Below are 55,402 nucleotides of genomic sequence, written 5' to 3' on the forward strand. Positions count from 1 at the left end.
AGAAGGTAATTAAAAGTACAACAATTTGGCTACGGAACAGGCTCCGGAACATATGTTTTTAAAAATAGAATTTCGTTTCAAATACATGAAAATAGAAAAAAAAATCTTACTTGACTAACTTTTGTTCAACGTGGTTTTTATTTTATTTTTATTCTCATAAACCACGATGGAGGTACAAGAGCAAAGTTGACACGTCAGTACGTGTTTCCAGAGAGAGTGACAGTGGTGATATGGCCTGTCTGATACAGCACATGATCTTGTTATCTGGTCATGTGTAGCCAGTCCTTGACCGACCTGCAGATGTAACACTGTTACACCAACACTCTCCTTCTCCTGCACTAACAGCTTCTCACTAGACATGGCCCTTGAGGAAATTCAGCAGAAATTCAGTGGAAAATGGAAACTGTGCCGGAGCGAAAAATTCGAAGATTTAATGAAAGAAATGGGTGAGTCGGGTCATTGCAAAACACGTTCATACATATGTTTGTATCAAGTGATAAATAACCGTGAACCTAGATAAAATATATCCCCACTGTACCACTTTGTGACCCACGAGTAATAGTCTGTCTGTGTCTGTTTGGTGTTAAATGCTGCAACCAGCTTTTCGGTTATATGGCTGGGGTCTGTTAATAACCTACTCTGGATCAGGCAATCTAATCAATATAATTTTGAGCATCGATCTACGCAGTTGGGATAAGATGACAAGTCAGCGAGCCCGATCAGCAAATCGGGTTAGTCGTCTCTTACGATAAGGATGGGCTGCTGAAGATGTATATTCTAACCAGGACCTTCACGGGTTCTTTCTTTTGTCTGTCTTATAGGGGTGTGTGTTCCGGGGTAGCCTAGTGGTTAAGCGTTCGCTCGTCACGTCGAAAACTGGCATTACGGCCATTTAAAATACATATAAAATATACTAACGAATTCTAGTCCGTATCTTCATGTTGGAATAGAGGATGGGATAGGGGATGGGATAGAGGATGGGATAGGGGATGGGATAGAGGATGGGGTAGGGGATGGGATAGAGGATGGGATAGGGGATGGGATAGGGGATGGGATAGAGGATGGGATAGGGGATGGGATAGAGGATGGGGTAGGGGATGGGATAGAGGATGGGATAGGGGATGGGATAGGGGATGGGATAGGGGATGGGATAGAGGATGGGATAGGGGATGGGATAGAGGATGGGGTAGGGGATGGGATAGGGGATGGGATAGAGGATGGGATAGGGGATGGGATAGAGGATGGGGTAGGGGATGGGATAGAGGATGGGGTAGGGGATGGGATAGAGGATGGGATAGGGGATGGGATAGAGGATGGGGTAGGGGATGGGATAGGGGATGGGATAGAGGATGGGGTAGGGGATGGGATAGAGGATGGGGTAGGGGATGGGATAGAGGATGGGGTAGGGGATGGGATAGAGGATGGGATAGGGGATGGGATAGGGGATGGGATAGGTCTCAAGTGTACCTGGTTGTGTCACCTTCAGGAAAAGGGTGCGGAGTATATCACGAGTATACAAGATTGTGTCCAGTGAGGTATACTGTGCGGGGAAGGTCACCAAATGTTTCTGTATTTCACTAGTCGTTTAGCAAAAGCTCAAATTTGATAAAAAACTAAGTCATCCCGAGTTATCTGCGGAATTTACAAACGCCTTACAGTCCCGTATACTCTTTCAAAACACCGTGTAACGAATAGAGTTCCCGCGAGGAATAGGGGGCTGGATATGTTATCAGTTTACAAGATTGTGTCCCGTGAGGAATAGAGGGTGGGATAATATAGTTGTTTACTGGTCGCGAGGGGGCCATGGGCTCATGTACCTTCGAGGTGTGTTTATGTTCCCCGAGCCCGCAGATCCTAAACAAACCTCGAGGGTACATAAGCCCATGGACCCCGAGGGACCAGTGAACAACGTATTTAGCTGACCGAACACCTGCATTTTAATTTTGAACTGTTTGAAGCACTTGTTGGTCCAGGCAGGGGCCAACAAGTACCGTATTTGAACGTCTTGACACGGCCGGGGATCGAACGCTTGGCCTTCCGCTCTCGGGGCGGACGCTGTAACCACTAGACCATGGAGGTAGTCACACAATGATAGGGTTATCGTTCTGCGACTAACTTGAGTGTACCTTTTTTGCAGGGGTAAATATAGTTGCTAGGAAACTAGCAGCTGCAGGAAAACCGGAACAGGAAGTTGAAGTGAAAGACGGCAAAATCCGCATTTTGTACAAGACTGGATTCTGGGACAGAGAAGACAACTTTACACTGGACGAAGAGTTTGAGAATGAGAGGAACGGTGTCAAACACAAGGTAAAGGTGCTGGTGCGGATCAATTGAAAAGAAGATCTCTCCGAATAAATCCTTGGGATCATCTTTCACTCACATGTATTTGTATCGGTGTGTGAGTAAGTTTGATTTTACACCGCACTCAGCAATATTCCAGCTATATTGCGGCTTTTTGTCAATAGTCGAATCTGGATCAGACAATTCAGTGCCGAGCATCGCTCTAACAATTGGAACACGACGACAGTATCAAAGAAGTCAGCGAGACTGACCACCCGATCCCGTTAGTCACCTTTTACAATGGCACCAACACTCTGTATTTACAGGTGATAGCTTCCTACAGCGACGGGAAGCTCGAGACTATAGCGACGCCGATCGACTCAGAACTGCCGTCCCAGAGGACAGTCCGCGATGTCGTTGATGGAGAGATGGTGATGGTAAGTATCAGTGGCAGATTCAAACTGTCACTACCCAGTGGAGCTAGTGACCCAAAAATATCACAAGCCCTTCTGACACCTTACTGGCGCGAATAATTCATGATAATTTATAGACAATGAAACAGCACATATGAGAACATTTCTAATGTTCATTTCGCAAATTAATTGTTTTTCACTATTAACTCTGAGCCTCTGACATTGATGGGACTCCAAGAATACCCATACATTTTGAAACATGCAGAGGAGGTCATCAATATCGCCCGCAGTGGCAAAATATTCTTCATGAATATGTCTGTCTAGTTATGATGAGTTATGTTTATAGAGCAACTACCACCAAATTCAGCTGAAGGCAAACTTCTTGCGATGGAAACGCCAAAATATTTAATTCAGAATTCCAAAACTACCAAAAGGCACCAGATCCATCTTTGTGTCACTTTTGATGAAGAAATATAAAACGGTTTGAAAGAGACAAAGACAAATGTGCACTGGTGGACGCACGGACGGAGTCCACTTTAATACCCCCAGCAAAACACGTTGCGGGGCATAATTATCTTCATACTGAATTATCATAAGGACTTCAGTCATCGTCCTTGGATAAATCCTCAACATCATAATTGTCTGCATCTGAGATGCTGCCATCACTTTCATCGCAGCTATCACACTCAGAATCTTCAGCTGTTGAGCCCCACCACCCTCTGCCACATATGCATGTAAAGCTATCTGTTCATCATCTCTGACTTCCTCAGATTCCTGGGGTTGCAGAAACCCTCTTAAACCCTCTTTATCCGTCTGAGTTTTGCTTTCAACCAGTGGTGCGTCACAGGGGTCATAATCTCGCACTTCAGAACTGTCCATCGACGTTACCGCTTACGATGTTGATAGTTATTTGTAAGAAGGTGCAGCTGACTATTTGTTTATGTTTTTGAGAACGATGTTGTTGCTTAACTTAGCAAGTCAGGATCCTGAAACACATGGGATGCAGGCCAGCTTCAGTAACTTTTGACAGGCCCGATCAAAGGTCAGCTAACATTTTGCTTGCGGACGGGCAGTTATTTCGAACTCTGGTAGGTATACCACTCCAGGTAGCCTAGTGTACAATGCAAGTCGTCATGCGTATGTCCGGGTTCGATTCCCTACCTGTACATTAAGTCCATTTCTGGCATCACCTCTGTAGTAATACAGCTACATGCGGCGTAAAAGCATCAAGTAAAGCGTTACGGCTTAATATTGCTCAAAGTCACGTAAGGCTAAGAGGGTGTAGACTAGTCAGTAAACGGGTGGCTTGTCCATTCGTATTATAGCAGCAAGTTCGATTCCCACATGAGTGTTGCGAGTGAAACCGGTTTTCTTGTGATCCTATGCGTGATGTAGCTCGAATGCTGTTTATTCTAACCTTTGTACAGTATATCTATTAGGGCTGATTATGAAGAAGGACTCATCGAGAACCCACTCTTTTCAAGTTTTTGTAGAACTCCCAACCTACCTGTCTAACCTAGAGAATGTCAAAAGCCGGTTCGACTAAATATACCACCAATGACAATTCCGATTGAGATCGGTCATCAGCAACCGATGCGGCAAAGGGAATCCGGTGGTCCTGCTTGCCGATTATTTCACGTCATCGTTCGAAGTTGCGTGCATCAGTGCTCATGATGTCGGTCACTGGATTCGAAATATACTTTGAATATTGTTGTGTGTAGCGGCAAAACAGGAAGCTAGGTAGGAGGCCACTTGGGGAGTTTGTAATTTTCAAAGTGCGTAAATTTAGGTTTACGCCGCACTCAGCAGTGCTTCAGCTTAATGGCTGCGATCTAGACCAGACAATCCAGTGATCAACGGCATGAGTATCTATCTACAAAATTGGTTAACGATGACACGAGTCAACCAAGTCAGCGAGCCTGACCACCCATTAGTCGCCTCCTACAACAAGCATGGGTAAAGTCACTGACCTGCACAAGCTGCCAAGACACCTCTATGCTGATGACGTTTGGACCAACAAGCAGCTTTTGTTCATGTTACCACGTGCTGTACACAAAAAAAGCTGGATGAACATCAATAAAGCTGAACGACGACAAGACAAAGTGTATGCTAATAGGCCCACCTGCACGATGCATCCAGTCTGCTCTCACCACAGTTCAGATTGGAAACTCAAGCATTGACTGACTGACTTGGTTTAGTTTTACGCCGCACTCAGCAATATTCCAGCTATATGGCGGCGGTCTGGAAAAAAATCGAGTCTGGACCAGACAATCCAATGATCAACAACATGAGCATCGATCTGCGCAATTGGGAACTGATGACATGTGTCAACCAAGTCAGCGAGCCTGACCACCCAATCCTTTTAGTCACCTCTTAGGACACGCACAGTCGCCTTTTGCTGAAGGCCTATTCTACCATGGGACCTTCACGGGTCCTCATTGAGCATTGACGTCACAAGGTCTGTGAAGACCTTGGGTGTTGTTTTGGATTCAGAACTGTCCTTACAGCAACATGTTAGCCACATCTCCTGAGTCTGCTCTTTCCAGTTGACGAATATCAGCAATATCCGAAAGTACCTCACCAGGAATCTCTCATCATCTTGATTCTCTCCTTGGTAACATCTAGGATTGATTACTGGAACAGTCTCCTCGCAGGTGCACCCAAGTCCATCAGCATCAAGCTTCAGCACATTCAGAATACGGCTGCTCGGATAGTCTCCAGCTGTAGGAAGTACGACCACATCACCCCGATCTTACATGACCTACACTGGCTGCCCATCTGACAGAGAATCAGCTATAAGATCTTGTGTCATGTGCATCGATGCCTGTATGAAAACGCTCTACAATATCTGTGTGATTTGATCACAGAGTACAAACCAGCTCGATCTTTTGCGTTCAGAAAACAAGCTCTTGTTGACAGTTCCATCTGTGATCTGTGGACAACGTTCCTTTGATTTTGATGCAGCAAAGAAATGGAACAAACTCCCGTTCTATCTCAGACAGTCGTCAACTCTTGCCTCTTTCCAATCTCAGCTATAAACCTATCTATTTAATACTGCTTTTCCAGAATGACTCTATACCCACCCATATGCCCGCTTAGAGCATGCAACTGAGCATGGATTAATGCGCTATATAAATTCACTCTAAATTCACTATTATTACCGGAGATCAATTCTTCACAGGTCTTACCTTTACGAAACTATTTTCGATGTTTTTTGTTTTCAGACTATTTATGCTCGCGAAGTGGTGTGTACACGGTACTTCAAGCGGCTCTAGCGACAAGGAAGAAGAAACTGAGTGCCTCTGCGTGAATATGAAGACAACGACCTGATGGTCTGAAATGATACATCGAAACACCACAATACTGGTCACGGAAGTCTATAGGTTATATTATAAAATAAATAAAATACTTTGAGTCGACTTTGTGAAGTACTATGACCGTTAAGCGCTGGTAATATTTTTTTCTCTTCATGAGATTTTATATACCTCAACCTCATCTTTGACGTCGGTGAAGCTACGCGTTCGGTTTTAAATCAAATTTATAGCTTTTACAATTTCGTTATATACCTCTGATTTTCCAGTGCCGAAGGTTTATCTCCCAATTAGCATCTTTACAGCAGGAAATATTTTTGGACATATAAACAGTTTATCAACTTCACAACAGGATATATATTGGAGATATGAACAGAGATAATTGACCTCTCAGGTTTACACAACGTAGGTATCACACAGAAGCACTTTTTGTTATAAAATACAATAGCTGGTTAGTATGCTACATATAACACAAGAAGAATAACATCTGTATCTTACACTTATCAATCATTAAACCAATATAACCTACAGTATTACCCTCAGAACCGGCGTATGAATACGCCAGAGTGACCTACCAATCATTAAACCAATATAACATACAGTAGTAATCTTAGAACCGGCGCATGAATACGACAGAGTGACCTATCAATGATTAAACCAATATAACATACAGTAGTGATCTTAGAACCGGCGCGTGGATACGACGACAGAGTGACTTATCAATGATCAGTCCCTCCTGGATTCAGCAATTCCGCGGTTGCAGAAAAAATCGCGGAATTTACCTTGCCATGCAGAAAAACGTCTGGTCCGCGGAAAACACATTTTCGAGCAGAATTTGCCACTTTTCTGTCGCGGAATTTGCGTATTTTATATTGCGAGTTAATGTCAAAAGTAGGAGTGGTTACGCATGAAAAGGACTGACATATTTGTTGTGACAACATTTTCAAAATAATCATGATTAAAGATACTTTATTACTGAAGCAAGTTTTAGGCATCTTTCGAATAATATTAGATGAATTTGACACTGCAATTACAGTCTCAAGATGGATCATTTTGAAAATTGAAATTATTTCAGATTTCTTTTAGGTATGAAATTGTTGTTTGCATGAAAGTTGTTCGTCTGCATCAAAGTTACGATCGAGAGAAATAACTTTCAGCGTGTGTTTAATTCTCAAACATAGAAAAAGGTGTAAATGCTTTGTCATCAAATTTACTCAAGATGTGATGTGTACTGTCGACTTAACTTTATATCTGTGTTTGAAAATTAAACCATGAAGTTCTGCATAATGTTTTGTTGCGTTTTTTCTGAATGTTTTAACCGCAGAATGTTTGTCAGAATATTGAAAAATAGAGTGCAGAATTTGCATAAATTTGCCGCGGAATTCTTAAAAATTTGGCGCGGAATCCAGGAGGGGATGATTCAACCAATATACCCTACAGTAGTAACCTTAGAACATGGCGCATGGATACGACGACAGAGTGAACCGCAATTTGATAATATAAATTAGTTTACGCACATAAACTGAAAACCTCACACATCATTATATTGGGTAAGGAGACGCTTATATATGCATGTAGCTCTGAATCAGTCACTGGCGCTTTAATCGGACAGTGACCCCTTGTACACAGCGTAGGTTTATCGTATCAGCGAGACTATCAGTTACAATGAGTCATTACGTTGGAAGATGAATAACATCTCCGCTCCCGTGTCTGGGGTGTTATGATATCACTGATATCAACAATTAGCTTATCTCATAGACTAGCACTGTAAAACAGCATGGCGTCTCTGTGAGCTTGCACTACAACAACGACACACAAACACACGCATGAGCACGCACACAGTATGTAAGAGCAATTATCTTTAACGCAGGTTACATCTTGAGCTGTATGTAGCTTCAAATGGATGGGACCCGTGAAGTTCCCGGGGTAGAATAGGCCTTCAGCAACCCATGCTTGCCATAAAAGGCGTCTGTGCTTGTCGTAAGAGGCGACTAACGGGATCGGGTGGTCAGGCTCGCTGACTTGGTTGACACATGTCATCGGTTCCCAATTGCGCAGATCGATGCTCATGTTGTTGATCACTAGATTGTCAGACCGCCGCGATATAGCTGGAATATTGCTGTGTGCGGTGTAAAACTAAACTCACTCAAGTGGCTGGAACGATAATGAATGCAGACAGTAGCATTATCAGTGATGTCCTTGAAGTACATGGGCGGTGGGGTAGCCCAGTGGTTAAAGCGTCCACTCGTCACGTCGAAGACCCGGGTTCGATTACCCACATGGGCACAATGTGTGAAACCTATTCTGGTGTCCCTCGCCGTGATATTGCTGGAATATTGCTAAAAGCAGCGTGAATACACACTCACTCACTAACTTGAAACACACAGTGTAAGGTTTATGAGAATTAATTGGACAGTGATCACATATATGCCAGCCAGCCCATCACAGTGAGTGAGTTTAGTTTTACGCCGCACTCAAAGGTATTCAAGCTATATGGTGGCGGTCAGTAAATAGGACCAGACAATCAAGTATGGACCAGACAGTCAAGTGATCAACACTATGAGCATTGGGCATACGATGACACTGTCAACAAATAATTGAGTATGGACCAGACAATCTAGTGATCAACTACATGAGCATCGATCTGCGCAATTGGGAACCGATGACATGTGTCAACCAAGTCAGCGTACCTGACCACCCGATCCCGTTAGCCGTCACTGACGCATGGGATACTGAAGATTAGTTCTAACCCGAATCTTCACGGATCTATGTCGATCACGACATATTCAATACATCAATGGAGATTTACGAACATCATAGATGGGATCATACCGTGGAATCCAGAGTGACGGACAGGGGTCTTTGACATGTGATCTATGACATCAGCGGACAGTGGACAGTGGAGCTGGACATTCCAGCTCGATATGAGCGGTTGAGAAACTGGAACCAAGGGGCGGTTCCACCATGTTGGAAAAGGGAGTTCCACTTTGGCATTGTGTAACGTTTGTTACAACATAAACAACATGTCAGTATGATAGGCGATCGCTGTATTTCAGCTGTATGGCTATAACATTTTATAACATTATATAACATTAGTGAAAGTGAGTGAGTAACTGAGTGGGAGAGTACAGCTTTACGCTGCTTTCATCAATATCCCAGCATATTCGAGACCAACTTATTCGGGGACAAATAGAAACTAATGCTCCTCTGGAAGAATTTCATATTGGCGTAGGAAGGTCAGAACTACTTTAAACAGGAACGGTAACTCTATTCTAGCTTGGTTCCATTGATACTTAATATCACCGAAGAACGAAGTACTGCTGTTTTTGTTTTAGCTTATTCATTTCAAAGGGTAAAACCTCCTTGATACAACTAACACAAACAGAAAAGCATTGTTGTGAATGACATATTCACTAACTAACGTGATCGTGAATGACATATTCTGACTTCTGAGGTAATTGTTAGCTGATGTTCACCTTACATTTCCAATTATATTTTTGAAAAGGGTATAATAATCACAAATGAATTTCGATGAATATGCAAATATAATTTAAAAAAACCCCCAAACTATATTAAATCCCAAAGCATAAACTAAAAATGACTCTTTTTTTTTTCTCAAGCTGAACATTCGTGTAACCTTGCGGTCAAACTCCAAGTGGAATTTAAAATGAATTGGCTAAAAAATTTATGATCGACTAAAAAAAGTCAGACTAAAGTATTCCGAGACATGTGAAATATATGCCCAATGTTCCAGATTAATGTTGATAAGTTATTTACATAATATTGAAGTTTTGAAATTCATAACGATTTATGATTATATTTCCTAAAATTGCAGGAAGCGCACGTACAATAATCATACACGCCCGAGAGAGCGTCAGAAGTACGGTCAGTTGGACCAGTGAGAGCCGCTATGTGAACGGTAGATCTCTCACCGCCAATCGCATGATCCTTATCAACAACTTAACATTAGACAGCGCAGTTCTGTAAAGCTACGTTCTTTCAATGTGTGATTCATAATTTTCATGATTTTAACAATAACATAATGCCATAAATGATCTAAGTAGTCAGGACTATTTTTTATCAAATCACTCACTGGTTTGTCGATGGATGACTATATATGGATGTAAACTTCTTGGTTGTAACACCGGTATCGAACAAGTGATCACTTGCATGTACTGTCACAAATGTTACCTTGATGATTCCATTGCTGTCGCTGGTCTATATACACATACATTGTGAACATCAATACCATATATATGTATGTGTGTATGTATGTGTCTGTCTGTCTGTCTGTCTGTCTGTCTGTCTCTCTCTCTCTGTGTGTGTGTGTGTGTGTGTGTGTGTGCCCCAAATATATTATGTGATATTAGTGATGATGATGGTGATAATACACATAATACTGATGAAGATGTAGGACACGCATGTAGTATTATCGCCATTAATAGAGCATTAAAAACATGGACGGAACTTTAAACCTTCACGGTACTCATTATTTCGTCCAAAGGACTTTTTCCCATGGTATTCTATAGAAAAATGTCCCACAGAAAATAGGAACCCCACGATCTCCTTGTTGGCGAAAGGTCTCACGGGCATTCTATACGTCAGGGCGTTTCCCGTTGAACCAGATGAAATCTGTTTATCCTTGTCTATATATTTAATTATCTATCTATAGACCCGTGCAAAAGGTATTCGGACACTTGACGTAATTTCCACGGACATGTTAGTTCAGTGGACAAACACGTTATTTCCCAGTGTAGCATAAATAATTTTCATTAAGTGAGTTCTTTGTATCTATGAAAAAATTGACTGGCAAATTAGAAATCATCTCTGCTCTGCGCACAATCACATAATTTCAATTTAATTTTGCGACCAGTATTTAACTAATGACATCACATTTATCAACTTATGTATGGTTCTACAATGCACAATCCCATGGGCCGTCATGCCGTCATGTTAAAGGAGTTCACGGCACTGTACACATGCTGATTGAATTGTTGCCTTTCGATAAATAAACAACGGAAATTTAAACAGAAATTATGTGATTATAGGTAAGATGATTCCCAACAAATGTGCAAAATGTGACATGGGTCTTACGAAAATTAAAAATTCAAGAAAATGCTACACTAAATTAACATGGAAGTCTATGGAAATTACGTCAAGAGTCCGAATACTTTTAGCATGGTTCTGTACATCAAACTACACACACACACGCAAAGGCGCGCGCGCACACACACACACACACACACACACACACACACATACACACTTATCTAATTTCAAAGTCCGAAAATAAGTACTTTGCTTATTAGCTGATTAATACAAGCGATGAAAATACTGCAATATAACCTAAGATAATAAATCATAATGACAGAATCCCGAACAATTGTTCAAGCATATTGCCATGGTAAACATAACAATGTACTGAATTCTGTGCATGCATCCATGCAAACTAACTTGAAACATAAACACATATAAATATGATTTAACGGCAAACAATTAGATTCGATCACAATTTCTCTAATGCTGCGTTAATAGTACTGGCAAACAGTGTCATATTATGCTGTACAGGTAGATGAGGTCGTGTCAGCATCCAGACGCCGTTGATAGTACGTGTAGGGAGCTGTTCACTTTAAGACTTTGGTGTGTGGGGTTCATTCATTATCGAAAAAATCGTCGAGGGTTCCCCCTTCTTCTTCGGCAGACTCGAGATTGTCATCAGTCGAGCATCTATCATCAGTAGGTTCCGCCTCGTCTAGTTTCAGATTCATGTCCAACACTGAAAAAGAGTGAGTGAGTGAGTTTAGTTTTACGCCGCACTCAGCAATATTACAGCTATATGGTGGCGGTCTGTAAATAATCGAGTCTGGACCAGACAATCCAATGATCAACAACATGAGCATCGATCTGCGCAATTGGGAACCGATGACATGCGTCAACCAAGTCAGCGAGCCTGACCACCCGATCCCGTTAGTCGCCTCTTACGACAAGCTGAGTCGCCTTTTATGGCAAGCATGGGTTGCTGAAGGCCTATTCTACCCCGGGACCTTCACGGGTCTCACTGAAAAAGAAGGAACGTATAGGTCGACTGTATTGGGCACAAGACATAAGACCACTGGGCAGTTCGCCAGCTTGCCAATTTGCAGAACTGGGCCTAGAGGTGAAGAGGGCGAAATGGAAACATTTCAAGAATTCGGAGGGTTCGTACAGTTTCCAGGACAAGTGGGTACCATCACGATCACAACATATGGTTGCCAAGATGAGATCATTTCACTCACCGATGAAATATATTTACGAGTCACGGATTAAAATTTCATAACTGCTGCAAGCGCTTATTATTATCCACATGGTCGACTTCCGCCCCCACCTACCCACGACTTACCGCTTGACAAGTATTAGATGAACTTTTCAATATGTAGACGACAACCGGTTTTCCTTGTTTCAAATGGGATGTTTTGGAAGGCGTTCCCATATACGCAAACTGGGGTCATTTGTCAGGTCGTGGCTCATCTAATACTTGTCAAGCAGTAATGATTTAAATATGAGCACATATCACTTTAGTCGTAGTGGATTGGTCGAAATATAAGCAGCAGGTCAAAGGTTAAACCGTCGGATGAACATAACATTAATGTCAGAAAATAATGAGTCTCGGTGATATGCTGAAACGTATTTCATAAAATGAGCATGGTTTCATGGTGATGAAATTTGGGAATGCTGACCCGCCCCTGCCATAGAAGAAAAGTTGACTTACATTCATTCCTGAAAAGGGCTCTGCCATCCATGCACTTTTCGTACGGTGTTCTTAGGTCTTGAATATGCCAGGTGACGATTTTGGCAGGGTTTCTCAGACAGCCTATGACGAACTTCCCATCTTCACTTAGTGTCAGTTCATCCAGCTGTTTTCATAAAAAGAGTATTATTCTTTAGACAGATTCAATTTGTGAACATTCAGACCAAGCGTTAACTGTAACCTCTTGGCTATCCCACATCCCCGCTTCCCTTAAGAAAACACACCCTAACAAATACGACGGTACAATACATAATTTACGCAAACAGTTGTGAACAAATGAGACTTTATTTGGTAACTGTATTTGTTGTCAAGAAAATGGGGAAAATAAAAGATCCACGAGTTATAATGACCCCTTTTTTTACTGGGCTATATTGTGCATGATATGGCAACCACATCGAAGTGTTTGTCACGTGTATTTGCAAGTACGTTTATCGCTTGCTCTATATCATACACATCATGAAGGGTTCGTGTAGATATAGCGCTTGCATAGAAATACGAATAATATCCAACCCTGCATCACCAAGTTAAACGTTGATAAAGTGAGACCACATTCTCACTGTGCCGGACTATATGAGTGGCTTGCTGGCAAACAAGGATAAGTTGGATCGGCGCAGAAAATGCGATTACGAGAAGTGGGTGGTGCACGGCAATGAGCTAACCCATTTGATTTGTGAATGGTTGTGCAGATGTAGGCGAGTGAGTGCCCGTATAGTGCATGACGATGAAATTGATACTGTCCGAAGGAGTTTGCCGAGAAAGTGCCCGCGATCATCGCACTACACTGGATCGCGGGCAACCTGGGACCCCTTCGTTCAGAATGGAGAGCACCAGTGGGTGACGCTCATACAGGCTAATACGGCTGTGCTCAGCTTATCCTTGTTTGCCAGTAATCCAGTTGGAGGTAGTGTGAACAGTGTTTCAGTTTTTGAACTGCCTTGACATCAAGATTTCGGCCACCCGTGAAGATCCATGCTTCTCGTAAGCGGCGACACGGGTGGTAGTTACCGTATCCCATTTGTGGTTGATAACAGTATTGTCTGGTCCACTCTCGATCATTTACAGACCGCCGCCATATGCCTGGAATATTTCTGAGAGCAGCGTTAAACTACAAACCAACCAAAAGCATGGGTTCTGCCAAATTTTGGACCCGAACTGAATCAGCTGATACATGACACTTGTCGGACAGAACACTTGTCTGTACCACCTGGCACTGACAAAGTACGTTAAATCATCCATCTTATCTACACACTACACTAGTATCAAGACATATCAGGACATATTTAAACGTGACTCTACCTGCTGATCTGACGTAAAAGTAGCCATGGGCGCCTTCTTTGTTTTATTCCACATAGCGATGACCTGGTCCTGGGAGTCCTCACCGTACGTCAAGTAGGTGTCGCTTCGACTAGATGACAAACGAACTTCTCCACGATGAAAGGAGTTTTCCGCCAACGTATGCCCTAGCGAATGCAACAATGATGTTAGACTGGTACTCTGCCTATGCTACGCTCAGCAAGCTGGTTACACAAAGTAGTGCAGCGATAGCGCAGCGCGGAATAGGGCAGGGGAACCAGTCTACAATGATGTATTGGCCTTTTTACATCAACTCTAACTCTAACTACTTAACATTGCAAGGTCGTCAATATTCAATCACACACATTTTAGACATTTGGTTACCATGGTAGGGACAGTTGTAGTGAGCCCCACACTGGAATATAATCGGGCAACAACGAATCCTTACAATGCGAACAAGCTTTCAAAACCTGTCGCCCTTCACGCAAAATTGTCTGAGTACCTGTCTGAATGTCGAACACATATGTAGTTCCGGCATCTGTCGATGCAAGGAGTTTGTTTCCCGGAAGTACTGTAGTGTGTGAGAGCTGTATGTCCTCTTCAGCATCCCAGTAAATCTCCAGGTCACTGGATGCCTGACCTGAAGAAGGAACTCTGTCGGTTAGCGTTTGAAGGTTGCCTGAATGAAATATATACAACGTCTACGAAATAATGTAATCAACAATATTTAACTCGATATTGCGACATGAGCGCTACATTGAAGGTAGTCAAAATAAGGAGAGTTCCCACAGTTGGTGCACCGTATGAAAGCCACAAAAGAGACGAAAAGTTGATGGCATGGATTTTCAAGGAAAATACCTCATTCCAGCAACATCACGGCGGGAGATACCAGCATTTAATTTGAATATTGCCTAAACAACACCAGAAAACAAAACAATTTTTCAGCGAGGCATATGACCTCTAAAACAGGACAGAAATCTTTCAAAATCTCCCACTAGACCACAGGACCAGTGAGTTGACAGTAATTAGTATTCCTGTCTGTACTTCACTGGTCCAAAATAACATTCGTTGATTTACTTCAACTATCAATACAAAATTCACTGGCCACCAGAACCACTGCAAACTGATCATTTACTGGTCCTGATGGATGTTTACTAATCGGGACCACAGGACCAGCGTAAATTCCTACATTGGTAGAGTGCATTATAAAGCCCAGAAAGATGTTCATTTTATAAATCTACAATGTAATCAAATATTACACGATTTGTCTACTATTATTATTTTAATTATTTTATTTTCATAAAATATTTATATAGCGCACATATCCACGCAACTAGAACATGTTCAAAGTGCCTAGAAGATATTTTCCCTCGGTTATTGGATGTCAGTCTCATCAACGTTTCATCGTATAATTAATCTCAACTTTCTGGTAGTATATAACTCTTGGTGCAGCTAGGCGCACTGTGGTATTGCGTCTTCCTCGTCCTTACAGGGCCCCGTTCCTCAACGCGATCGTTGCACTAGGTTGATCGTAACTCCTATACTTTAACATAGATCTACGACTTTCGTAGCACCGCGATCACATTGAAAGGGGCCCTGTTCAACAAACTCTAAACATGTGCATTGTATACCTGTAGAGCGGATGCTTCCTGGGGATACAAAATCGACTTCAATCAATGATACCTTCTTCAATATTCCATATTTTTGGTAATTCCTCAGTTTCCAGAACCAGAAACTTCCCGTCATTCGTGACGCCTGACACTTTCAAAAAGTCGCAGAAATCTGGACGCTCGGGGCAGATATCGTCTGGCTTGAGACACAACAGACGGACTCGTTTCTCCAGATTGTAGACGGTGCATGACCCATCTTCTGTAGCCACGGCTAACACCGTCTCAGTCTCATTAACCTGGAACCGAGTGTTGGGAACAGGTATGAGGTGTGCACCGAACTGGGCACCAAACAGCATCACGGGGGCGGACAACACAAATTGCCTTCCTTCTTCAGATGTTGTTAAAGCCAAATATGGTGATGTTCTTCATGAGATCCTCGCGTTATTGTTACATGTCATTAAGAAAGAGAAACATCAGAGAATGCCATCGACATCCTTCTTGATGTGTGTTACATAACAAATAACTATTTTAACTTAAGAGAGTAAAAGCAATTCATCCCATTAGAATTGGAGAGATATATAGCACATGGTCTTAGTTGTTCTCCATTACGACAGATGCATATATATACTTTTGCAATTTACACATGACCCTTAATATCTATATAAACTATTATATATAGTGAAGGTGAAGGTATAACGTCACATGTATGGATGCTTGTACAAGACAAAGCTTAAGCTGGTTTCATAGTGCTAGTTCACTGAGGTTACATACCGCAGTCAGGCATGAATACCCCACTCAGACACATCATGCTCCGACGCCGAGCCTACCAGTGCTTGTTGTACCCATTCATAATTATAGAGGAAAAAAATAAGACTCTCGTGAACATATACGGTACGGTGCATTGTACCTGAAAGTTTTCTATGGGTTCTTTTTCACAAGGGAGTTTCTCCTTGGTATTGTGCTTAAGATCGTAGACGTTGATGCTGTCACCGCCACTGCTGACGGCCACAATTCCTGCACGAGAGACAGCGACCATCAATGTAACATATTACTATCTTCCTTTATAAACAAATGTGCAGGGTACTGTTACTAAATATAATCTTCAATGAAACATTATGCACTTTATAATCACATTCATTGCTTAGAAACATGGTTGGGGCGTGTAATAAAACGTGCTAACGCTGAAACTGGTTTGCCTAAATCAGCATCCGTGATGTGTTAGTTGTCATAACTTTCGTCTGTCCTTCCGACCCGAATTTTCATTCCCACGGGCAATAGTGAAAAAACCAGCAAACATAATACAAAAAAAAAGAAAAAAGAAACGAAAGACAACCCCCGACCCCCACCAAAAAAAAACAACCAAAAAACAAAACAACAAAAAACCCCAAACAAACAAAAACAACAACAAAACAAACAAACAAACAAAACAAACAAACAAACAAAAAACCCAACTAACAACAAAAACAAAACAAAAAACAAAAAACAAAAAACCCAAACAAACCCAAACCAGACAAAACAAAAACAAAAAGCAACCCCAAAACACTGAACCAGATAATCCAGCGATCAACATCATGAGCATCATTCTGCGCAATTTATACACGACATGAGTCAGTGAGCCGGGCCATCCGTTTCCATCAGCAGCCTTTTACGCATCTGTCGCGAAGACCAATTCCAACCCAAACACAATAGGATGGACATATACTGAAGATTCTACTGTTATGAGGTAAACAAAATTGATGATGTTGCTACATTTGGAACTGACATCATGAAATCAGTTATTCCATGCCGTGACAGGATAATACTACTGAAAGCGACAAATACAAAACCGATCAGGGTCCACTTGGACATAGCGATCTTGAAAAAATCTTTGCATCGCTAAGATCGCTTTGTGTAAGTGAACCCTGATCGGTTTTGAATTAGCTCTGAACTACGATAAGGTAAAGCCAGAAGGCACTTGCACAAAGCGATCTTTAAAGAAGAGCTTGGATCGCTTTGAGCGAATTGCACTTTTTTGGGAGTAACTAGCATTTGGTATACTCACATTAGTTTAGAGAATTGAGTATTTTTTGCACAGAGTTCTTTATCCTTATTGGGTAAATAACGCTTTTAAGCAAACAAATATGAACGCTCCTCAATACACCTAAACCTTTAGTAATTCTTATAATGCCAAATAGTTGACAGCCGTTTTTAAACACTCAACATGGAAGTCACGTGACTACTACAGTAAACCCCGGATAGTGGCTACGGCCCTAACAGTATAGTTGTATATAGGAATCGCTTAACGCTGTTATAGAGTTCGGGCGCCTCGACGAATGATCGTACTCAAGCCACTTTAGTTAACTGAGTAAAGTACGAGAGATATTAGAGACCTAACGGGTTTTAAGTGATTCGTATTCGTTTTTTGTACTCCCAGATTTGTAATTAATTGAGTAAATGTGATTTGTATTGAGTAAAATGTGCAAATATGCGCCTTATCTGGAGCTCTGGTAGTTACGTGTAATTATACTACACGCGGTTCTGATAACTGTTAGAACAGTGACATTTGTAAACCTCAACATTGAAATTGGTATGCATGATTCTCACACTAGAATCTAGACTTCTTTGCTCAAAACTAACACCATACCATCATGCTTCTTGAGAATCCGGAATGACCGTGTGGGCGAAAGGTCTTTGGTGGAAAGGTCAAGGCGGGTCACGGTCATGTGTTCAAGGTCAAGGATGCACAATTTACCCGACGGTCCTCGAACAATAGCTGTGACATTCCCGGGTTCCTCCTCGTACACCTCCATCTCTAAGTTTCCCTTCTGCACACAACAGTAAAACAATCCTCATCGTAAATAGTGGTATCTCGTCACCAGCGTGGTTTGAAACACATCACCTGTCCGGTTTATCTGCTCTTGAGGGGATAGAGGGTGGGGGAGCCTCGTGGTTAAGGCGTTTGTTTGTAATGACGAAGAGCCGAGTTCGATTCCCCACATATTGCTAAAAACGACGTAAAATTCAACTCTCACACAGACTGTACAGAGGTTTGGGATGTTGGTTAAAGCATTTGCCGAAGATCGGGCTTATTACCCCTTATGGGTACATAGATCATTCTGTTGTCCCCGCCGTGATATTGCCTGGAATATTGCAAAAAGTGACGTAAACCCATACTCACTCACTCACTGAGAGAACTGCAGCTTGGGATGTTTGCTCGAAATTGCAAAGTTTAAGCAACCACACCCAACAATATACATCGTTTAACCTTCCCAGAGTCTCTTTCGCGCCTTCAGGCTATGAAACACTTATAAGTTGACATCCTCTTTCAATTGAAATAATTGAGTTATATTATGATCTAGATACTGGCTAAATCGACATCGTCTTCTGTTAGTTTTCCAGTCATGAATTTCTACATAGCCTATTTTGCTGTTAAGGCAGCACTCACCAAACCTGTGACACCACTTTTCACTCATACTCCGAATAAAAAAAAAACTGCGATTAGATGATTATTTTCCGAGATCTAATGCAAAAGAAGTGGGCCTCCCAAGCTGGTATCCATATATTATATATAATAAAACCCAAAATTTGTTACACGTACTTTAGTTGTCAGTTCCGATTTAAAGAGGACACAATACGAAGATATTGCATTGGCCACACCAGATAATCTTATGCGTATTATTGAAAGATGAAGGTTTTCTGTTTGTCCACATTTACTAGCAGCTGAAGGGATGCTGATGATGATCTGTTAGGACCAATGCACGATGTAAATGTACTGTAAGTCCCCACGGTCCTTATTATGGTGATCTACCTTCAGCCTTCTAGAAGAGTTAAACTGTTTTATGTTTACATACTAATTCTATTTACATATCTGTGATATTCTAGTTGTTTCTTCTGTCCTTCGTTGTATAACTGACGTGTACTCATGGTGAATACAAAACTTGTTTTAGTCACGATATGGCTGAAATATTGCCGATGAGACTAAACTCACTCACTGACGGAGCTACATTTTCTGTACAACGCCATGTAAACAATGTCTTTGACAAACTGTTTTTGTTCCAGTAGTTCCAGGTAAAGAGTATTGAAAATGAAACGTCTATTTCAAAGCGGATTTGAGTTTACAACTTACACACGTGGCGCATCTGACGAGTTTGTCTTCTAGGAGATCCTGCACAAGCACCTGTCTTGACCTGTCCGCTGCTACCTTCAGGGCCAGTGCATAGCGAGGATTCCGGAACAGACACAAGCTTCTGAAATTATTGATATGTATATTAATATACACACATGCACATTTAGTATTTCAGACGGATATATAAAAACGGATATAAAAGATGCAAATCTTGGCTTATCTGGAAACCGAATAGGGTGTGAGGCATATTTTCTTAGGTTAACTCAAGAATGAGTAACGGCATTTTGACACGCCACACTCTCCAATGGGGATATGTTGTGTGGTAAGGTTGGATACGATGTTGTCCGTGTTTGCCGAACTGGTTGTAAGCAGGATATTTATAAGGAGCGTTCCAAGGGACCCTGTTGACTCCGAATAATGTTCGGCCGGTAGAGAGCTCGACGTTGCATAAAATTATTCAAACTTTTAAATTTAATAACCCCCCCCCCCCCCAGATATGTTACTTTCCTTTGGTCTGATAGTATTAATGAGAGATATGCATTCTTTTTTTTAAGAGAAGTGTAGTGTGATAGAGCTCCTTTAAGCCGTTAAGCTTCGATTCGACATTCACCGTTCCAAAGCTTATGAAGCGGATTTGGTACCAGAGTTTTTGAAGACCTCATGAGATGAAGAATATAACGAAATAGTGACGTACCGTATCATATTTTCGGGTTCATCACAGCGGGGTCTTGTTGCAGGCCATGCCAGTTTGGTACCAGCGTTATACAGTCTGATAACGCTGTCCTCTCCAACTGTCACCAGTGGGTTGAAGTTGTTAGTTGCACAGAAAAGAACACGGCGGGGGTGGTCGGCTAAGCTTGTGCGGTTGTGGTTTCTCCTATCTCGCAGTACAATCCTTTTGCCAGAAGGGAAGTACAGAATGCCTTCATCCTTTGTAACCCGGAAGTTGTAGGGTTGATCATCTCCTGTACAAACACATGACTGGAAGTGAGTGAATGAGTGAACTTTTAAGCCGCTTTTAGCACTAATCTAGCAATATCAAGGAACACCAGAAGTAAGCTTCACACATTGGGGAATCGAACACGGGTCTTTGGCGTGACGAGCGAAAGCTTTAACCACTAGGCTACCCCAACGCCCTACATGCAAGGAAGATGGTATTAATTACGAACGACACACTGAAAATAACACAATTGAAGTTTCTGTTTACAAGTACACTTTAGTATTTCGTATTTCTTAAAATCCAACAAATAAACAAGAAGACAAAATCATGAATATTCCCAGCATTGGTAAAATACTCTTTATGAATATTTCAAGTAGTTATGACGATGGCACATTTTACAATGATCACATTGATCTATTCATATATTAGTATTCTTGTATCGACAACTCAACATCTGAGTACTTCTATGTACCTCAGTAATGTTAAGACAGTAAGAATGGTACTGTTGTTTTAAGTGCCTCAATACCAGGAAGGAGAGTGGCGAAAGCTTGCAAGGTCTGCCCAGGAAAGGAACACTATCACCAATTTCAGTCACAGTAAAACGTGTCACTATGGAAACTAGGGCTCCTTTTCAATTTAAATGGGTATGTTTGTTACTGTCAAAATTGTATATACTCACGGCCAGAGCCTTAGTCCAATACACTTACAGTTTGGCGTGTTAAAAATAAAACAAAATGAAATGAAAAAAGGTGGACATGTTTCTCGTTCTGCAGTAAATATAAAAAAATTAGCAAAAATCAAAACTGTTTAAACATAGATACCTTTCATGTGAAACAGCAAGAAAGCCTACATAAAGATTATTGAGGATGAAGAAAATAATTCTGTGGTGGTGAGATCACGACACTATGAAAATAGTGGCTCTTAAGTTTTGTGCATGTGTATATGATGATTAAATTGTTGCCAAACGCTAAAAAAGCAACAGAAAATTAAACAGAAAATCTGTGAGTGTGGGTAAGATGATACCTCACACATGCGCAAAATGTGACTACGATGTTACGAAAATCAAATGCAAGAAAATTATTTATGTTACATAAAATTAACATTTTAGTCTTTGACAATGACGTCAAGTGACAAATACTTTTTGCACGTGACATAAATGTGTCATCCTCTACACGTTCGGTTAAATCTCCACTGCCACCCTGGATGTATCTACGGCGAAGGATTGCTCGCAGTGCGACTCAAATTTAGGGAAAAATCATACAGACAAATTGACAAGTCTGACACCTTCCCAAAATATATGCAAAAGCTTCTACTACCTGTCACAGCGTAGCTCTGTAATAGTTGTGTTGTCAAGTTTAAAATATATAATCGGTTTATAAGAAACGGAAGTGAGATGTGATAGACGCCTTGAGATTGGTACTTAACTTCCTAGCATTGGATATAAAAAAGCAGTAAAGGGAGGTAACACAATGATCGGGCCGAGCCGTAGATGCATCGACGGTCCTTGTGGAGATTTGTTGAAAGACATACCCTGGAGATTTTCGAGGATGACATGTATTGTAAGGAAATATATCTTGCTAGCATGTCCTCTATTAATGCATAAGCGGAGTTTTTGCTTCAGTTTTTTACTCGGCTAACGAAGTGAGAGTTGCCGTTTGTAGCCTAACTACTCGCTGATATTTGGCATTTGGTCTTTAGTCTCCACAATGCTGATTCACCATGAATTACTTCTAATAATGGCTTAAAACTTAATCACCCACTCACCTGAGAGTCTGCTTGTCTCCTTCAAATCATTTACGTCCAGACACAGAATGTCACCATCCTTCCAGTTGGAGACGAATAGACTGTCACCCTCTTTAGAGAAACACATGGCGTCTATTGGCAGTCCTTTTTCAAGGCCAAATGCTGGATAGACTCGTCTTAAAGCCAGGCGCTTGAAGTCTTTCAGCGCGAAAACTTGCAGGTAATATCGGTCCTCATCCGTCACAGCAATGTAGCCTTCAAATCCTTGACAGACAAAAACGCGTGGATTATAGCAAGTGAGTTTAGGTTTACACCACATTCAGCATTATTTCAGTTGTATGGCGGCGGTCTGTACATAATCAAATCTGGACCAGACAATCCACTGATCAACAGTGATCATCGGAATACACAAATGGGATAAGATGACATGTGTCAACCAAGTCAGCGAGTCTGACCACCCGATCCCGTTAGTCGCTCCTTACGACAGGCATGGGTTGCTGAAGGCCTATTCAAATCCTTATCCTCACGGGTAATTCAGTTTTTAGCTTGTAAACTGCCAGGAACAATATCAATATCGCGTCATAATTTGTTTGGTTTCCAGGAGACACATAATCTAATTATTCTTTTTAAATAATTTAGATACTCCAAAAGCAAGAGGAACTAAAGCAGGCACTCTGTTCACATGAAACAGTCACTGAATGAGTATGGTTTTAGGCCGATTTTTGCAATATTCCAGCAATATCACGATGTGGGATACAAGGGTTTCACACATTGTACCCATGTGGAGAATCCAACCGGGTCATAGGCGTAACGAGCGAACGCTTTAACCACTGGGTTACTGAGCTGTGGTAGGACCAAGAAAAAAACAAACAAACAAACAAAAAAAAAACAAACAAACAAAAACAAACAAAAAATACAAAAAAACCCCAAAAAAACAAAACAAAAAAACCCCCCAAACCCCCCCCCAAAAAAAAAAACAAAGGAAAAACAACAACAACAAAAACAAACAAACAAAAAAAAACAAAAACCCAAACCCAAACCCAAACCAAAACAAAAAACACCACCACAACCACCACCACCACAACAAAACCAACCAGCTGTTAAAACGGATTAAGTCTACTATGTGTTTTATTCCTCTCCAATATTCTTTTTTTTCTTCTGTGTTGGTCTCGCTATTATTGTCAAAACATTTTTTTTATTCGCACATTATTGTCAAAACTTATTATTTTGAGCGTTTATGCATTTTTTGTTTTAACATGTTACGTACCTCTGTTGTATACAAAATTCACTCGCATATCTAATCTGTTATTAAGACATCTGACTATATCTTCTAATGGCGTCTGAAACCACGAAGCACTCTTCTCGTCCATGTATTTCATTTAACAAGAGCGGAAATATGTGCAAACAACATCTACAGACTCTGTCTGCGAACAGTCTACACAAACCTTTGTGGGTGTCCTTTGCGACGCCATTGTTGGAATACTGCTTATGTTTTGTTCAAACTATCGCGCTTCGTGCAACGACTGAAATCGTAGTCTGAATCGTAGACTAATTGTGGTGTTCCTATCTGATCTTATGGTCAGTCGTGGCAATCGTGCTGATCGTAGAATTTGGACTGTTGAAACATTTTCAATGATCAACACGATTAATTGTCATTCGTAAGACATCGTGACCACAATTGTTCTGTATCGCAACAGAGTGCACCGGTTCCTAATACCACATCGTCCCAAATCGGATACCCTATTTGTGGTAATCGTGTCAGATCGCGATCGAATAGTGGATTCGTTGGATAATCCTATCAGAACGTATTTGATCTGCACGAGAGATCTGATCGTGACAATATCACATCCAAGCGCAACAAATCGTATCATAATGTTTCGACTCGCAGCACCTCGTATCCAAATCTGAAATATCAAAGACGTTTCAAGACCAGCTACGAATGTAAAATTGCAGCATTCGCAACGAATCGCGCGACAGTGTGAGCGTAGTATTACAGCGACGTGGAAACGTCAACAGCCAGTCAAATATGGACCTTGTGCGAATAAAGCTAATAAGTTGGTCATGGGACTTTGAAGGACCTCAGTACTTCCGATGGAAAACAAAGTTTCTTATCTTTTCGACTATTCAACTATCATGGTTGTACACTTGGTTCCGTCTAGTAAAGTAATACTTGGCGGTCGCGTAATTTGCAATCTGAACTGTTTTTTCAATACATGCTTGTAACCGGAAATCTAGTATCGGAAGTAAACTGGGTCCCGTCTTGCATACCACAAGTTAACGCACGAAGGAAACTGAGAACCAGCTTAGTACTGGAAGTAGCACATCACGAGATTCACATGATCAAAATACCAGTCTCACCAACACAGACTGAATTCTGCCCAATCTTCCCTTCAGATAGCTCATCAATCCTGTGTTTCTCCATGTTTTTGACGTCAAGCGTCCTGGCACCCACCTTGATGATCTGGTCATTTGTGACCGCCAACACGAAAGGGTTATACACGTACAGCTTAGTTTTCTTGTCCCTTGTTTTACCAGCCACACACACCGCCGGAATTTTGATTCCAAGGCTTTGAAAAGTAACATGCCCAAACCGTTTTCCCGATTTCCTATGGTAGGTAGAAAGAGACTGGTTGGTTACGACAACGACAATCTGGTCGTCGTATGCAAGAAGGGCTTTGATTGGCTCCTCGTCTTCAGTATCGAATGACTGCGCGAGGCTTCCATTTGTTACGTCCCATATCATCACCTTTCTGTCTATTCCATCTGAAAGAAGTAGAGAGTAAACTTACGGGCTGAAAGTATAGGACTTGGATGGAAAATAAAAATATAATCAACCAACAGAACTTTAACACTGCTGACGAATCTCTTGCAGTAGGTTCATTAGAGCGATGATCACATCGCGACATGTTGAACCAACCTACAACTCGGCTGATTTAAACAGCTTACTGCTTAACTGACTTGACTCACTCATCCATTAAAGAGTTACTGCATAAACTAATGAGAAGTCATGATTTGGGGGGCTATCAACTTACAAGTGACAGCAGTATAGCCATCCTGCGTTAAATCAAGGGAGACAACTCTTCCTTGGTGACTCGGGAAGGAGTGTTGTAGGTTGCCGCCTGGAGCCGTGAGGAGTTGTTGATCACATATCAAGATCGCGAACGCCACCTTGTGGCAATTGTCCAACAAAAGCCTAAAGCTATCGTCTTTCTTCCCGAGTCTGTTGAGCAGCTGTGTCGGAAGTTCTTTGACGTCATTGAAAAGTGCCCTCTGGGATATCTGAATAGTGTCCCTAATTGTCCCGTACAACTTCCTCTCTTCCACCAGACAAGTCATTGCATCCGTGAAGTCATCAATGACTGACCTATAGGGTACGTATAAACATAAACTGTGGAATGTGGATTGTAGAATAAGTCCTTCCTCATACAGTTGAATTAAGTTTAGAATTGGTAGCACAGTAGAGCAGTTTTGCTTAACTGGATCTTGAAAACATAAATAATGACGAGAAAATAAATATTAGCCTCGCGTTCGAGAAGAGGAAAGCAGTGATGACATACCTGACACTTGTGAATTTCATTTTGACAGTGAGAAAATCGATGTTGAATAAACATTCTTCGTTCAGTCTTGAGAAATCCTGAAGCTGCATTAAGTGCCAAGGGAGACAATTCAGCTTTCTCAAATTTGCTTCCTCCCCATGCATTATTGGTTGAGCGGTAACGCGCCTGTCTGCACTTCCGTCTTTTCCCTTTCTGTCTTTGAACGTTTTTTCACGATCTGCAAAGGAAAAAAAAGAGTTCAAATACAGAAAGTTTCGTTGAAAGACGCCACATAGTGAATATGTCTCTTTTCAGTAACAAGACTCAATATCTCAATGTTTGGTACACCGAACACAAGGGGAGCTATTTTGATTCTTACACCGTCCACACTTTCAGAGCTGTGTACTTATTCGTGTTCCCTGAGGCACATATCCCATGATTCCAGTTGTTTTCACGTGACACAGGACATGCTCTTCAATACAATGGCCGCGCGTAACCAGCTTGCGATTGGTGGATGTTTATTTCGCATATTTTACGAGAAGTGATTGTGACATTCAAGCCGAAACGTCTTTCAAAATGTCCTCTTTTATCTGATCACAGATAACCAGTATTGTTTGTTTTTTAACGCTGCACATCATCAATATCCCAGGTATATGACGCCGGTCAACCCGGTATTGACAGCTGTCTGATGAACAGATCTGTTCTCTTCCACAAATGTAGGGGAACCTGAACTTTGAAGTCTGGCAGAAAGAAAACCCATTGAGGAACGTTACAATGACATTCATCTTGTATATGCAGCATAATTTCACGTTATCACCACACGAAAACGCAATGCATGGGAAGCACGTCCACAACGTGGGAGCCTCCTACACGTACAAGGGGTATCATTATGAATCTTGACGTTTTTCAGGCAGGCCGACAAATCACGGTTGACCATTTTTTTCGTATAATTTTCTTGCATCTGTGCATGGTCAAGGTTTTAAGGGTCAAATCACATACTACTGACTGAAAATTGTAAACCTGAAATTTTCCTGCCATACTCCAGTCACCTAACAAGGGAGACAACTGAACGAACAGCTTTGCTTTGAATGGAATCCATGTGGTGATGCATTCTCAATACATCCATTATTGTTTCAACATTGATTCAGTCCTACCTATCTCACAATTTCGACAATCGTACATTAAAAGTACAGTTCCTTTACTTTTTTTGAAGAGTATATGTGTGCTACAGAACATTGATAGACATTTGGACAAATGTGAGTGAGTGAGTGAGTGAGTTTTAGTTTAACGCCGCACTCAGCAATATTCCAGCTATATGGCGGCGGTCTGTAAATAATCGAGTCTGGACCAGACAATCCAGTGATCAACAACATGAGCATCGATCTGCGTAATTGGGAACCGATGACATGTGTCAACCAAGTCAGCGAGTCTGACCACCCGATCCCGCAAATGTGAGTGAATGATGCTACACAAAGTATACAAATTACTGATATTTCGATAAGCACACAGATTTTTACCTGACCATTTTCCCGAGAAAAAGTCCGCCAAATTCTCATGTAGCATCTTCGTGATAGTGACGTCATTGCAGTACATGTCATGTGCAACTTCTTTAAACAGCTGGTGATTCCATAACAAGACAGGTGTGTTGTCAATCTCTCGCTGAGCTGTACATGATAGAGTGAGTGAGTCCATCAACACTGACAGACAGACAGACAGACAGATGTATTCGGTAATGTAGGTCCAATGCCCATAATACATACATTTGGCAAAAGTAGATGCACACTGAGTAAACCTAAGTATAGTGATTTACGTTACATCTTCGGATAACTTCGGAAAGATATTTACTCAATGATTTTAAAATATTTATTTTGTCCGATGACAACAATACTTTGAACAGTATTTTGGGTTAGAATTGGTCTTCAGTAACCCATGCTTGTCGTAGGAGGCGACTGACGGGATCGGGTGGTCAGGCTCGCTGACTTGGTTGACACACATCATCGGTTCCCAATTACGTAGATCCATGCTCATGCTGCTGATCACTGGATTGTCTGGTCCAGACTCGATTATTTACAGACCGCTGCCATATAGCTGGAATAGTGCTGAGTGCGGCGTAAAACTCAACTCACTCGAACCTAAGAGCACATGTCACATGTCATCGTAGAGCGAGTCGATCACTAGATTGTCTGGTCCAGACTCGATTATCTACAGACCTCCGCCATATAGCTTGGGTATTGCTGAGTGCGGCGTAAAACTAAACTCACTAACTTCACTTTGTGACTGCTATCAACGAGAGAAAGGCTAGTGGAAAGAAAGGAACACGGGTGTATGTAAAACCCAAAACACATGATGTGAACCCGATATCATAGGTATAATTAATATCGATATCGTGGTAGGTCTCTACCACGCAGAACAGTTAGTGATTTGGGTTTTATGCCCCTTTCAGCAATACCCTAGCCCACTCTCGACAGGGACGCAAGAAATGGGCTTCGCAAACTTAACACATGACAAAAGTGACGAGCGAACGCTTAACCACTTGGCCACCGTCCCACCACAGCAAGACTCAACAATTTGCAATGACGAATTCAACGACGAAATTCATGGAGTTGTATGTAAATATTTGTTATGAAGGGAAATGAATCTTATTTCCTACATGAGTGTGTTTTATTTATTATTAATGATGACATGACCATGGATGATGTCAGCGTGAGGGGATAACTCCCCTTTGTAACTCCAGGTCAGAGCTGTGACAGCAGACATTACCTATGTACAGGTCAAGGTCATTCCTCAGCCTAACCAGGATCAAGGGAGGTAACCGCCGGATCGGTGGAACCCAGAAGCTGAACACCTCGTTCAAAACCTCATCGTCGCAAGAGAGGATGTCTTCTAACTCGCTCTCACTCAAACCGCGGCGAGCTAAGAAATAAAATAAAATACAAAATATAAATAGCATCATATAGTTACGGTTACAAGGTCGCACTGTAACTAGCCAGTTGCAGCTTGACAGTGACACCGATGTAGAGATTGGGAAGGTCACGTGATTGTCTCATCTGAACACACACCGATAAATTACTTTTCTGTGACAAAATGTCTACTGTTTACCGGAGGGTGGAGGTGGGGGATGGGATGTGTGATTTTTAAGGAGAAGCATATGCAATGTGAACGTGCAAAGTGCAAAATGACACCGCCTCCATGTTACGAACAAAACCAGTGACACCCCCAACCCTCCCAATACATTTGACGTGCAAGTCTAGAACATGTAGCAAGTCTAGATATCTGGAGACGAAGAAAGTTCCTGTTATCCTACTCATTATATTTTCAGGTATATTTTACGAAAATTATTTTTCTGTTAAATACGTTCATTTCAGAGTCAAAATGTTAGTCTTCAGTGTGAGCACACACGCGGAATCTCTGTTATGCCACAAATCCCATGCCGTGACACCAGTTCTCAGAAATAAAGAACCGAAGCATGCATGTATGTGTTTTCAGTCAAAAGTGTTACGGTTGATTTGCCTCTTATGATAAACTAATCTGGATATTTTTAGTCACTGACTTTCGCACCTAAAAGTAAAAAAAGAAACCCCAATTTCGATTTATGAATTAGTGATAATTCGTCATCTTCAGCATTAAATGATTAATGATGATTAGCTTATCTCACAGATAAATCTCATTTTCTGATTAGCTAAGCACTCTTCTAATATTTTCAATAGTTTCAAAGTCAATGGTAACTCATTACGTACTTCGTGGTGGTACTTCTTTACCTCGAATAACACTGAATCACGCATAATGCAGGGAAATTGCCGATGTTTTGTGAATGCAAATCAATGGAAGGGAGGTAACTATAAATCTGTTTTTCTTGTCTCGTCTGCAAAATCTATAGTCCGTTTGGCTCAAAAGCGGAGTGATGAATTGCAATGTAACTCAGAAAACTAATATGCGCAACATACTCAATGAAAGGCTGATCATAATGAAAACATCATACCAACTCTGTGAAGTTTTAGGTTTTTCTGTCCTAATAATCCAAAACTTGTTTAACAAACTATCATTAAATTATTGACACAGTTCACTGTTTATTACGAGGGGAGAGTGCATAGAAAGGCACAGCCAGGTGTTCGATAATCACGTGCCCAAAGTGCCGGGAAAGTTAACCTGTGCTTTCTCCATGCTTCCTCGCATACCTGGCTGTCCCTTTCTCTGCGCCCCGTAACAGCTAGTGAACTGTGTCAATATTTTAACGATAGTTTGTTAAACAACGTTTTTCTATATTTTAAGGAAGTATATTCTGCAAAAACCTCACAGAGTTGGTATGATGTTCTGATTATGATCAGCGTTTTCTTTGAGTATGTTATGTTTATTATTTTTCGAGCTAGCTATAGACTGCAATTCATCGGTCCGATTTTGAACCAAATGAACTTTAGTGATGGCTACGAAGAGATCCGCCTCGCATTCCAATAAACAAATTTTGAAAAAAAAAACCCCATCCAAATGAAGTCCCAGTGAACAGTAAGAAGGGGAATTACATTTCGGGCTCTGGGAACATCGAGGGTACACCCCCCTCCCACCCCACACCCACCCTTCCCAACTCGTGACCTCGTGAACAATTTATAATGCGCCCCCTCACTTCATAGTGTATGTAGCCACTTCTTACCAATTGTTATATATCCCAGAGTATGGCTTGTGAAGATACGCCCGTGATTTTCTTCAATGCGTTGAAAGAAGGCACGGACAGCTTCCTGCACTGTTGCCTTCAACTGTGTGTCTGCTGGAGGTGAGAATGATTTCCACCTGAGAGCCTCCTGAAGGGTCAAGCGAACAAACAGAGGGAGGCTGCATCTGGAAAAAGCTGCCTGAACCTCCTCTAGCTGAGAATTTGTCAAACATCGACCTTCCTGTTTTAGCAGTTGCTTCAGGGTGGTAACCGCATCCAATGAGGAAAATCCTTCCAGTTTGTGCTCTGTTGGTTTAACGTTCTCCTGGAATGAAACATTACAGAGTTATCTGACATAGGAAAAACTTTTGTTTTATAGAGGTATTTACCTATGAATTATGAAATTTGTAAAGGAACTACATAACCCCACACTTCTCTAAATATAAATATTCAATTTCTCTCAGTAGGACTAATTATCAGCCTTCAAGGGAAGCCACCATACACTTATTTAGAAAAAGCGTGTTTAGATAACACTATTATACTGAAAGACATCGAATGAAATAATGCAACGTTGCATTAAATCGACTCTCGAGCCCTCTAACGGCAGAAACCCGTGAAGGTCCCGGGGTAGAATAGGCCTTCAGCAACCCATGCTTGCCATAAAAGGCGACTCAGCTTGTCGTAATTGGCGACTAACGGGATCGGGTGGTCAGGCTCGCTGACTTGGTTGACGCATGTCATCGGTTCCCAATTGCGCAGATCGATGCTCATGTTGTTGATCACTGGATTGTCTGGTCCAGACTCGATTATTTACAGACCGCCGCCATATAGCTGTAATATTGCTGAGTGCGGCGTAAAACTCAACTCACTCACTCACTCACTCTAACGGCAGAACATTTTCAGGCGAGCCCCATAGTGTTATATCCTTTGGACTGTTCTGTACTAATACCCTAAAGACAACTTGTGATTCAAACCAGCTCCGCAAACACCGACAACATCGCGTGCGACATTTTTCCATGTTCGGAGCAATTGTTTACATTCCATGTAGGACAAGAGTTCTCTGTCAGGAACCTGTGCGTCCGTAGATTCACTTTTCAATCTTCGGCAAGTTGTAAGGGATACTGCGTCTTTTATTGTATCAACAGGAAGCTAAAATGAGTGCATATGCTCCCAAGGATATAATATGGGCCAAAATGTAGTAGAAAATGTGTGACATTGTGCCTTTCTGTAAATTCGATAATGAAATCGGTTCTGAACATAACATGCAGTGATGTGACTGGACTACCACTGTAACATAAATACGTGCGTGCGTGCGTGAGTGCGTGAGTGAGTATGGTTCTATGCCGGTTTTATCAATACTCCAACAATATCACGGCGGGGGACACCAGAAATGGGTATCACGCTTTGTAACCATGTAGGGAGTCGAACCAGGACCTTCGGCGGGACAAGCGAACGCCTTAACCACTGCGCTACCCCACTGCCCCGTATAGATGGTTAAAGTTTCGCTCGTCACACCAAAGATAGGGTTCAATTCTCCACATGGACACATTGTGTGAAGCTCATGTGTGATGTTCCCCGCTGTGATATTGGTGAAATATTGCTAAAAGCGGCGTGAAACCAAACTCACTCACGCACAAAAATTAGCATTCAGCTACACGTTGAACTTTCTAAAAAATATCTAGGGCACCGCACGCGGTATTTTAAAGATGAAGACTAGATTTACACTGAGCGCATCTTTAATGGCCCCTTCTTCAAGACAGGAGATGATTATCTTCACGTTAAGCGGAAGAGGGTTTGGGATCCACGCAAGGTTCATGGCTTCCTCCAGGGGGTCTAGCTGCTCGAAGCTGTCCAGCAATACCACAAGGGGACACATTTTGGTCGCCATGTTCAAGCTGGACGTGAACCGTTCACATGTTTCATTGAAATTTTGAAACTCCTGAAAGATAAAATTCAAACGTTTGTGAAGGCCATGTGGCGACAACAACAACAACAAAAACACACAAAGCCAACCCAATAACAAAATCAAAACAACAACAAACCAATAATTTAATGAATAACATGATCTTCAGTGCAATAGGTTCTGTAATAAATACCATATACTTCGCGTAAGGGATTACACTTATTAAAAGTAAGTTCACAAGCGTGCATTGTCTATTTTGCTGGCCGTCAGTCTCTTTTCTGCTGTAGCAATCTCTCGATCTGTATATGTAAGTATGTATATGTAAGTCCTTTGTACTCTGTAGTAGGTTAATAGGTGCCCGCGTAATCGAAGGCGACGCAATACGATGTGAAGAGTTGTGTCCCTTGTGTGTGGATTTAAACCCCGTTTTGTCCCGATTTGGCTTGTCGGGGCCTTATCCTTATCCATAAACGTGTTAGAGCTGTTTCGCTTCAGTCTTTCTTCTCGTCTAAAGGAGGGAGTAAGGAATTTTACGCCGTTCTCAGCAATATTCCAGCCTTATATTCCATAGAATTAGAGTCTGAGATTTGAACCAACGGTCAAAGGTGTGCCTGGGGGAAAGGTTTCTTCATATGCACCGCCCTAAGTAACTGGGCCTCCTGAACCCCATCTTAGCCAATCAACAGACAAAGGAAACATAGGAGCATGTTCTACTCACGTCTGTGGTATCCCCATTGCCATAGATCTTCTGGATTTGCCGTGTCATACTGGCCAGCACTGTTCCCACGCGGGAGCTCTCTCGAGTCGTACCGATGAACCTATGAGTGAGTAAAGCGGCCTTCACACGTCAAAATGAAGTTTGGCTACACATGTAAACATGTTACAAGTTGTCAAATTCGTGTTTTTACACGTCAAACACATGTGTCATTTGAGCTCCACGTCACATCACGTGACAATTTCTGTGACTGCGATTAGTTGTTTGTGAACAACACGAGTATGACAACACGTCACGCGTCAAACTCAAGTTTGACAACGCCAAATGTTTGGTGGAAATGTTGGTGACATTGGAGATCGATCCTATTTGTCGACTACAGTTTGACAATAGGCGTTGGTGGCGACTGGTTGGAATGTTCACGTTAGTTTGTCATCTGAAGGCCGCATAAGCGAATAAAGCCTTGTCGTTTCCCATTCTTTGAACGAATGAGCTGCCTTCTAAGCCTTCAAGAGTTGTCTCCCTTATTTAGTATGCTTAGTGCATAGTGAAAGCCCTTTTTCCAATCTTAGCATCATTAGAAAAAAAACAAAGATTTTCTCAATAATTTCTAGGAACACTGTATATGAAACATACACATAAAGAATAGAATTTATGGATCTCAGCTTCGTTATTTTGAGGAATAAGACGTACTGACAACATTGTTGTATGGATTAAAAATCCCAAGCTTCTATTTGCCCATTCCCTTCACTTATTCAGCGCTAATTAACTACTGGCGTCCCTTGCTGTTAACTTATGACCATTAGTGTTGCAAATGTACTTATACTGCTATTTGTTCTTAGTTTTTTTCCATTCACCCGATGGGTGAGTGAGTGAGTGAGTGAGTTTAGTTTTACGCCACTTTTTAGCAATATTCCGGAAAATGGGCTTCACTCATTGTGCCCATGTGGGGAATCGAACCCGGGTCTTAGGTGTGACGAGCGAACGCTACCCCACCGCCCCCATTCACCTGATGAATGACTAAAGATATAATGGAGCTTCAGTTATTGAAGTCAGCTTGTTTGTTATAAGGAAAACAGCGTTTCGGAGTATATTCATTTGATAGATGTCAGCCTCTTTATTATGAAAGTGAAGCCCATTCCTAGTGTAAAACTAATCTCACTCACTCACTCATTCATTCTTTATTATGACAGGCACATCGTTTCACAGTACATCTTTACTCATGCATGGGATGACAGATTCCGAAAACGTTGTGTTCCTTATAGTAGAGACGTTGACATCCGTAAACATTCTCTCCCTTAAATGCATTACTTCTAAATGCACGTTAAAGGCCTCAGATATTATACTACCCATCGAAAGTTGAGAATCAACTTCATCAACCAAGTTTTGCAAAATATTCCACACTTATAAAGGTACTGTTCACACATGAACTGACGTATTGTTAGACAAATTCGTAACGTTGAAAAGTTTATTGTTACGAGTGCAATAAATGATAAATGAGTGACAATTAGTAAATTGTCAGCAAATGTTTACACCTAAACGCAGTTGCTCACATGCACGATATTTATACATGCTTTACAGCAACTTGATGCATGATTCTCGTGCAGTTCATGCGCGCGCACACACACACACACACACACGCGTGCGCGCACACACACGTACACGCGTGTGTGTGTACGTACATATAACATTTACTGAACCGTTGTCTCGATTAGAACAAACTTTATCTTTTTTCCCCATACACGTGTTCTGCTCTCATCCCACAATGAGTGTGTCCAAGGGGAAATAACTCTTGGGTAGATTACGCTCTAAAATAGCCAATACAGACAGGTGTATTAACTGAATCAAAACTGTTGTTGGGTATACAGTACATAGTTTTAAACATTACTTTATCAACGTCATGGCGTGAAGAATAAATGCCGGAGGAAAGGAACGTTACAGCTGACTGAAAGTCGGTGAGACCTATGAGTGAGTGAGTGAGTGAGTTTAGTTTTACGCCGCACTCAGCAATATTACAGCTATATGGCGGCGGTCTGTAAATAATCGAGTCTGGACCAGACAAGCCAGTGATCAACAACATGAGCATCGATCTGCGCAATTGGGAACCGATGACACGCGTCAACCAAGTCAGCAAGCCCGACCACCCGATCCCGTTAGTCGCCTCTTACGACAAGCTGAGTCGCCTTTTATGGCAAGCATGGGTTGCTGAAGGCCTATTCTACCCCGGGACCTTCACGGGTCGTGAGACCTATGAACCTGGATGTGGAACAATTTGGTTAAGAGATCATTCGACATTAACCTGTATTTACCAGCATGCTAATCATATAACTCAATACGCATTAGACGGGCGCTACCTGAATCCTTAATAGTTGATGTATAATTCACACTGAAATGTATCACACTTACATCACGATTCGCCTACCTTGAATGAAAAATCGACTTTTAAACAGTTCAAAAATGAAAAAAATATTAGACAAACATACTTATACATACGTATGATATAGCGATCGTATTACAGTAAACCCTGATGCCTTCATAAACACATCGCCAGTAAGACTCCAAAGTTACCTGGTAACTATAGCAACCTTTCCTTCTCTCCATTCTGAAGTCTCCTTCATTGTCCTGGCAATGATTGTTGTTTTGCCACTTCCGGAAGTTCCAAATATGAGCAAAGGCTTGTTCGGCACTTTCACAGAAAGGACATACGACTTGATTTTCTGTAATATTACAATAACACTTATTCAGAGTTCCATATTACCATGGTAACCTTGCGTAATCTTGTATATACTCTATTTTGAAGCTGTCAGGGTGAGGGATCATGAATGTTGTTTGGGGCACTGCAACATTTCAGACCGCTAGATCAACCCCCCTTGTAAAATGGTGGGTCAAGAGTTCGCTGGATACGTCGAAGACCCGGGTTCCAGTCCCCAACTGGGTATGATGCATGAAGCCTTATTTATGGTGTCGATATGTGGTATCACCATCGTGATATCACTTGAATACTGCTAGAAGCGGCAAAACACCATACTCATTCACACACATCCGTGAACTATTTCACGTTTATTTACACAGTTACTTATTATTAAAGACATCTTTTTTTCCTGCAAGAGTAAATGGACAATGGAATCGAGTTTATTATTGTGAAACCGACCTTCATTAAGTCTTCCCTTCCATAAAAGTCCTTGCACTTGGCCTGCGCTAAGGCCGTATGCTGGGCCAATTCCGCTAGTAGTCTGTCGTTAAGACCCTCGGAACTGAGGGCTTCTACTGCCCTGTTGAAATTGTCCTCCACTCGGGTTTCAAACGCTGTACACAGTTCGTCAATGTATTCCCTGTGCTTAGGGATGGAATGCGGGTCAATGGCTGAAAACAGAATTGATTTTGCCTAAAATGAATTTGATAATCATACAACGCAAATCTGCAAGTGTTGAGGTATTATATTGTTGCAAGTGTTGAGGTATTATATTGTTGCAAGTGTTGAGGTATTATATTGTTGCAAGTGTTGAGGTATTACATTGTTGCAAGTGTTGAGGTATTATATTGTTGCAAGTGTTGAGGTATTACATTGTTGCAAGTGTTGAGGTATTATATTGTTGCAAGTGTTGAGGTATTATATTGTTGCAAGTGTTGAGGTATTACATTGTTGCAAGTGTTGAGGTATTATATTGTTGCAAGTGTTGAGGTATTATATTGTTGCAAGTGTTGAGGTATTATATTGTTGCAAGTGTTGAGGTATTATATTGTTGCAAGTGTTGAGGTATTACATTGTTGCAAGTGTTGAGGTATTATATTGTTGCAAGTGTTGAGGTATTACATTGTTGCAAGTGTTGAGGTATTATATTGTTGCAAGTGTTGAGGTATTATATTGTTGCAAGTGTTGAGGTATTATATTGTTGCAAGTGTTGAGGTATTACATTGTTGCAAGTGTTGAGGTATTATATTGTTGCAAGTGTTGAGGTATTATATTGTTGCAAGTGTTGAGGTATTATATTGTTGCAAGTGTTGAGGTATTACATTGTTGCAAGTGTTGAGGTATTACATTGTTGCAAGTGTTGAGGTATTATATTGTTGCAAGTGTTGAGGTATTATATTGTTGCAAGTGTTGAGGTATTATATTGTTGCAAGTGTTGAGGTATTACATTGTTGCAAGTGTTGAGGTATTATATTGTTGCAAGTGTTGAGGTATTATATTGTTGCAAGTGTTGAGGTATTATATTGTTGCAAGTGTTGAGGTATTATATTGTTGCAAGTGTTGAGGTATTATATTGTTGCAAGTGTTGAGGTATTATACATATACCATGGCTGAACACATGACACGTCCTGACGTATCCCCTTTATACTGGACACGGGTAATAATGTTTCCAGTACCATCTCCCACTATCTGGAAATATACGAACTCGTCTCTATACTGGACACAAGTGGTAGTGGTCATATTATCACCTACCAATATCTGAGTTCACTGAAATCGTCTCTATGCTAGACCGAGTTTGTAATGTCCCCAGTAGCACTTACCTTCATCTTACAATCCACTGAAATCGTCTCTATGTTAGAGTAGTAGTCTCTAGTAGCACTTACCATTATCAGACCAGTCCACTGAAATGTTCTCTATACTGGACGCAGGGAGTGTGGTCTTCAGCTTGTTCTCAAGGTTGTTAAAGAGCCGAGCGTTCCGTAGTGCCCGGTCGTCCTCGCCCACGGTGTCTGAATTAAAATGCAATTACAGCATTGTGTTTAACGTGAAACACCCTTTCCCCGCTATCTTTAAAGTAAACTGGCCTCAATGTATACTATTGTCGGATATCATCATTTATATACTAACAGTGACGTCACTCTATTGTCGTAATATCATTTTTCTCGAAATATCCATCAAATCTGATACAATCACGCTAATTAATGTTCCTCTGAGCCACACTCAGCAAGATTCCAGCTATATGGCGGCTGTCTGTAAATAACCGAGTCTGGACCAGACAATCTAGTGATCAACAACATGAGCATCGATCTGCATAATTGGGAACCGACGACAAGTGTCAACCAAGTCAGCGAGTCTGACCACCCGATCCCGTTAGTCGCCCCTTAAGACAAGCATAGTCTCATTTATGGCAAGCATGGGTTGCTGAAGACCTATTCTACCCCGGGACCTTCACGGGTTACTGGGATGATATTCTTATCAATTTACCAAAGGTATGAGAGAACAGTACAAATTACCTTTATATCTGGATATACTTTCATGGCCTAAATCGAGATCCCGTATCTCCCGTTTCAGCCAAAAACACTCATCACTCCTGAAGTTCTTCAGTATGCCCTCCTCAATCTCTCGTTCTGTAACTGAAACCAAGTACTCATGGTTTCACACTGTACCCAAGTTGGGAATCGAACAGGGTCTTATGCGTTACGGGCGAACCCTTTCCTCGACAGGCTACCAAACTGAAACAAACATCACGGATTGCACATATGCTGCAGTATCTTCTTTCCCTCATACTTGATTTACAATCAACGGGGCATGGGCTGCTCAGATGATTAAAGCGCTTGTACATGCAGTGCAGAGTGGTTTCCCTCAGACATGACAGGGTGGTTGTTTCGTTTTTAGATTAGCATGGTTGAAAGTATAAATGTATCAACTGAGGTGTAAGTCGTAAAGTGATAAATGTCAGTATCGCCACTTGGAAATATTATTTCAGTTGATGTGAAAGATAATTAGACAGACGCCGTTGACAACCAGGGTGTTATCCTCATAAACTATTTGCCGTAAACACATCAGTTAAAATAGTAATAGATAAGCGTGTGTTTGTCTGGTCACGACTGACAGATCGACAGAACCGGGAATTCGACACAATGCGGCGTGACTCTATAATGAGTGAGTGAAATTATTTTTTTTGCCGCTTTTAGCAATTTTCCAGCAATATCACGCGTGGCGGACACCAGAAATGGGATTCAGACATTGTACCCATATGGGAAATCGAACCCGGGTCTTCGACGCGACGAACAGACGTTTTAACCATAAGGCTACCCAACCGTCTAGTATCGGTCCGATTCTTCACGCTCATACTGAGGTACCAAAATATAATATTTACACATAACCCTAGAATGAAGCTAGAAGAGTTTTCCTTATCAAGGATCTGCCTTCCAGCAGCTTTGAGTTTATGATTCCACAATGCCGCCAAACCTACATAATACATCATTTACCCCCAAGAATAAAGCTTGAAGCCTTTTCCTCATCAAGGACCTCCTCGGCAGCAGCTTTGAATGTATGATTCTGCCATGCCGCCAAACCCACATAATACATCATGTACCCCCAAGAATTAACCTTAAAGCCCTTTCCTCACCAAGGACCTCCTCGGCAGCAGCTATGAGGGTGTTTATGATTCTGCCATGCCGCCAAACCCACATAATACATCATGTACCCCCAAGAATGAGCCTTAAAGCCTTTTCCTCATCAAGGACCTCCTCGGCAGCAGCTATGAGGGTGTTTATGATTCCACAATGCCGCCAAATCCACATAATCCACCATTTACCCCCAAGAATAAAGCTTGAAGCCTTTTCCTCATCAAGGACCTCCTCGGCAGCAGCTATGAGGATGCTTATGATGTCGTTACAGTCATTGCCCCACAGTTTCCGGTTCTTGTTGTAGACGTCAAAGTCAGGGGACATGAACTGGGGGTAGTGTGTGCTGACAGGGAGTAGTATGTATTGTGGGGGATCGGCGTTGGTGTCTTCAATGAACCACCTGAAACAGTGAATGAGTGATAAAATATAATTTGCAAATCTGGATTCCGAACCAAAGACCATAACTGTTTGGGATGCTCTAAGGACGTCGCACTAGCCAGTGAATTTGCTTGGTTTGGTTTCGTGTACTCAGAGATATCAAGTTACGCGGACCCGTGAAGATCCGAGCAAAAAATGCTATTCAGCAATCCATGCTTGTCGAAAAGGCTACTATCGGGATCAGGTGGTCAGGCTTGCTGACTTGGTTGACACGTCATCGTATCCGAATTGCGTGGATCGATATTTATGCAATCAATGGATTGTTTGGTGCAGACTCCATTGTTTATAGACCACCGGCATATACATACCACCACCCCTCCCCATCTTGAACCCCAAAACAAAATAAAAAATGCTTAAAACTAAAATCAAAGACATCTCATTTTGTTTGTTGGTTGTTTAATGTTGCATTCAGCAATATTCCAGCTATATGGCGGCGGTCTGTAAATAGTTGAATCTGGACCAGACAGTCCAATGATCAATAGCATGAACGTAGATGTACGCAGCTGGGATACGATGACATGTGTCAACCACGTCAGCGAGTCTGACCACCTGATCCCGTTAGTTGCCTCTCACGACAAGCAACTGAGTTGCTGAAAACCAATTCTAACTTGTCTTCATTATGAAATTATGACGATCCTCCGTATACTTGCTTCTCCATGAGCGCCTTATTTTTCTGTGACGTCACAGTCGCCATGAGCTGTCTGAAGAGTTGAGCCTCGATCTGACGTGGATACGCATAATTACCATATCTGTGAGATAACAGCGTCTGAAATACAGGTATCACATGGGTGAGTGAGTGAGTATAGTTTTACACCGCTTCTAGCGATATTCAAGCAATATCACGACTGGGGCCACCAGAAATGGGCTTCACATATTGTACCCATGTGGGAAAACCCGGGCCTTTGGCGTGACTAACGAACGCATTAACCACTTGCCTATCCCACCGACCCATGCTAATTTGGTACAGAAGTAGTTAGCGATAGAAGGAAAAGAGAAGTAAAAAGTAAATAATGCATAATTGTAGCAAGTTTAAGAGATATTAACGACAATGTCTTTGAAATTTTCAACGACTCCAGTCTTCTTACAACTTAATAACATTATGTAACAAAATAATTTCAAATACCTGACAAAATGTGGGAAGTATTGATTTATGCAGCCTTTAAAGCAAACTTCCTCCATTGGAGGATCAGCATTTAAGAAAAACGCGCTGTACATCCGCAATGACATATAACAACCACATATAATTATTATAATGTTTAGTCTCCGAAAAATAGAATTGTTGTTAAAGACAATAAACTGCCTTTCCATTGTAAAATAAGTCCCACTGATGTGGCTGTATTTAGGACTTTTGTATAACAGTAAAGACTGGGCGGAACAGAATATAATTTGGTTGTAATAGTGCGAGACAGTCTACTCACTACAAAGTTGGGCCCTGTTGAGAGCTGCTGACAGAGTTCAATTTCCCGGAAGCACATGTCACTGGTCAGGTGATCATTGGCTATTCCTTGCCCAACCCCCCACCTCATGTCCACCAGTTGAAATTCGTATCCCTTCTTCTTACACATGGCCTTGAGGAGGGGGTAGCTTCTCTCCAGCAGGCAGTTCCTCTCCTGCGTCGTGTCTGATAAAACACATCTCAGTTGGTTTATTGTCAGTTTAATGTTTAAGACGTCGGAATTCGTACAGAGTTGCCTCCCTTAGGTTTGTGAGCAACCTATGAATACATGACACGTTTTATGGATAACAACCTCTTTTTATTCATTATACGGCGTTTTAGAGAGCTAATTCTTGCTCCCTCACTAGGTGAATGATGAAAGAGTAACAATTAGCTCTGAAACGTCGTATAAAGAAATCTTGCTCCTTCATCGGGTGGGTGATGAAGGCAAAAGGATTAGCTCTGAAACGTCGTATAAAATTACAAAAGAACTCAAAACGTGAAGGAGTAACAGTTTGCTCTGAAACCTATAAAGAATACAAAAGAACTTGTTATCCATTCTTGATCCTTTATCAGGTTAATGCTTAAGGAACGTAGTATAAAGAATACCCCTCCCCCCTGTCTGCCATACATTAATGTTCGACCAAATCCTAAATGCTTCTCAAGAACTAGAAAACTCTGGTCGAGAGATTTGAATGCTGCTTTCCATGTATGTTTCTGGGCTTATCAGCGTCTGCTAAAGTGTGAAGGACAAGCATCATGTCATTTGAAAATGTCTAGGACGAACATTAAGTCAAAATGTTAAAATCTGAAGGACAAGCATCAAGACAAAATGCTAAGATGTGCACAAGCATCAAGACAAAATGCTAAGATGTCTAGGACAAACATTTAGTCATCATGTTAAAACGTCTACGACAAGCATCATGCCACATTGAAATGTCTAGGACAAACATTAAGTCATCATGTTAAAACGTCTACGACAAGCATCATGCCACATTGAAATGTCTAGGACAAACATTAAGTCATCATGTTAAAACGTCTAGGACAAGCATCATGCCACATTGAAATGTCTAGGACAAACATTTAGTCATCATGTTAAAACGTCTACGACAAGCATCATGCCACATTGAAATGTCTAGGACAAACATTTAGTCATCATGTTAAAACGTCTACGACAAGCATCATGCCACATTGAAATGTCTAGGACAAACATTAAGTCATCATGTTAAAACGTCTACGACAAGCATCATGCCACATTGAAATGTCTAGGACAAACATTTAGTCATCATGTTAAAACGTCTACGACAAGCATCGTGCCACATTGAAATGTCTAGGACAAACATTAAGTCATCATGTTAAAACGTCTACGACAAGCATCGTGCCACATTGAAATGTCTAGGACAAACATTAAGTCATCATGTTAAAACGTCTACGACAAGCATCGTGCCACATTGAAATGTCTAGGACAAGCATTTAGTCATCATGTTAAAACGTCTACGACAAGCATCATGCGACATTGAAATGTCTAGGACAAACATTAAGTCATCATGTTAAAACGTCTACGACAAGCATCATGCCACATTGAAATGTCTAGGACAAACATTAAGTCATCATGTTAAAACGTCTACGACAAGCATCATGCCACATTGAAATGTCTAGGACAAACATTTAGTCATCATGTTAAAACGTCTACGACAAGCATCATGCCACATTGAAATGTCTAGGACAAACATTTAGTCATCATGTTAAAACGTCTACGACAAGCATCATGCCACATTGAAATGTCTAGGACAAACATTAAGTCATCATGTTAAAACGTCTACGACAAGCATCATGCCACATTGAAATGTCTAGGACAAACATTTAGTCATCATGTTAAAACGTCTAGGACAAGCATCATGCCACATTGAAATGTCTAGGACAAACATTTAGTCATCATGTTAAAACGTCTACGACAAGCATCATGCCACATTGAAATGTCTAGGACAAACATTAAGTCATCATGTTAAAACGTCTACGACAAGCATCATGCCACATTGAAATGTCTAGGACAAACACTAAGTCATCATGTTAAAACGTCTAGGACAAGCATCATGCCACATTGAAATGTCTAGGACAAACATTAAGTCATCATGTTAAAACGTCTACGACAAGCATCATGCCACATTGAAATGTCTAGGACAAACATTTAGTCATCATGTTAAAACGTCTACGACAAGCATCATGCGACATTGAAATGTCTAGGACAAACATTAAGTCATCATGTTAAAACGTCTACGACAAGCATCATGCCACATTGAAATGTCTAGGACAAACATTTAGTCATCATGTTAAAACGTCTACGACAAGCATCATGCCACATTGAAATGTCTAGGACAAACATTTAGTCATCATGTTAAAACGTCTACGACAAGCATCATGCCTCATTGAAATGTCTAGGACAAACATTTAGTCATCATGTTAAAACGTCTACGACAAGCATCATGCCACATTGAAATGTCTAGGACAAACATTAAGTCATCATGTTAAAACGTCTACGACAAGCATCATGCGACATTGAAATGTCTAGGACAAACATTTAGTCATCATGTTAAAACGTCTAGGACAAGCATCATGCGACATTGAAATGTCTAGGACAAACATTAAGTCATCATGTTAAAACGTCTACGACAAGCATCATGCGACATTGAAATGTCTAGGACAAACATTTAGTCATCATGTTAAAACGTCTACGACAAGCATCATGCCACATTGAAATGTCTAGGACAAACATTAAGTCATCATGTTAAAACGTCTACGACAAGCATCATGCCACATTGAAATGTCTAGGACAAACATTTAGTCATCATGTTAAAACGTCTAGGACAAGCATCATGCCACATTGAAATGTCTAGGACAAACATTTAGTCATCATGTTAAAACGTCTACGACAAGCATCATGCCACATTGAAATGTCTAGGACAAACATTAAGTCATCATGTTAAAACGTCTACGACAAGCATCATGCCACATTGAAATGTCTAGGACAAACATTAAGTCATCATGTTAAAACGTCTACGACAAGCATCATGCCACATTGAAATGTCTAGGACAAACATTTAGTCATCATGTTAAAACGTCTACGACAAGCATCATGTTGCCATCATGTTCAAAGTTGCTGTAAACCAACCTCATCATTCATTCATAATTCTCACTGTAGTGTTTTGGTCTTGGTTGGGACATTCTTTATCATACAGCTCTGATGATTACTTCAAGTACCATCCTTTAGCATATCTATGTATGACGCGACTCGCGCATCGATCCCCGGATCTAACATCCTTTAGCGAGACGTTTTATCTACTTCACCACCAAACTCAACCACAATCACCCACCTCCAAACACGCACGCACGCAAAGACGCACATGTTCACTCTCACACTCAGCTACTTAATACTCACCTGTGAATGTACTGCTGATGAAGATTCTTACTATCTTTGCTGTTTTTGGGCACGGAACGCTTGCATCCCCATAGAGCAGGCCTTGCTTTATATCGTCCATAGACACATTCCTCTCCTCGTGTTCCGTACCGCGCTCATCAGTCCTGTCGCCGATGTCGTTCCCGTTGTCTTTGTCTCTAGTTTCTATGGAAATATGATCCTTTTCGCCATGTTCATCTAATGATCTCTGCTCCCTAATGGTTTGAATACTCGCTCTGTTTGCGACTATATTCCCAGAACGTTCCAAAACCCCCGGGTCAATTTGACCTCGCTCTTGGATTTCGGACCGTGTGTTTTCCGAATGTTCCACGACATCGATCATTGCCTGTTTGGAAAGTTCTTCGTTTCGTACATCAGGCACGACATGTGGTTCTTGACTCTTATCCGAACAATCGTTCCCGTGAATCTCTTCCAGTCCGCGGATATCCGAATCATCTTCTGGACCACCATTAGTGCCTGTTGGACCCGCATCCGTTGGTGTTGTCGCCGTTGCCGATTTATCTTCGTTAGAAATCTCTTCACGGTGCTTCGTTTCTTCATTCGGAGTCTCTTCGCGGTGCTTCGTTTCTTCATTCGGAATCTCTTCGCGGTGCTTCGTTTCTTCATTCGGAATCTCTTCGCGGAGCTTCTTATCCTCACCAGCCGATGAATTTATTTCCGGGTTTCTCTCTTTCGGATCTCCCGTTCGGCTCACTGTGGCCTCGTGAGGTTGACTGCTGTCAATCGGAATCGGTGCCTGTGAGCGTATGGGTGTACGTAGTTTATCATGGTTATCCCCGCTGTTGAAAACCACAACCGGGATTTGAGACATGAGACAATATTTAATATTCGATTTCAGTTTTTGAGTATTTGGGTTCTAGGTTAATGAATTATTCATTTCGACTACGATCCTTACTTTGCAGCACACGAGCGCCTAGAGCGATATGTGCGATAAATAAAGTTAATATCCTATAATAAATAAAAATAATAAAACAAATATTCGTGCTGATGGGTTTCGGTAAAGTGGAAAATTCCTAAACTCTGCATCATTTCATGCCTTCATTGGTTGGTAAGGTGCGACAGCAGATCATACTAAAATCCTGGGTTCGAACCCCGCTCATTTCCGGTGTCCCCGCAATGATAATGGTCGAATATTGCTAATAGCGCATTTAACAAGCGCCAAGTTTATCTCAAAACGAAGAACGCATTTTTCAGTAAATGCTTTTGGAGTTGTCTTTTTCGTTTATGTACTTTGAAATAAATAATGTCGCTACAACATCATAACAAAATCGTATTTCCACTGGAACAAAATAACCCTCATCACTCCTCGCTACAAGTCATATTTTTGTGCACAATTTATGCTTGACATGTAGCAAAGGAAGGACAACAAGATGGGGTTTGAAAACCTTTAGATAGTTCTTTTTACAACATAAAATATCCGAGCAGCTAAAACAGTACCAGTGAATTTAGGTAAGGCGCTGCGAAATACACACCACAATGTTATCTCGGTATAACCACAAAGGATTTGAAAATAGTCATTGGTTGTTGAGAAAGTGGGAATCGAAACCAAAACAGCGAAAAGGGACACACATACGCACTCGCACACACATCGGTCATTTCGCGTTCCTGTTTTCTTGACATTTTACAACTGTTTCTTTCTATTGTGGACAACAACAACATATCGTGAGTTGTCTCCCTTCGCCACACAACAAGCTCGATTTCCGGAACAATATTATTAATGACAAAATGGTTTTATTTGCGGGCATTGATTAATCTTAATCAATACAGTGCAATATGTATGCGACAAGGCTGCTAAACGCCCATTGAACTGCATGACTCATTGAATAATTTACATTAATATAATATGTAACATACCTGCTCGAATGTGGTTGCCATGGATGTGACAATGCTTGGTCTGGCTGTGTTTTGCCACTTTGGCTGCTGCCACAACCCATGGTATTGAGGAGTCACACTATTTTACAAAGTTATGTCCAGTGTGTTATCTCTGGCTCTAGTATGCCTGTCACAGATTTGGCCGTCGATACTTCCGGGTTCATGTAATCCATGTTGTAGCGTCCATAGCAACAGCTGTCCATGGTCGCGTAAGCAATAACAATGACCCATGTCTCAGTGAACATGTCAGCTCTAGTGTATTTGAATACGTTGAGTTATGTCGCAAAGGATCTTTGTGGTGACGCTGACTGTCCGCGTGTCAACAAGTCAATATTCTCATCCAGCTGGGACTTATCCAGCACATGAGTGGGACTAAGGTTGTTATAACACTACAGACTCACTAGGAGTGAGTGAGTGAGTGAGTTGGGTTTTTCGGGGCTTTTAGCAATATTCCGGCAAGATCGAGGCAGTGGGCACCAGAAATGGGCTTATACATATTTTACCCATGTGGACAATAGAAGCCGGGTCTCCGGTGTGATGAACGAACGCTTTAACCACTAGGCTACGCCACCGTCCCCTCTTGTGTGCAAACAAACTGGTTCAATTTGAAAGTGGGTTGACAATCAGCAACCACACGACCCTTTCATTTCTTAAACTGTGTGAATTTGTAACGAAAAATGGCAAATTTAACGATTTTTTAAGTTATCATGAAACTCATCAAGGGATGAGTAAAACATGCGCTTTCCGAAGGTTTCGAAAGCTACATAAAAACCCCATAACGTGGACGTATTCACTGAATAAGAATGCTGAACACGAGCAAATGCAATTAACTTGTTGCCTACGATATCGGTAATTTAAGATATTTTCAAACGAAACTTAAGACAAAGTTACTTCCCAAGGAATATCAAAGTGAGACGTTTCACCATATGGCGATTCGAACCCTGGTCATTGGTTTAATGGGAGATGGGTTAGCCTAACTGCTAAAGCTTTCGCTCGTCGCGCGCGTTCTCGATTCTTCACTTGCGTCCAATGTGTGAAGCCTATTGCTGAACGCGTCGTAAAAGTACATTCAGACACTCACTAAGGGCGTGCAAACTATTGAGAAAAGGGTTGGTGGTAGATGGGAGTGTGTGTAGAAAGGGGTGGAGGTGGGAGTCGGCTAGCATGACTGAGTTTTCCATCTTTACATGGCACGAATGAATGAGTGGCCATCTGAGTTAGTTAAGTGAGGCGAGGTGAGGTGAGGTAAGTGACTGACCATATGCCCATTGTGTAAGTGAGTGAGTGAGTGAGTGAGTGAGTGAGTTTAGTTTCACCTCATTAAAGATCTGAGTGAGTGAGTTGGGGTTTAACAATATTCCAGAAACGTTACGTCGGGGGGACACTGGATATGGGCTTCACACATTGTACCCATTTGACTTGAACCCGGGTCAAGCGTGATGAGCGAGCGCTTTACCGCTATCCCATCGCCACACCCGAAATAAGCCCGCTCTTTCCGCAGGCGTTGGTTGCCGGGACTAATACGAAAACGACATCTCCACTAAAGTTGGAAAAGGGGGACTAAAAGGCAACAACCGCTAGGCAGGCCTGTTTTCACAACACCTTCACACATTCCTGCACTCTTCAGCCCTATCCTTACCTGGCAGGTCCAAAGATAAAAGTATTTAAAAGAAACCACATCTCATAACGACTTGAATGTTTGCGTGGTTCATGAATTATGCATCCCGTTTGTGACAAAAGAATCCTTATCTTCTCGTATCTAATTCAAAGAATGATGAATAATTCCAGCATTAAGTAGAAATCGTTATGATCTTGGGAGCTCGTCTCCAATGTCCCACACCACAGTATGACTGGGGAGTGAGTGAGTTTGGTTTTACGCGGCACTGTGTAAATAGTCGAGTCTGGACCAGACAATCTAGTGATCAATAATACGAACCGGGATCTACGCAACTGGGACACGGTGACATGTGTCAACCAAGTCAGCGAGCCTGACCCATTCATTCCGCAAGTCGCCTCTTGGGTAACATGGATCAGTTCTAACCCGGAGATTCACGGGTGGAGTGAGTGAGTGAGTGAGTGTAGTTTTAAGCCGAGTTTAGCAGTATTCCAACAGCAGCACAGCGGGGAACACCATAAATGGGATTCTTCCCGTGTAGGGAATCGAACCCGGTTGTAGGATAGAACACTTTAAACAACAGGATACCCCACTGCACAGTAGATGTTTGCAAGGACATTGTCAGTGCAAGACTAGTGTTTGTAGGGACATTGTTAGTGCAGTTCCAATGAGAACAAAGGGGCGGTGTCTATAGCGTGTCATTTCGCTGCACAGACGATTTGCTGGTTCGAATCCCATGGTCATGATTTTGTTTCTTGGTGTGTTCGCGCCATACCCGTAGTTTCAGGAACGTAGTCTGTGAACGTTTCTTTGGGCTCTCCATCTACATAAAATTCGGGCGGTCGCATAGTAGTGAACACATTCGCACTTCATGCCGGACACTCGGATGATGTTTCTGGAATTTTGCTGAAAGCGGCCTAAAACCCAACACACTTACTCACACATTCGTGAAAATCCTGCTTAGAACTGATCTTCAGTAACCTCTGCTTGTTGTAAGAGGCTACTAACAGCATAGCGTGGTCAGACCCGCTGACTTGGTTGACACGTCATCGTATCCCCATTGCTTAGTTCGACGCTCATGCTGTTGATCACTGGATTGTGCATTGAGACACGATTATTTACAGACCGCTGCCCTATAGTTGGTACATTGCTATATAACACTAAACTCACTCACTTAAATAATTTCAACAAATTCGTCTAAGGAATTTAGAATTCAATCAGAATATGGTAAACAGATAACACTAAATTTCATATCAGGATATCAGATATACTGGCGTTTCACGTACAATAAGCACACAATGCATATTTAAAGGTTAAGTTTAAGACTATACCACTGGCTCGCTCAAAAGTAACAACATATCAAACCGGTGAAAAATTTCACATACATTACTAATATATATATATACGTCGATTGTATAGCATGAGATGGTTAATAAATAATAGGATTTCTGTAATTCCGTACCATGTCATCCGGAGATCTCAAGACGATACCCCCATGGAGAGAGTCAAAGATGATATTGAGTTAGCCGAAATGTGATACAAGTATTTCTTGTATTTTTCATATGAACACATCTGATAACATTTATAACTACTTCAAAAACATTTTGCACGTTTATTGAATTATGCAAATGAAGCCGGCAATAAAGTCTCCATATTGCACCTAATCATTTGCTTACTTCTAAGTTGTTTAATTGCTGATCAGAAACCTACTAATCAATTGTAAATGAGAAATTACTAGTATTTACCGTCACATCGGCAATTTTTGAGCCATATCGTGACGAGTAATTGGACATTTACCGGTGTCTCGACTGATCAAATGCTTCATTGCAACCATCCTTGTTTAATTATATTCCTGTTTTAAGGCAATTACATGTTATTTAATACAAGCATTAAACTGTTTTTCCATAGTAGAAGATACGCACGTATGTTGTGCCCACTTAAGGGCACCCCACACGTATACTGAACATCAAACGAAACGCACGCTTCAAACAAAATGAAATCTCATGAAAGTAAGCGTATTTAAACACTTGATAAACACCGAGAGTTGCATTTCCTTTGATGTTCAGTATAGTTTACACTCAGTGAAAATGTTAATGTACAGAATCGCCACATCTTATGTCATCGATGCAGTACAAAACTTTAGCTGGATGTCGAACTGTAAAGTCTTAATTAAAGTTTATCACATTTTTCTTAACAAATCATACCACACATCTTGCGTTTGCAGGTACTATAGCTTATTCTGATGTTGTACGCTTAACGGTGTACTGCATCGGTACCCTCATAGCCCTGTTTCATTGCAAATTGTGTAGGCCAAAGGGGTAATTATATTACATCATATAATTATATGCTTTCTGAATCTGTAAAAAGTAGTAAATGCCTGCAAAAAATGCTTCAATTTAAGTAATACGATGTAGTTATGACACCGCGATATAGTTGCAATATGTTCGACGTTAAACAACAAACTGAAAGAAACTGAATTCATGATAGTATGATTATCCCGAGAAGCTGTATCAAATCCAATCAGCAGGAAACATGCATCTTCAACGTCTTGCATGCCTGTATCTTCACTGATTATATATTCCATAGCTCGTTAAATCTGGATATTATTTTACCTCAATAAATTGTCTAGATTACAGGCGTTGATAACAACGTCAGTAAATCCTGAATAATGGTAAGCACATTATGTATTTATACAAATGGTTTTCAAAGAAAATCATAGTTAAGTTCAGTACTGTTAGGGACAAAGTATATGTTACCAGAACAACGTCAAAATGAAATATAAGATGTAGTTTATACTAATCACTTCTTGGAGTGAGTGAGTGAGTGAGTTAGATTTTAAAGTCGCCACGACACTGTTTAAACCATATGGTGACGAGATCGAGTTTACACAGATAAACAAAGCAACTCTCAAAAGCAAGTTTTTATGTACACATTCTAACGTCCCAATGTTATCTATATACCCCCCCCAAAAAAAACAAAACAAAAAAACAAAAAAACAAACAAACAAAAAACAAGGAAGAAAAACACAAAAAACAACAAAAAAAAACAAACCCGAAAACAAAACAAAACACAACAAAACCAAACCAAAACAAAAAACCTGAAGAAAAACCCAAAACAAACCAAACCAAAACCAAAACCAAAACAACCCCCCTCAAAACAAAACAAAACAAAAAAACCCAAAAAAAACCAAAACAAAAACAAACGAACAAAACACACAAAACAAAGTAAAACATAAAAACAAAACAACAACAACAAAAAAAACCCCTAGCAATATGTAATGATACAGGTCAGTTTTATTCAATTACATAAATATATATTACATATTACCTGCATAACCAATTGAACATTTGCAATATTTAATTTAATGTTCATAAGTGTTTTGCATGGGAAATGGAGGATATTTAAAGAGACATACGTACAATGTGAATGCACCACCACCACCACGCCCCGAAAAGCATGCACACCCAGTCACACCACTTCCATTACGAAACATCATCTTTCATAACTCCAGGTATAGTAGCTGTAAATTTGCAGTGTTTAAATTCTTCATGTACAATTGTATAGAGAAAATACGAAATATGCAAATTGTGTATTATAGCCGCTTGCACAAAAACAAGCAATAACTGACGTCAGACTTAAAATCAATGAATAATGAAAACATGAGACTGTCTCCGTATAAAAGATAAATAACGACAACTATCGATTACTGAGCGGCTCGTGGCATCTGAGTACAGTCACTATAAATTTTGGAGGCACTGTCAGGATAACTACTGGTCCGAAAATGAAAACTGTTCTCTTGGCAATTGGCTTGATGATGCTGGGGTTCAGCACTGGTGTATACTGGAACAGTTACACACTAGATGGAAGGGTGGGAACAGAGATGTGCAAGTACACATGTTTGGGACGACACCACTGTGCAGCTGTGGGGTATGGAGAGAAACACCTTACCTGTGAGATCTTCACCAATGCTGACATGATCAAGAATAAGGAGAAATCAACAATCACATTCACACGGAAGCAGGTCCAAGGCATGAAGGTAACAAGTTCTGTCTTTACCTAATGACTATTTCTTCAGCCATCGTGCCTATCAGTTGAGTTGAGCTGAGTTGAGTTGAGTTAAGTTGAGTTGGGTTTTACGTCACAATGGCATTATTCCAGCCAGTGACGAGATCAAGTTTGCATCCATTACCATTTTAAGTGCACGGTCCAAAAGAGTTTGGCCCAAAAAACATATATTTTTAGTTCACCACCATTTAAAAACAGAAGATGTCACAGCAATTCGTTATCCTCCCTATGAAACTACTACTGGTGATACAGGTCAGGTTCCCTCAGGAAATTTACGATGAGAAGCCCGCTCACATATACACCTGGAAATTAATCAAGCAACACCCCAATTTTTTCTATTGGAGCAACTTTGAAGTGTTCTGACAATCAAAATATGCCGGGTTGATATAGTTTGACACTTTTTTATTCAACAGACGATCTCTGACAAACAACTTAAAGGGAAAAAGTATCAAGACTTTGCTTTATTGCAACGAAATCCAAATTCTTAAAACTGTCTTAAATTCATGAAAAAATGGACACAATTTACTATTCATCCACAGACGTTGTTGTCAGGTGTATTAACACAAATGTCACATGGAAAGAAAGAACAGTCATCTGAGAGTCTGCACACCGACTTTCATCAATATCTAGTGTGTCCTCCCTGCGCACGCACCACCGATTCCAGACGCCTCCTCATTCCTTGGATGAGTCTCCGGATCTGATTCTGGGGGATCCTGTTCCACTCCTCATGCAGGGCAGCCGTCAATTCGTTGAGATTATGGACTGGTGGGTCTCTCTGCCTCACACGACGGCCAATAAAGTCCCACAAATGTTCAATGGGGTTGAGGTCAGGGCTCATGGCAGGCCATGGAATTCTGTCAATTGCATTTTGCCGCAAAAAATCATTTACAGCATGCGCCCTGTGAGGTCTAGCATTGTCGTCCATAAACATGGGTCTCGTTGCCAGAGGATGGTTCTCAAAATGAGGTACCACAGCCCTGTCAAGAACCTCCTGTTGGTAACGAACACCGTTAAGGTTGCCACGGATGGTAATGATATCCAACTTGCAGTTCATGGAAATGCACCCCCATACCATAACGGAACCTCCCCCAAAGGCCACAGTCTCCTGGATGTTCCGTGGAGCCATTGCTGTGTTCCTCTGCCTCCAGACCCGAGTACGACCGTCCACCATGTGCAGCAAGAACCGGCTCTCATCTGAGAAATGGACCTTCCTCCAAGAGGCAATGCTCCAGTGCAAACGGTCATTACACCAGGCCAGTCGGGCTGCCTTATGGGCTGGAGACAGTCTGGGTCGCTTGATTGGCCTCCTTGCCCGGTATCCTGCAGCTTTCAGACGATTCCGAACAGTCCTGTTCGAGATGGGTCTCCCTGGAAGCCACTCCTGTCTCAACCGAGAGCTCGAGTCGAAGGACCTGCGCCGTACAAGTCTCAGTAAAGCTCTGTCCTCCCGGACTGTGGTCTTCCTGGGTCTTCCTGGTCTAGGCAGGTCTTTAACTTCATTAGTGGCCCGGTATTTTTTCAAAAGTTTTGAAATTATGGAATGATGTCGTCCGATTTGAGTCCCGATTTGTCTTAGAGACATACCAGCATTCCTCATGCCGATTATTTGCCAACGAGTGGCCTCTGATAATTTCCTACGTGCCATGACATTGAAATGAATGAAAAACCGAATGCAATCGACAACCTGCGCTTGTAAACACCCCAGGGAAAAAGTGCATTTTTCGAAAGTTGAGGTTAAAGCAATGCACGTGCGCTGTGCAAGCTTCACGCGCGTCATATCAACCCATGAAAAGCTCATGCTGTATGTCAATACATCAAAATTGAATAATCAATCATCAAAATTACTTCGTTAAACTTTGTTAAGTTTTTATGTGTCTTTGAATTTGGTGTTGCTTAATTAATTTCCATATGTATAGATCTTTCAGACTTCTCGCAACATAATGAGAGTTCCTTGCAGTTGAAAATTCCCCACAGTCAAGCAAAAATATGCTTGATGGGGTTAAAACCTCATTGCGGGAGAAACACATGGGGGTCTATCACCCTCCGTTTTCAACAGATAGTCATGAGTAAAACGACTGTGGCCAAGACGGCAACGTCGTAAAACTACTTCATCACGTCGTGATTGACAACTCGATACATCTCATCGCCTAGTGTCTTTTCGTAGTTTATCATACTGTGAGTTTCAACGTACATTTGTGAGGTATGTCTTACAGCATGGAGTTAAAGTTAGGACGTTGACAGGTGGTGATCAGTGGTGATCCTCTTCGTTTTACTTTGCTTTTGTCCAAACACCATGAAGATCCGGGTTAGAATTGGTCTTCATTAACCTGTGCTTGTCGTAAGAGGTTCGGGTGGTCAGGTTCGCTGACTTGCTTGACAAATGTCATCGTATCCTAGTTACGTAGATCGATGCTCATGTTGTTGATCCCTGGATTGTTTGGTCCAGATCTGGTTATTTACAGACCGCCGCCATATAGCTGAAACACTACTGAATGCGGCGTGAAATATAGATTCGTACACTCTCCCATTGCAAAGTCGACATTTCGTCCTGATATTTCTTTAAGAATCGCATTTTAGCGATTCCGTGTGTGTCAAGTGACTGCAAAACAGAGAAGCAAAAAGTAAGCCCTCAGTTTCAAATTAATGACTACCCGATTTCATCCAGGTGAAGGAGTCAATTGAATTGCTATTCTGTTGCACACACTGCATGTTCATATCATGAAATGGATTCTCAGAAGGGTTCTCCACAAATGACCACCCCTGGAGAGACTTGGGGAAGGTCTTCATCTGGTTTACTCTTATAGTTCATCGCAATCAACAAAATCAACCTGAAATCTCAGACAACCCAGACACGATAAAAATAGCCGTGGAATTGATTGCTTTCATCACGAATTTTTACT

The 55,402-nt window shown here is 41.4% G+C and overlaps 2 protein-coding genes across 2 annotated transcripts; one reads left to right on the top strand and one right to left on the bottom strand.

Moving 5' to 3' along the window:
- Positions 1–251: 251 nt before the first annotated feature.
- LOC137283456 (cellular retinoic acid-binding protein 2-like) lies at positions 252–7,288 on the top strand. The gene is made up of 4 exons (XM_067814965.1): positions 252–446; positions 2,138–2,307; positions 2,607–2,717; positions 5,918–7,288. Exons 1-4 carry the CDS (start codon positions 359–361, stop codon positions 5,966–5,968), a joined length of 420 nt encoding a protein of 139 aa, XP_067671066.1. The 5' UTR covers positions 252–358; the 3' UTR covers positions 5,969–7,288.
- A 1,748-nt stretch (positions 7,289–9,036) lies between these two features.
- LOC137283450 (uncharacterized) lies at positions 9,037–47,015 on the bottom strand. The gene is made up of 27 exons (XM_067814952.1): positions 46,805–47,015; positions 44,912–45,729; positions 41,459–41,661; positions 40,691–40,806; positions 39,791–40,002; positions 38,484–38,603; positions 37,854–37,979; positions 36,430–36,641; positions 35,847–35,995; positions 33,285–33,384; positions 32,387–32,602; positions 30,664–30,988; positions 28,779–28,931; positions 27,536–27,682; positions 26,040–26,256; positions 25,515–25,846; positions 24,841–25,245; positions 22,504–22,746; positions 20,494–20,764; positions 19,800–19,920; positions 18,318–18,498; positions 16,602–16,708; positions 15,768–15,990; positions 14,587–14,724; positions 14,088–14,251; positions 12,753–12,897; positions 9,037–11,780 (listed from the first exon to the last, which is right to left on the bottom strand). The coding sequence occupies exons 1-27, from the start codon at positions 46,882–46,884 to the stop codon at positions 11,656–11,658; spliced, it is 5,649 nt and encodes a 1,882-aa protein (XP_067671053.1). The 5' UTR covers positions 46,885–47,015; the 3' UTR covers positions 9,037–11,655.
- Positions 47,016–55,402: the final 8,387 nt, after the last annotated feature.

This window comes from Haliotis asinina, chromosome 1 (genome assembly GCF_037392515.1).
Source record: "Haliotis asinina isolate JCU_RB_2024 chromosome 1, JCU_Hal_asi_v2, whole genome shotgun sequence".
In the NCBI taxonomy this organism is placed as follows: domain Eukaryota; kingdom Metazoa; phylum Mollusca; class Gastropoda; order Lepetellida; family Haliotidae; genus Haliotis; species Haliotis asinina.

What these genes read in the sequence shown, in the direction of transcription:
- LOC137283456 (XM_067814965.1), top strand. Translation starts at nt 359, where the DNA reads ATGGCCCTTGAGGAAATTCAGCAGAAATTCAGTGGAAAATGGAAACTG. An exon ending in AGATTTAATGAAAGAAATGG is followed by an intron (nt 447 to 2,137) that starts GTGAGTCGGGTC and finishes CCTTTTTTGCAG; the next exon opens with GGGTAAATATAGTTGCTAGG. An exon ending in GGAACGGTGTCAAACACAAG is followed by an intron (nt 2,308 to 2,606) that starts GTAAAGGTGCTG and finishes CTGTATTTACAG; the next exon opens with GTGATAGCTTCCTACAGCGA.
- LOC137283450 (XM_067814952.1), bottom strand. Translation starts at nt 46,884, where the DNA reads ATGGGTTGTGGCAGCAGCCAAAGTGGCAAAACACAGCCAGACCAAGCA. An exon ending in AAGTATATCCAGATATAAAG is followed by an intron (nt 37,980 to 38,483) that starts GTAATTTGTACT and finishes ATTTTAATTCAG; the next exon opens with ACACCGTGGGCGAGGACGAC. An exon ending in TGGCTATACTGCTGTCACTT is followed by an intron (nt 25,246 to 25,514) that starts GTAAGTTGATAG and finishes TACTTCTTTCAG; the next exon opens with ATGGAATAGACAGAAAGGTG.